The sequence below is a fragment of the Acomys russatus genome, chromosome 1, assembly GCF_903995435.1.
Source record: "Acomys russatus chromosome 1, mAcoRus1.1, whole genome shotgun sequence".
Classification (NCBI taxonomy): domain Eukaryota; kingdom Metazoa; phylum Chordata; class Mammalia; order Rodentia; family Muridae; genus Acomys; species Acomys russatus.
Genome location: NC_067137.1, coordinates 121,105,222 through 121,176,644, shown reverse-complemented (window position 1 = coordinate 121,176,644; position 71,423 = coordinate 121,105,222). Strand labels below are relative to the sequence as shown.

The window sequence follows — 71,423 nt, the reverse complement described above, 5'->3', positions numbered from 1 at the left end:
CAAATGGATCTAACAGATATCTATAGAACCTTTCACCCAAACAAGAAAGAATATACCTTCTTCTCTGCACCACATGGAACTTTCTCCAAAATTGATCACATCGTAGGTCACAAAGCAAGCCTCAACAGGTACAAGAGGATTGAAATAATACCTTGTATCCTATCAGATCACCATGCTCTTAGACTGCAATTCAACAACAACAGATATAACAAAAAGTCTACACATACGTGGAAACTAAACAACGCTCTGCTAAATGACACCTGGGTCAGGGAAGAAATAAAGAAAGAAATCAAGGAGTTTCTGAAATTCAATGAAAATGAAGGAACAACATACCCAAATTTGTGGGACACATTGAAAGCAGTGCTAAGAAAAAAAGTCATAGCACTAAGTGCCTTTAAAAAGAAATTGGAAATATCACACATAAGCATCTTAACGACACAACTGGAAGCCCTAGAAAAAAAAGAAGCAGAAACACCCAAGAGGAGTAGACGTCTGGAAATAATCAAACTCAGGGCTGAAATTAACAAATTAGAAACTAAGAAAACAGTCCAAAGAATCAACAAAACCAAGAGCTGGTTCTTTGAGAAAATGAACAAGATAGACAGACCGTTAGCCAAACTAACTAAAAGACAGAGACAGTATTGAAATCAACAAAATCAGAAATGAAAAGGGAGACATAACGACAGACACTGACGAAATACAAAGAATCATAAGATCTTACTTTGAAGGCATATATGCCAAAAATTTAGAAAATCTAAGGGAAATGTACGATTTTCTTGATCAAGTTCACTTGCCAAAGTTGAGTGAAGAACAGATAAACAAGCTAAATAGTCCCATTTCCCCTACAGAAATAGAAGAAATCATTTATAGTCTCCCAACCAAAAAAGCCCAGGGCCAGATGGTTTCAGTGCAGAATTCTACCAGACGTTCAAGGGTGAGCTAATACCGATACTCTTCAAGCTACTCCAAAAGATAGAAATGGATGGAATATTACCAAATTCATTCTATGAGGCCATAGTCTCATTGATACCTAAACCTCACAAAGACTCAGCAAAGAAAGAGAATTTCAGACCAATATCTCTTATGAACATCGATGCAAAAATACTAAATAAAATACTTGCAAAATGAATACAAGAACACATCAAAGATATTATTCATCATGACCAAGTAGGCTTCATTCCAGGCATGCAGGGATGGTTCAATATACGGAAATCCACCAATGTAATCCACCATATAAACAAACTGAAAATAAAAAACCACATGATCATCTCTTTAGATGCAGAGAAAGCATGTGATAAAATCCAACACCCATTCTTGTTTAAAGTTTTAGAGAGATCGGGGATACAAGGCACTTTCCTCAACATAATAAAGGCTATATACAGCAAGCCAAAATCAAAGTAAATGGTGAGATACTCAAGGAAATTCCTCTAAAATCGGGAACAAGGCAAGGCTGCCCACTCTCTCCGTATTTCTTCAATATTGTACTCAAAGTTCTAGCCAGAGCAATAAGACAACAAAAGGAGATCAAGGGTATCCAAATGGGAAAGGAGGAAGTCAAATTATCCCTGTTTGCAGATGATATGATAGTGTACATAAGTGACCCTCAAAATTCCACCAGAGAACTCCTACAGCTGATAAACACCCTCAGCAAATTGGCTGGATACAAAATTAACTCAAAAAAGTCTGTAGCCTTCCTATACACAAATGACAAGCTTGCAGAGGAAAATATTAGGAAAGCCACACCCTTCACATTAGCCACAAGCAATATAAAATATCTAGGAGTTACTCTAACTAAGCAAGTGAAGGACTTGTTTGAAAAAAAATTCAAAACGCTGAAGAAAGAGATTAAAGATGACCTCAGAAGATGGAATGATCTTCCTTGCTCATGGATCAGGAGAATTAACATAGTAAAAATGGCCATCCTACCAAAAGCAATCTACAGATTCAATGCAATCCCTGTCAAAATACCTACACAATTCTTTAAAGACACTGAAAGTTCAATTCTGAACTTCATATGGAAAAACAAAAAACCCAGAATAGCTAAAACAATCTTGTACAATAAATGGTGCTCTGGAGGAATCTCCATACCTGATCTCAAACTGTACTATAAAGCAATAGTAATTAAAACAGCTTGGTACTGGTACAGCAACAGGCTGGTTGATCAGTGGAATCAAATGGAAGACCCAAATATGAATCGACACACATATGGTCACTTGATTTTTGACAAAGAAGCCAAATCCATTCAATGGAAAAAGGATAGCATCTTCAACAAATGGTGCTGGTCTAACTGGAGGTCTATGTGTAAAAAAAATGCAACCGGACCCATATTTGTCACCTTGCACAAAACTCAAATCCAAGTGGATTAAAGACCTCAACATAAAACCAGAGACACTAAGTCACTTAGAGGAAAAAGTGGGGAAGAGCCTGGAACATATTGGCACAGGAGACAACTTCCTGAACAGAACACCAACGGCCCAGGCCTTAATGTCAACCATTAATAAATGGGACCTCATGAGGCTGAGAAGATTTTGTAAGGCAAGAGACACTGTCAAGAGAACAAAGCGACAGCCTACAGACTGAGAAAAGATCTTCACCAACCCTACATCTGACAAAAGTCTAATATCCAAATATAAAGAACTCAAGAAGCTAAACACCACCAAACCAAATAACCCAATTGAGAAATGGGGCTTGAAACTAAACAGAGAATTCTCAACAGAGGAATATCAAATGGCTGAGAAACACTTAAAGAAATGTTCAACCTCCTTAGTCATCAGGGAAATGCAAATCAAAACAACTCTGAGATTCCATCTTACACCCATCAGAATGGCTAAGATCAAAAACTCAACTGACACCACATGCTGGCGAAGATGTGGGGAGAGAGGAACACTCCTTCATTGCTGGTGGGAATGCAAACTAGTACAGCCACTTTGGAAATCTATCTGGTGCTATCTCAGAAAAATGGGAATAGGGCTTCCTCAAGACCCAGCTATTCCACTCCTTGGAATATACCCAGAAGATGCTCCAGCACACAATAAGAAAATTTGCTCAACCATGTTCATAGCAGCCTTATTCATAATAGCCAGAACATGGAAACAGCCTAAGTGTCCCTCAGTAGAAGAATGGATAAAGAAACTGTGGTACATATACACTATGGAATACTACTCAGCTATTAAAAACAAGGAATTCCCAAAATTTGTGGATAAATGGATTGAGCTAGAAATGATCATAATGAGTGAGTTAACCCAGAAGCAGAAAGAATCAAATGGTACATACTCACTTATATCTGCTTACTAGCCCAAGGGGCATGTCCCACGAAAGCCTTCACTTACCAGGAAACTGGGACAGAGGGGAGGACATCCTATTGGGACTCTAGATGAGAGAAGCATGGGAGAATAGCAAAGTAGAAGGATCCAGAGGGTCCTAGAAACCTACAAGTAGAACATTATGATAGGCAGATTTGGGCCCTGGGGTCCCACTCAAACTAAGGCACCAGCCAAGGACAATACAGGCGGTAAACTTTAAACCCCTACCCAGATCTAGCCAATGGTCAGAACAGTCTCCACAGTTGAGTGGAGAGTGGGATATGACTTTCTCACGTACTCTAGTGCCTCACATTTGACCATGTCCCCTGGAGGGGGAGACCTGGTGGCACTCAGAGGAAGGACAGCAGGTTACCGAGAAGGGACTTGATACCCTATGAGCACATACAGGGGGAGGTAATTTCCCTCAGGAACAGTCATAGGGGAGGGGAATAAGGGGAAAAGAGGAGGGAGGGAAGAATGGGAGGATACAAGGAATGGGATAAACATTGAGATGTAACAAGAATAAATTAATAATGAAAAATTTTTAAAAATTTTAAAAAAAGAAGACTGAGACACATCACTACTACAAACAGGTTTTTTTTTTTTTTTTTCAGAAAAAATATACAATCTTGGGGTTCAGTATGTGATCAAATATCTTAAAACATTTCCCCCTTTTGTCCAAATAAAAAGGAAAGATTTTAACCCTACAAAGTAAAACTATTTATGATAACAAAGCTATTTCTGCAAAGTTTTCCATCATGTCCAGCTTGGTTACACTTGGTTGTCTTAAAGTTCTATTTGCATTCAAAGTTCTATAAAATGTTCCTATCAGTCTCACAAGTAAATTGAATGTCCTGAGTTGTTTTTAGTCTGAGGTTGAACTTTGTATGGTGTCCACCGTTTGTGCAGAACCTGGCAGCACAAGAGACATGGGGCAGTTTTGTCCTGTGGTTAGCCTAACCTCAATCCAAGTGGACTCATCACTGCAGAGCCCTGTATGCTTCTTGTAGACCTCAAAGTATTAGGGATGGTAGAAAACTTAAACATTTTAAGTGCCATATTGAGCAGATCTCAGAAAGGTTTGAGGACCGTGATCCATTAAGTACATCTGATGTACACAAACTTTGTTTCTAGTTACCCACTTCAGACTAAAACATGGAAGCACATACAAGAATCTAGATGAAGTTTATTTCGAGAATTAGAATTAGTAGTCTGTATGACTCCTAGTATCATAACCCAAAGTTTATATAGACATAATAATCTTACAGATTTTGAGATAATATTCATACCTTAAGAAAAGTTTCAAAGAGTCAAATGAAAATCAAAAGATTATGGGATTAGTGGCAATAGAATAGTCCCTTACTTCTTTCTTTTCCTCTGGCCCAAACCAGGTTGCTCTTCAAACTGAGAGAGATTTTGGGTTTTCTTTAACAAGTATTTATGGGTTTAGAGAAGGAGAGAGCCAAGACTCCAAACCCATGGCAGCTTTAATTTTTAATTCAATTAGGACCACATAAAGACCATTTGCCACTTCTCTGGAGAGGGCAGCAAAGACAAGCTGGAGATGGGCGATACCATTTGGCCAATTCACTCTTTTTCCTGATACATTTTCTCTTGAGGAATCATCTTTTGTATTCAGATGTTTCATTTGTCCAGTGGGCTTCAGATTCCTTAGTTGGATGCTTTTATTCTCCTGGAAAGACAAAAACAAAACCCTGCCCCAACCCTAACTGAGGGTTTCCATTTTGGTAGATTATATTTTTAGGGCAAAATGATTTTTGGAATTTTGAAACTAAATACATTTTAGTGTGTGTGGATAAATATACCTGCATTCCCCTTTATCTTTATATATAAGTTCAAGGTTTAAGCGTAATTATTTTTATCACAGAGGACATTCACTTTGAATTTCAGCCTGCCCTTTGCAAGTGGCTTTTACATTTAAATCACTGTAATTCTTATGCGCATGCTTCCTCCTCCTAAGTCTTAGGACTAAAGGTGTGTGTTTCCCAAGAGCTGGGACTAAACATGTGAACCACCAACTGGGTGTGGATTCCTTATCATAGTTATTATCATAAAGCTGTCCTGGCTTAACTTGGTTTTCCAGTTCCCCTTATATCTTAGGGGCAAACTTGCAAGTTTTTGAATGTGTAATCCATCATTCTGGCTGATCCATTCTGAATTTTTTTCTCTGGCAAATTTTAATATTCTAGCCTAAATTAAATGTGATGCCAATTTTTCCACTAGTTCGTTATCAGACGTTTTGTCTGTCTTACCTGTATGACTTACATAAAATTTGATGTCTTTGCTATTGAGCCCTGATTTAGACTTTAGCATAACTATAGGTATTTTATCTATCTTTAGTCTCCCTCTTGATCATGAGGTAGAATTAAGTTCAAATTCTCAGGCCCTGCCTGACAAATGTTATTAATAATATTGACAATGAAAAGTCCTTCTAAGAGGTCAGATTAACCTCATACCTTAACTAACTCAATGGCTTCATTACTCATGCTCTGTTCTCTTTGCACTCTGGAAGATCCTTAACCACCACCTTTCTTACCTCACTTGGGAACAATTAGCTTAAAAATCAGCTGACAATATTTTGTCTTCTTAGCCAAAATACTCTTAAATGGAATACTGTCCTCTACTTATCTTCTGCACTTGGTTTTCCCATAAAAAGTCTGCCCAAAGAGCAGTTAGGGGGCCAGTTTGGTTCCCAAGTCCACTCTGTGTCCCTGATCATGATCAGTCTTGGGATATGCATTCAGTAAACCATCAATATATAACTGAGATCAGTTTGTATGGCTATAGTCTTGGACTATACCATTGCCATTTCCATTAATGCCTCCCATGACCAGATATCTTTTCCATTTATTTACCAATTAGGTTTTTTTTTCCATTTTGATGACCATATAGTTATACCATTGCACACATACCATAAACTGGAGAAGATAGAGATTTTCCTGGTTTACTCACAGCAAGTGATGGCATATGGAAAAAAGTTATACTGTGGGATACATTGTAACACACTACAATTCTTGCTGTTGTTGTTGTTCATTTGTTTGTTGATTGTCTTTTATTTTTAATTTTCTTTTGAGGGGGAGGTTGCAATGCAGAGGGCAGATATGAAAGGACATGGATATGAGTGGGATTGGGGCACATGATATGTAATTCACAAAGAATCAAAGTGCAGTGGTGGCACACGACTTTAAACCCAGCACTCAGGAGGTAGAGAAACAGGTAGATCTGAGTTCAAGGTCAGCCTGGTCTATAGAGTGAGTTCCAAGCAGCCAGAGATACACAGAAATGCCTGTCTTGGGGGGAAATGTGTGTGCCAAGCTAAATTTCTCTCTCAGCCTATGGATCAGAATGTAGTGCTCAGTTACTGCTCCAAGGAGTCTCTGCCTGCTACCTTGCTGCCTGCCATGATGATAATGAACTAAGCCTTTGAAACTGTAAGCAAGATCCAGTTAAATGTTTTCTTTCATAGGAGTTGCCTAGGTCATGGCATCTCCTCACATAAAAAGAACAGTAACTAAGACAGTTGTTATTATAGAAAAAAAGCCTGAGAAGGTAGTGGAGAAATTATTGGACATAAAAGGTATACCAGGAAGGTATTATAGGACACTCTGGCAAACAGCCTAGGAACTATTGGGAATCTATAAGGACAGTCTGGCGGAAACAAGGTAGCAGTGTGGAGAGAAATTAGTAACATTGTGGAGAAAACTGCAACAGCTTGGAGGCCCCTTAGGGACAGTGTGAAGGCAGCTTGGTAGCACTATGAACATTGTGGGGACATTGGGGGAATACTGAGGTGACGGTATTCCCGGCCTTGGGAAGAATGGCAATTGCACTGTAGCATATGCTGAGCAGGAAGAGGGTGTTTGAGATGTGATGGTCATCCAGTGCCCGTCCAGCTCCCCGTCCTGGGCCTCAGCAAAGGTCTTGTCCAGTTCCACCTCTGCATGGAAAGACAGAATCAGTGTTTGCACCAAAAAGGTGGGACTTTTGAGTGATTTTCTGTGTGGCCGAGTGGGTCTTTGAGGAAGCAAGAGAGGTAAGAATAGACAGGCTAGGTAACATACCTCTCTCTGCTTTCTGCTCTCCCTGGGCCAGCAGCCTCAGTTCTAAAAATTGTTCTATGACCCTGGGCCAGAAATGGACTGTGAAGGTACCCTCCCTTTATGCCTGGCCCCTCAATGCTAAAGCTGACTTGCTGAAATAGAGCTGTGCCCATTAAGGACAGTGGCTGTGCATCCTGCCTGATCTCCTGCCTTTGTCCTGGTAATCAGAGAGTCAGAGAGGTGGCAGAGCCTGTGTTTGGTGGTTCCTGGACTCCAAAATAAATTCAAAGTAAGAAGTGAGCCAGAGCACCCAACTCTGAAGGCTCAACGATTGTGTGGAGTGAGAACCTAGGCCTGATGGTCCAGGAATAGACTGGGCCCCTGTGGGTCTGCTTGTATGTGGCGGGTGGGGGTGGAAACACTTAGAAGACAACAGTTGTGTCTGGCTCAGAGGTCCCACATGTAGATGTTGAGGAAGGTTGTATGAGTGGACCTGGTGTTGTACACTGTGTTCAGCGTGAGGCCCCAGGGTGTCAGGTGTGTGCGTGTGTGTGTAAATGGGTGTATATGCAGGTGCTATGTGTACTAAGTGATGGTCAGCAGATTGGTTCACATGGATCTGTCCTGAGCATCCATGGGAGTATCTGGACTGTTGGATGCTCTTCACAGGTCTGCATCTATGCCATGTCCACTTCCAAGTCATCTATGTATTATCTAACCTGGATTATTCGGTCACCCTAACTCCGATACAGCCCAAGTGTTCCTGGGGGAGGGGCTCAGGATTTCAGGAGCTAGTGAGGAGAGATGAGCCAGAAACTGGACTAGCGCAGGTGTCAGGACACATGGAATACTCACCATTCTCCTGGGTCTGGAGAGCAAGGCATGGTAACTCATGTGAACACTTAGGACATTCGTGAATACTGTGCCCAGAGCATCTGGCTCTGCAGAGAGAAAGCTCAGTGTTATTGGTGGATGAAGAAATTTCCCAGCATGGGCAGCCTCAATCTGACCTAACTTCCCTGGCTGACACCCTGCTTTTTTGTTCTACATAGAGCAGTCTTCCTGAGGAGGCTGCCCTTACCTCTTAGCTCCTCACCTTTCTTTTATCCTTCACAGTATCTTCTGTCTTCTCTTCCCCTGCATGAGGTCAGTGTCACTAAGCCCAGAGAAACGCCATGACTTTCCCAGCAGTAGCATGTCCTTCAGGATGGGGTGGACTCTCAGTCTTGCGGAAGCTGGCCAGTTCCCTGTCCCTTCTGACTCTGCTCCCTTCCCTTCACTCCTAGGGAAATACTGGCCTCCTTCTCCCCCTACTATACCCAACCACCTCCTAAAAAAAACCCTAAGTGAGCCCCTTCCTCTACTCTATTGCATTCACTGCCCTGTGCACCACACTGCCACAGCCGGTTTGATCCCCTTGTTCCATATCCTTATGAACCCCTGGGATCAGAACCAGAATCTCTGATTCCACAGTTGCCACCCATCAAGTTCCCTTGGCAGCACCAGTGTTAGGGGCCTCCAGCACCCAGTCCCCTCTTAATTTACCCAAGGGCTCCTCCTGAGTCCCAGCACTGCTTCTCTATGGCCAAGATTTTCCCTGCTTGAAAGCTCAGCCAGAGCCCCGAGCCTCTTTCATTTCCCATTTAGTTTGTACCCTCCGCTGTCACGGCCTTCAGTGTCATCCCCGTGCCTTGGACGTATCTGGATTTTCTTGAGACAGCACTAAGTAGAGACATGGACAGAAAGAGATGACCACCAGGACTGGACTTAGATCAGACCTGAATGAGAAGGCCCAGGTGCCATGAAATGTCTGCAGTAAGGCTGTCAGGAAAGAGTGGGCATAATCACTCAGCCTCAGCCAGCCCAAAGACCCCCAAAGGGCCAGGTGCATAGAAGTAGGAGCACAGCAGGCCTCCGACCTCGTCCCCTGAGTCTCAAGGGTACAGCATCACCCACCCCCACACATTCACATAAAGTAATCTCAGTCAGGTTTGGACTCCCCCTCACCCCCTGACACAGAAACCCCCAGAATAAAGGGGAACTGCAGGAAATGCCTTATGCCACCCACTGTCAATCCTGTTCTTAGTCACGCATGGGGTGGAAGCAGGGTGGCATTCACATCTCTGGGACAAAGGCTGTGACTCAGGGAGAGACAAGAGAAAGCCAGGACCAAAAGAGGAAAGGAGTTGCTTTCCTAGCTTCCACATGTTAGCAGGGTCAGGAGGGAAAAGAGCTGCCAAAGCAGAGAACCACAGTGACTTCAGGCCTCGGTGGCCCTTCCAGGTCTCCGAGTCATCACCTCACAGGAGAGTGGGAAGATGCTGACAGACCAGCCCCAACAGAGGAAGCCAGTGTGTTGAAGAGTAAAGGCGCCAGCCTGCAGCCTGAGGCCAACCAGACAGATTCTGCAGACAGACAGACAGACACACACACACACACACACACACACACACACACACACACACACACTCATGCCGGTGGATAGAAACTCAGGCAACTAGAGCTGTGCATGACCACAGACGACCAGCGGGAGCCTCAGGGAGGTGACAGGGTAGATAAAGAAGCCTAGGGAATGATTTTAGCCTGGACTACAGGTGGATAAAGCCAAGGCAGCTGAGACAAGAGAAAAGGAAAGTCAATGCAGTGATGGTGCTGGTGCAGGGCCTGCGGTAAGTGAAGAAGGGAGTGGGGAACGTGGCGTCCAGGAGCTTGCCCGGGAATGCCTTTAAACATGCTGGGGAAAGATGGAAGAGAAAGTAGTAGTCTAGGGCTCAGTGATCAGTGCAGGAATTCACAAGCAAAAACAGGAACTGAAACCTGAACTGAATGAGGGAAAGACAAGTAGAGGCCAGCCCAAGGAGCTCAGAGGACCACACCGGACAGCTTCAGGTGTGCTGTGGAGAAGAGGATGGCTGGAGGAGGCAGAGCAAGGCCAAGGTGTCAGGAGAATCAGCAAAGCAGTGACATTGGTCTCAGGAGGATAGGAGTCTGGCTGCTTAAAGGAACCCCAGAAACTCAGGGAACAGCCTTAACAGCTGTTGCGGGATGAGGTATGTGCAAGCATGGATCACCAGGCTGAAATGTGTAGAGCAACTAAGGTAAGTGGAGATGCTAGGGATCCTAGGCTGAACAATGGGCTTAGCACATAGGATGGGCTGAGTGCCCAGGTCAACCCCAGGAGCCCAGGAGACCAAGCCTGGCAGATAAAGGTAACCTGGGGCAGGCGTGAGTGTTGGGGACCGGCTTGGGCAGCTTCAGAAGAATTGGAGCAGGTTGGACTGAGAGGCAGGGACACAGTCTGACCAGCACATGGCAACTGAATCTGATAGAAGTGCTGGGAACCAGGCCATTCCTAGAAGCTCAGTGAACCAACCTGAGGAACACAAGGAAATTAGGGCAGATAGAAGTGCTGGAGTTCAGTTCAGCTTCCGAGACCTTAGGGAACCAGGCTAGGTAGCAAAGAGGAACTGAGGCAGGTGGCAAAGCTATCTGCCCCTTTCCCTGAAAAGGCACAGGGAAGTCCCAAGATTCTGGAGACCAGACCTATCAGCTATGGAAGAATTGGAACAGGTAAGAGCAGTGGACCCAGTCGAGCATCACAGGGGAATTGGGGGATGTTGGGCATATCGGGGCCGGCTGGGCCACCACAGGAATTCAGGGGACAAAGACAAAACAATTTGAGATGACCTGGGGTAGGTTCGGAATGCTGGGTACCTAGGATAGCCCCAAGAGTTTAGGGAACCAGGCTGAGCAGCTGCCAGGCTGATAAGACTATGAGAACCAGGCCAGGCAGGTAGCTACCAGGAAGCTGGAGAGATGCTGTTAATGCAGGGTCTGGGACAGCCCCAGAAGTTCAAAAGAAAAAGAAGCCAGGCTAAAGGAGTTGTGTACCCTGCCAGAAGCTGACCCGATGCCCACAACAGAGACATCTAAGGCTGAGATCTCAGGTGAGACTCTCTTCTGAGCTAAGGGTAGAAGAAGGGAAGGAGGAGACGTAGGAGGTATCAAGTCATAGTATTGAGGCCAGTAGAGTAGCCACTATGTGGGCAGCAGGCCCAAAGGAACTGGGTTGTTGTCACTGGCAAGGACAGGTGACAGAGTTTGGTCATAAGCCATCCCAAGCCAAGCTGAGCATTACAGAGGAGCTGAAACATGTTAGGGACCACCTGAGAATCTCAGAGGGCCGAGGGTGTGTTGGCATTCTGAAGAGTCAAGGGGGCTCAAGAGCTCAGAGAACCAGAGTGAGCACCTACAACAGAGCAAAGTTAGGTGGGTGAGAGCACAAGGCACGATCAAAGGGCTCCAGGAGGGTCACGGCAGGTGGGAGCGGGTCAGTTACAGGGCAATCAGAACAAGTCAGAGTGTGGGGATCCAGCCTGGGAAACTACATGGAATCTGGGGCAAGTCGAAGTGCAGGGGTCCTGACAGAGCTGCTTCAGGGAAACTGAGGCAGGTGGAAGTGCAGGGGTCCTGACAGAGCAGCTGCAGGGGAGCTGAAGCACGTAAGAGTGTGTGCAACCAGACTGAGCAGCTATAGGTTAGCTGAGGTGGATGAAGTTTGGGTGACCAGACCAAAATACAAAGAGGAGCAGAAGCTAGTGGGCTTATGAGGGTCCTGCATGGGTAGACACACATGAGCAGAGACAGATAGTAGTGGAGGATTCTAGCAGACACAGGGAAAATGAGGCCTGTAGGAGTGTGGGGGGCCTAGCTGAAAATGCCACAGAGCTGGAGCTGACAGGTGTATAAGGTATCAAGCTGAGCAGCTGCAGGGGAGCTGGGGCTAGTGGGGCTGTGGGAGACCAGGCTGAGCTACTGTAGAGGATCCAGGGTAGGTGAAAGTGTGGGGACCAGGCTGGATAGCTGCATGGGAGCTGGGGCTAGTAGGGTGTAGTGATGCAGGCAGAGCAGCTGCAGGGAAACTGAGGCAGGTGGAGGAGCAGGCAGAGCAGATCCAGGGGAGCTGAAACAGGAAATAATGAAGGATTCTAAGCTTATCAGGCACAGGGAAACCGAGCCCTGTAGGAGTGTGGGGGACCTAGCTGAAAATACCAAGAACTGGAGCTGAGAGGTGTATAAGGTACCAAGCTGAGATGTGTCACAGAAGCTGGGCTAATGTGACTGTGAGAGACCAGGCTGAGTTACTGTAGAGGATCTGGGGTAAGTGAAAATGTGGGGATCAGGCTGAGTAGCTATACGGGAGCTGGGGCTAGTAGTAGTTGTGTGGGAGGCCAAGCCAAGCAGCTTCAGAAAAACTGAGGCAGGTGGAGGAGCAGGCAGAGCAGCTGCAGGGAAAATGAGGCAGGTAGAGGAGCAGGGGTCCAAGCAGAGCAGACACAGGGGAGCTGAAACATGTAATAATGAAGGTTTCCAGGCTTAGCAGACACAGGGAAACTGAGTCCGGTGGGAGTGTGGGGGACCTAGCTGAAAATACCAGAGAGAGCTGGAACTGATCGGTGTATAAGGTACCAAGGTGAACAGCTGCATGGGAGCTGGGGCTAATGGGCCTGTGGGAGACCAGGCTGAGCTGCTGTAGAGGATCCGGGGTAGGAGAAAGTGTGGGGACCAGGCTGTGTAGCTACATGGGAGCTGGGGCTAGTAGGGGTATAATGATCCAGGCAGAGCAGCTGCAGGAAACTGAGGCAGGTGGAAGTAGAGAGGTCCAGGCAGAGCAGCTACAGGTAAACTGAGGCAGGTGAAAGCATAGCTGTCCTAACAGAGCAGCTAGAGGGAAACTGAGGCATGTGGAAGTGCAGGGTCCCAGGCAGAGCTGGCTGCAGGGAAACTGAGGCAGACGGAAGTCCAGGGGTCCAGGAAGAGCAGCTAGAAGGAATCTGAGGCAGGTGGAAGTATAGAGGTCCAGGCTGATCAGCTTCATGTAGACTGAGGCAGGTGGAAGTGGAGGGATCCATGCAGAGGAGCTACAAGGATGCTGAGGCAGGTGGAGGAGCAGGGGTCCAGGCACAGGGAACTGAAACATGTAACAATGAAGGATTCTAGGCTTAGCAGGCACAGGGAAACTGAGTCTGGTGGGAGTGGCGGTGCAGGGACCTAGCTGAAAATACCAGAGAGAGCTGGAACTGATCGGTGTATAAAGCACCAAGCTGAACAGCTGCCGTGGGGCTGAGGCTAATGTGACTGTGAGAGACCAGGCTGAGCTGCTGTAGAGGATCTGGGGTAAGTGAAAATGTGGGGATCAGGCTGAGTAGCTACACGGGAGCTGGGGCTAGTAGTTGTGTGGGAGGCCAAGCCAAGCAGCTTCAGAAAAACTGAGGCAGGTGGAGGAGCAGGCAGAGCAGCTGCAGGGAAAATGAGGCAGGTAGAGGAGCAGGGGTCCAAGCAGAGCAGACACAGGGGAGCTGAAACATGTAATAATGAAGGTTTCCAGGCTTAGCAGACACAGGGAAACTGAGTCCGGTGGGAGTGTGGGGGACCTAGCTGAAAATACCAGAGAGAGCTGGAACTGATCGGTGTATAAGGTACCAAGGTGAACAGCTGCATGGGAGCTGGGGCTAATGGGCCTGTGGGAGACCAGGCTGAGCTGCTGTAGAGGATCCGGGGTAGGAGAAAGTGTGGGGACCAGGCTGTGTAGCTACATGGGAGCTGGGGCTAGTAGGGGTATAATGATCCAGGCAGAGCAGCTGCAGGAAACTGAGGCAGGTGGAAGTAGAGAGGTCCAGGCAGAGCAGCTACAGGTAAACTGAGGCAGGTGAAAGCATAGCTGTCCTAACAGAGCAGCTAGAGGGAAGCTGAGGCATGTGGAAGTGCAGGGTCCCAGGCAGAGCTGGCTGCAGGGAAACTGAGGCTGACGGAAGTCCAGGGGTCCAGGAAGAGCAGCTAGAAGGAATCTGAGGCAGGTGGAAGTATAGAGGTCCAGGCTGATCAGCTTCATGTAGACTGAGGCAGGTGGAAGTGGAGGGATCCATGCAGAGGAGCTACAAGGATGCTGAGGCAGGTGGAGGAGCAGGAGTCCAGGCACAGGGAACTGAAACATGTAACAATGAAGGATTCTAGGCTTAGCAGGCACAGGGAAACTGAGTCCGGTGGGAGTGGGGAGGGGGAACCTAGCTGAAAATACCAGAGAGAGCTGGAACTGATCGGTGTATAAGGCACCAAGCTGAACAGCTGCAGCGGGGCTGAGGCTAATGGGGCTGTGGGAGACCAGGATGAGCTGCTGTAGAGGATCCAGGGTAGGGGAAAGTGTGGGGACCAGACTGAGCAGCTACAGGAGCCCAGGTAAATGAGAGTTCTAGGACAGAGAAATATCCGCATCATAGGATATAGGAAACCAGACTGAGCACCCACAGTGTAGCTAAGGTAGGTGAGGGTGTGGGGAGCATGGTTGAGCAGCTACTGGGGAGCTGGGGCAGATTGGAGTATAGGAGGTTCTGGCTGAATAGTAGAAGGGGAACCAGGTATGTGGGAGAGTTTGGGGACAAGCTGAGCAGCATTCCAGACAGCCCTGCAGAGCCAGTACACTGCCATGAGCTACATTAGCTACCTGAGAGATGACTCTGGTACCAGGGCAGGGGGTTGAGGGACTAGGTTGAGTTGAAATGGTAGGCATAGTGGGGCCAGTGACAGAGGAGGAAGTTACAGGTAACTTATTTTCATGCTGGAGTGAGAAAAGAAGAGACTAGGAGGGGTAAGGAGGCAGGGGTCATGGCTGGGGCTGACCCAGCTGTCTTCTCTGATGGCAGTGAAGGGCCTGAGAACATTCTGTTTGGTGAAACCAGGGCCACTAACCCAACAGAACACAGGGGGCCTGGCGGAGCAAGGATGCTTCTGGAGCCACAATCAGCAAAAGAGTGTGAGGCCTGCAGAGCCCAGGAGATCATATGAGAGGGAGTGGAGCTCTGCAGGGGAGTGTCTATGGGAAGCAGTAGGTGCCAGGGGCCTCTGGAAGCAAGCACAGTGCCAGGAGAGATCAGGGCTGGGGGAAGGCAGCCCCAAGACCCAAGGGACAGAATGGAGGTAAGAGGCAGATAAGAAAGCATGCCGGGTCCAACAGGGGCAACCTGAGATAAGCAGGGCAGAGGAGACCCTGGACCCTGGTAAAAAAGCTGAGCTGATGCAGGCATTGAGACTATGCAGGGGTGAAGAGAGAACCAGTCCTGGGTGGGGGTCACAAAGGGGCTGTAGCTGAGCAGGGACACAGACAGGGAGGGGTGTAGGTCTGACAGGGCCAAGGGGGCTACACAAACTGCAAAGCTGCTAAGGGGTTCTAGTCAGGGGTCCTAGTCAGGGGTCCGAGCCACGACCCTGGGAGACTGTGAAAACACAAGCAGGGACATGAAATCTATTCCAGCAATGCAGGGTACACAAGGTGAACCTACAGAAGGAGGGGGTGGTGAGGGTTAGGGCCTGAGCAGAGGATGTCACAGCTCAGATGCAGGGGAGACCGGCACAGCCCTGGGGATAAAGGAAGAGAACAAGGGATGGAGGGGGCAGAGACAGAAAGGCGCTGGCCAGCTCCATGAAGAATTCAAGGGCCCAGAGGTCCGGGAGAAGGAATGGGATGTCTCCAGGGGCTGGCAACACAAGCACCAGGGGAAAGGGGCAAACATAGGGCAGTGGGAAGAACAAGACAGCAGAGGAGACAGGAAACCAACTGTGTTCGCTGAGGTAACTGAACAGCAGTGAGATACCAAGGTGGTGAACAGCCAAGGCAGGACAGCCCAGAGCTGCCCACACTGAGGTCATGCAAAGAGGGGCTGTTGGTGGTGAACTTTAAGAGCTGGGAGAACAATCTGAGGAGGGTTACAGTACAAAGTAGTGGCCAAGAGCTCATATTTAGAGCCTAGGCTGACCTACGTGGTGTAGGTCTGGGGAAAATCCTAAAGGGCTGTGTACGGTCAGGGTGTGGATCCAGACCCTAGAGTAGAGAGTGCTGAACCTACTTAGCTCAATGCCAACTAGAAAAGATGCAACCTGCAAAGCTGAGCTAAGGCCAGAGTTCTGGGCATGGGAGAGGTCAGGGGACCTAAGGATGGGGCCATCAGTCAACCACCAACAGGTCAAGGCAGGAAGGAGCGAGAAGCCTAGGAGATTGCAATATCCAACAAGGCCATGCAGGCAATGCCAAAAAAAAAAAAAAAAAAAAAAAAAAAAAAAAAAAAGGAGTGTAGGCTGCAAGGTTGTGCCTGCATCGGGACACTCATTCAGTGCTGGCCTGGTTGTGTACAGCCACATAGCCCAGGCATAAGAAGCCAAAGAATGGGACACATCATCCCACACTGCTGTGGCAATGTCCTGAAAGTGTACTAGGTATGAGACTGGCCTCAAAGGGCCTCGGGCCTGACCTAACCAGGTGATCCTGCCACTGCCTAGCCCAACTGTTACTCCATGTAGAAAGCTAAGGCCTGGGCAGGGCTGAAGACAGAAGCCTTCTAAAATCCTGGGTCCAGCCATATCTAACAGCATAATCATACATAACCCTTTCCTCGCAGCTGAAACAACAGCCCCACATGTCTACCCACTGGCCCCTGGCCATGATGGCATGACTGGCTCCACAGTCACCCTGGGATGCCTGGTCAAGGGCTATTTCCCTGAGCCAGCAACTGTAACCTGGAACTCCGGAGCTCTGACCAGCGGTGTACACATCTTCCCGTCCGTCCTGCAGTCTGGCCTCTACTCTCTCAGCAGCTCAGTGACTGTACCTTCCAGCACCTGGCCCAGCAAGCCAGTCATCTGCAATGTAGACCACCCGGCCAGCAGCACCAAGGTGGACAAGCCAATTGGTGAGAGGACAACCAGGGGAGGAGTGGTTCACTAGAGGTGAGGCTTAAGCCCTTCACCTACCTAGACCAACCAGGCTGGGCAGCCATCATCAGTGAGGGAGGGGACCTCAGCTCAGGACAGCAGGAGATCCTGTCTGTTTCCCTTCTGGAGACTTCTCTCCATGTCCTTTACACCCATGACATAATACTCTGGGTTGGACGTTCATGCTCTTCATCCCAGACTCCCAGAGACAGACTCACCAAGGAGCTGCCTGGCCTGAGTCCATCTCAGTGCCTTCTCACCTCCAGACCCCAGTAACACAGCCTTCTCTCTGCAGTGCCCCAAGGAGCCAATTGCAAGCCATGCATATGTACAGGTAAGTCCATAGACCTTTCACCCCAGCCCCCATATGCAACAAATATCCCACATAAGCAATATTGGAGGGTGGCCCGAGTATTGACCTATTTCCATCTTTGTTCTTCATTACAGTCCCAGAAGTATCATCTGTGTTCATCTTCCCCCCAAAGCCCAAGGACGTGCTCACCATCTCTCTGACCCCCAAAGTCACATGTGTTGTGGTGGACATTAGCCAAGACGATCCCGAGGTCCAGATCAGCTGGTTTGTGGATGACGTGCAAGTGAACACAGCTCAGACTCAACCCCGGGAGGAGCAATTCAACAGCACCTTCCGTGTAGTCAGTGTCCTCCCCATCCAGCACCAGGACTGGCTGAATGGCAAGAAGTTCAAATGCAGGGTCAGCAGTGCAGCGTTCGCCTCCCCCATCGAGAAAACCATCTTCAAAAGCACAGGTGGGAGTTGCAGGGTGGGGGATTGCAGTTGATGTGAAAGGCTGTAGAGCTTGGCATAAATACACCTCTGCCCTGTCAGTGACCTCTGTGCTGACCACTCTCTGTGTCCCATAGGACAACCCCGGGTTCCACAGGTGTACGTCTTACCCCCACCCAAGGAGCAGATGGCCAAGAGTGATGTCAGTCTTACCTGCATGATAATGGGCTTCTCCCCTGGAGAAATCCATGTGGAGTGGCAGAGGAACGGGGAGACAGAGAGGAACTTCAAGAACACGGAGCCTGTTTTGGACAGCGATGAGACTTACTTCCTCTACAGCAAGCTCAATGTAAAGAAGGACGATTGGGAGAAGGCAGAGTACAGCTGTTCTGTCTTTCACGAGGCCCTGCCCAACCACCACACGGAGAAGAGTATCTCCCACTCTCGTGGTAAATGAACCCAGTGTCCTGTGAGCCCGCTGGTCCTAAGGGACTCTGACACCTACCTCCACCCTTCCCTGTGTAAATAAAGCACCCAGCACTGCCCTGGGACCCTGCAAACATGTCCTGGTTCTTTCTGAAATAGAGTCTAGCTAGGCCTCCAGGCCTTGAGGCCTGAGCTGTGACTAGGGAAAAATCATGAGCCTGGACTCTCAGACCCAGCACTTTGGGATCTGCCTGGCCTAAAAAGAATTGACCCCTCACCGCAAAGTGGAGGCTTATCATTAGGCAGCCCCTCTCACTTACCAGCCCTCTAGCTAGCAGCTCATCTTCTCTGGGCACAAAGATGTGCCTAAGAAACCCCCAAAGAAAGGAGCACACAAATTCCCTCTCCCTTGGTTTTACCCTTCTTCCTGCCCAAGGATCTCTCTGAGTGCACTGAAAAGACACCTGTGGTCATAAGCTTGCAGACAGACCCTTGCTGTTCCTCCTCTCAATCCAGGAAGCTTTCCAGGGCCTAGGCCTATGCCACATGGTGAGGATGCACGTAGTTCTCACTGCCCATGAAAGCGATGCCAAAACCAGTCTCATTAGAACGCATCTGATTAGCAACAACACCCAGCCCACAAGGCCCATGTGTACACAGCACATATGCACACACACACGAGCGTACACACACACACATACACGTGCATACACACTGGGACCTCACACTGTACCCTGCACAGTTCTCAAAACTAAAAGGACACCAGGTCTAATCACAAGTCCCTCCTCATCCACAAGTGGGTCGACTGAGTCATATACATTTCTCTGCCAAGGATGACAACAACCTTCCTCCTACACACCTATGTCCCCTCAGGCCAGTGCTCCTACCTCATGAAGCTGACACTACTCCAAAGCTCTATAACTCAGCTCACCTCCTACTGCAGACCTGAAGTCCAGGCATCATGGGGCACAGGCCTTGCCCTCAGGGCTTGGGAACCAGAGGATAGACAAGTTACATAGCCACAACCCACAGGTGTCACCTGCCCGACTTAGCCAGTCCCAGAAATGAGGATGGAGCAAGCAGAATGAGCTTCTGCACAGGCCACGCCACCATCAGTATGTCTGGCAGAGCCCATGGACAAAACCAGAGCACTTCTGGGAACTGAGATTTCTGGTTAGAGAGAGCAGGACAGAGAGATCGCCCAGTGGCCGGAGAGAGATGGGGGAGTGGAGAGTCTGCTGGCCCAGCCCATCAGACACTTTCTCCTGGGCCTCTAAGCAACCCCACCTGCCACACAGGGAGTTGTTCTAGTCCCACCTTGTTGGCACAAACACTGACTGCCCGCCCCTCTCTGTCCAGACGTGGAACTGGATGAGATCTGTGCTGAGGCCCAGGACGGGGAGTTGGACGGGCTCTGGACGACCATCACCATCTTCATCACCCTCTTCCTGCTCAGCGTGTGCTACAGCGCCACGGTCACACTCTTCAAGGTCAGCCTCACCATCCCCACAGTGTCCACACTATCCTCACACTGCATCCAGTCTGTCACCAAGTTCCCCTCAAACTGTCCCATGTTGTCTCCTGCTTTTCTCACACCGTTCCCCGTACTCTCCCTGGCACGCCTTGTGTCGCACACTGTCCCATGAAATCCCATCCCATCCCTATACTGTCCTCCTGCAGCCCCACACTGGCCCTCGCTGCTCCCTGCTATGCTGCCCCATGCTGTTCTCATGATATCTCTATTGTCCCATTTCTGCCTGTACATCTCCCCCAAACTATCCCCACTTTGTTCAGATGCTGCCCCACATACTGAACCCTGCTGTCCTGTAATGATCCTTTGTGGTCCCTAACTCTGTCTGTACACCATTTCTACACTGTCCTCTGACTTCCCTTGCTGTTCCCACACTGTTCTGTGCCATCCCCCATGGTGTCCCAGAGTGGCTACCATTCTGTACCTCATGCCATCCCTACACTTACCTATGATGTCTAGCATACCCCTCCCCCAGTGGTGTAGCTGGTTGTTCCATGATGCTCTCACCTTAGGGCCCATTCTGTCCTTCTGCCACACCCCAACTCTTTCCTCACACTATCCCTGTGAAGTGTCCACTTCAGTCTCACACTGTCCCCTGTCATATCCTTAGCCTGGCTTCATGCTGTCCAACAATCTATCCCACATTATTCTCACATTTGATTCCTCTATGGTCCCCATAGAGGCTGGAGAGGTGCTCTGGGAATATGGACCTGCCTCGCTTACCTGCCAGGCTAGAGGGGACTTGAGGGGGGAGGGCCCTTGATTTACCCGCAGGACACAGTGCAGGTTGGATCCTTTCTTTCACTCCCTGCCCCCACAGGTGAAGTGGATCTTCTCCTCAGTGGTGGGACTGAAGCAGACACTGGCTCCTGACTACAAGAACATGATTGGCCAAGGACCTTAGGCCACCTCCTATAATGGGCAGCAGGGTTCCCAGGCCCTGAAGGACCCTGTCCAATATGCCAACCAGCCTGACTCGGGTCACACTGTCCACTCACTTCTCTGCCTTCTGACCCTGAGACCCAGTCACTCTCAACTCTCCCCTCTTTGGAGGACCCTGTGGATGTTAGATTCGGCCCAGGCCACAGCCACCAAGACCTAAAACACCACCGCAGCAGCCGCCAAGACACTGGGTAGGGACAGAATGCCCACCATTTCCTCAACAGTGTGTCCAAACTGAAGAAGACAAGTGTCCACATCGCCTGTGTCCAGCTGGGAAGTGACCAACCTTGAAGACAGCCCTTCCCACTTCACCCTCTAAAACACAGAGATCATGATAGAAGAGGCAGGCTTTCACATCCCTAAGAATAGGCATCACTCAACCAGGCCGGAGGGACCAGGGCAACCATGGCCCAACTGACTGAACTTCTTCCAGCGGCTTTCACATCACCCATGTCCAGCCAGGTTCCATCCTACCATGATCCCTGGGATAAGGAAAAGGGAAAGGCCTGTTTCGCAGGGTCTTAGGGGGGGTGGAAAAGGGAAAGGCCTGTTTCGCAGGGTCTTAGGGGGGGTGGTCTTAGGACAGAACCTTCCATAGATTGAGCTCTTTCTTTTTGGGATCTTTCTTTTAACTGCTGGTTCAATATACTGGATTCTCAGACGAAAAAGCAAATTCACAGACAACCCTGACGCCACAACATTGAGGTCCAGACACCACCACCTCCCAGGATGTCTCAACTACGCTCTGGGAACATAACAGAGGAGGGTCTGGGCTTCATGGCCTCTGTGTGCCCTGGAAGGTGCAAGTGTAGAGACCTGAGTAGGGCAGAGTGACCAGCAGGGACCTCCTCTCAGGAGCAGAACCTAATGAGCAGGTTCCAATCAGGCCAGAAGAAGGAAGATGAAGAGCAATAGAGGTGGAAGGACACTGGAAAGAGCCATGGGACAGCACGCTCACCCTCCAGACCTGACATCTCCACAGCACACTCACAGTATCTAAGCTACGGCAGAAGCCCAAGGAACTAGCCATGACTTTTAAGACCAGGCTACCTCTGGGTAGAGGAGGTCTACTACAGAGGTCCAATACCTTTCTCTCCATCATTTCTCAGCCAATGAGAAGTCAGAATCTCCAGACAGGAAGAAAAGGGGAAACAGGAAGGAAAAGTGGGCACCTGCACTTCAGTGACTTGCAGGAAGTTTTCTTTGGCTTCTTCTAATGTCCTAAAGATCACTTGATACCTTTAAGGTCTCTCTCTGCTTGTTGTTTTGTTTGTTTGTTTTTGTTTTTGTTTTTGTTTTTGACAATAAAACCTTTTTTCAAATATTCTACAACCACTGTGTTTTTTTGAGATGACTGGGCCTGGCTTTCAGGAACATGGCACAGTTAAGCAGACCAGTGAGCCATGCATGTCATTCTACCACTCTCCTTGTCTTGTGTCCTTCCAGACCTCCCCTACTGGGCCCTTCGCTGCTGGGCTCCAGCTCTGTTACCCTGCACCACATTGGTCCTCAGGCTTTCATCACTACAGGCAGTTTTCCCCCAGATGGAGGCTGCCCTGAGGCCCAAGCTGGCCCCCAGCCTGGCCAGGCAAAGCCTCCCAAACCAGGCACACCAGCCGACAAGCATGTGCCTCCTGCTCACCTCGGGCCGCTGTGGAAAGGGGCACAGATCCAGCTGCCTCCACAGCTGATGTTTATCAGTCTCCAGCTGTGTTAGGAAAGATCCAGATTGTGTGCTAGCAGATCAGGGTGGGTTCTCAGCAGGGCTCTTCTTCCTTGGTAGCCGCCTTCTCCTCCATTTGACCTCCTCACATGCTCTCCCTCTGTATGTGTCTGTGCCCTGATCTCTGCTCATGAGTGCACAGTCAGGCTGGAGGAGGAACACCCTGGCCCGCATTATAACTTGCCCTCTTATGACTCTGTCTGCAATCATAGCCACAGTCTGAGGTCATGGTGCCTTACATGTCAATTGATGGGTCTGCTGGGGTCAGAATTTAGCCAACAAATGCTTTCTTCATGGTCTCCAAAAGTTCATATCTTTCCTACATGCAATGTCACCCATGACAACATCCCAGAGTCTCACCCGTCCAGCATTTAGCTCTGTCCCTAATCTCCTCCAAATGTCTGCTGCTTGGGTATGAGTGAGAGGTGGGTGAGATTCATTAAGGGTCAAATTCAGGCTATACAGGCCATACCTGTTAGGAAAGAAGGTTAAGACAGTGCAAGGCAGACATTTATATCAGGATAATCTGAGCAGATGCTGAGGTTCAAAGTTGGATTATAGACCAATTACTTGCTCTAGAGGAAATAGATTGTGATTCTCTCACACTAGCTCAGTGATAACAGCGTTTCTACAGGAAAGTGAAGGAATGGGAAACAGGAAATACTCCAGACTCAGGGAAGAGAAGGATTACACAGGGGCTTTCCCGTATCTCCTCATGCTTGGCGTGTCTGTGTCCTACCATGGATGTATTCTGTCTTCCCATGGACTTCAGGAGGCATTGGCTCCACAGACTGAGAACAGCACTGTCGATGGATATCTGGGGCCCAGAAAAAATGATTATGGGATGTCGCAGTCTTAAAAAGAGAAGATACAAGGTCAAAAGCCTCCTGAGCAGGCACCCCAAGAATGGGAGCCAGGTGCTGGCTTGGCAGTGAGTTCTCAGATGGAATTTAGATGCCTTAAGACATATCCTAGACTGTTAAAGACTTCTCAGTCTATAGAACATGCAGTGGTGGCTATACGAGGGAGCTTCGCAGGGCTGGACTGGTCAGGAGAGGATGCTGTCGGCACAGCTACAGTGGGCTCCAAACTAGCCAGTGCCATTGCAGCTTCTGGTGCTGGGAAAGACATGTTTTACCTGGGACTGGGGATCAGCAGTGGTGTTGCTGCTGTGGAAGCCATAGGGAGATGGACAGAGAAGGCACTGAGTTTAAGGTTCATGCAAAATTGTTGCTTAGAGCCTGGTGCTTGGCGGAGCCTTCTGGGCAGCTGGTTCTAAGCCAGGCGCTCAGGACATAGACCCGAGATTAGAGCAATGGAACTTAGAGCACAAAGAAGACAATTCTGTCCTAACCAAGAGGAAAGCGATTTAGTCCTCCACAAACTATCTGCTTAGTATACAACCAAACTTCCCTCCCTGCAAAGTGAGAGAGACAGGGACAGATGGACGCACAGAAGGACAGACAGACACACACACACACACACACACATACATACACATACACACACAAACACACACATACATACATGTACACACACATACACGCCTACACACACATACACACACACGTACACACATACACACACATGTACACACACACATACATACACATACACACACAAACACACACACATACACACATACATACACGTACACACACATACACGCCTACACACACATACACACACACATACACACATACACACACACGTGCACACATGCACACACATACGCACATGCACACACACACAAATAATTTTTTAAGGATTGCATCTCCTATCTTTCTGCGGGCACTTGTCTGTGACACTAAATGTGTTCCTGCTCCTATCCTTGCCAAACAACACTTTTCCCACTTCAGTGTAATTCTGGCTCTGAGAATTGAGTCAGGACTATGCCACAGCCTTAGTGTGCTGCTGACTTGGAATTTCCTTTACCAAATAAATTATTACATTACTTCTGAATATAACCAGATGCTTTCCCGGAATGTTACACAGGTCTCCCAGCCAGAATTGATGGAATCTTGTTCCCCTCAAAACCTCACAAGCTGGACTCTTGTTGTATGCAACCCTTTCTGATGTTGCCTGCACTGGGGTTTCTCTTCCTGTGGCATCCATGTAAGGAATCCCTAAAGATGTCCCATCCTTTCCTCTGCTCGCAAGTCTGTCCATCTTAGTTCTTACATCCCTCGATTAGGTACACTCTCATAAAGTTCTAATTTATAACCAGAGAATACATTCATTTCCCATAATTCCCTCTGTTCTGATTATTGATGCTATTGGTCCCTAAGTTGTGTTTACAATGACACAAATTACAATGACAAGAAAAATCATTTTTTTCTTTCCTCCCCCTGACCCCGAATGTTCTGTGTGTATGTGTGTGTGTGTGCTTATATGTGTGTTTGTGTGTCTGCATGTCTGTGTACTAGTATGTCTGTGTCTCTGTGTGTTTGTGTGCATGTGTGTGTTCATGTGCACATGTCTGTGTGTGCATGTCTGCACAAGTGCATATCTGTGTGCCCCTGTGTGTGCTTGTCTGTGTGTGTGTGTTGTATGTGTCTCTATGTGTATGTGTGTGTGCATGTGTGTGTGTGTCTGTGGGTATGCCTGTCTGTGTGCCACTGTGTGTGCTTGTCTGCGTGTGTGTCTATATGGATGTATATGTGTTTGTGTACGTGTGTGTCTCTGTGTGTCAGTGTGTATACGTGTCTGTGTGGGTATGTATGTGTGTCTATGTGCATTTGTGTGTGTTTGTGTGTCAGTGTGTGTGTGTGTGTGTCTATGCCTGTATGTCAGTATGTGTCTTGTGTTTATGTGCCAGTGTGTATCTGTGTCTGTGCATGTGTCTGTGTGCATGTATGTGTGTGTGCATGTGTGTGGCACATGTGTACAGGTACCTGTGAAAGTCAGAAAGGACATCTAATGCCCTGAATCTAGAGTTACAGTCTGTGAACCACCTGGCCAGGCCCTCTGCAGCAGCAGCATGTGCCCTTAACTGCTCAGCCTTCTCCCCAGAACCCCAGTGTTTGAGGCCTTTCCTGTCATGCAGAGTAAGCCCAGCCAGTACATCCTCAGCACAGGCATCACCAACATTACACCAAAGGCACTGCAGCTGGAGAATTAGAGGACTGGGCACTGAGACCTGGCTAATGCTCCCTTAGAGCCTCAGTCCTCAGGATGAAGGGCCAGAGTCTGCTGGGCCCCAGAGCACGCCTGGGCCCTTGCTTTCAGTGTGGGCAAGCATGTGTCCTGTTTGTTACCACAGCTAGAAGCATACGCTCCTGCTGAGAAGCCGCCTGTGAGGAAGCTGTTGATACAGATGAGTTGTGGAGCGTGACAACCACTGCAACCCACATGACAAGACCAAGTTACAGACTGAGGCTTTGGTGCTGGGAAAGACATCAACCAACAGTCTTACAGAGGCTCCAGAGACACAGGTCATCACATGTCTAGGGAAGATGGGTTTCAGTTGACACTTGTATGACACAAGAAGGGGAGCCGTATGGCAGGCATGGCCCAGTTGTTGTGCAGAGATGAGGAACTCAAGTAGCAAGACTGGGGCCATACTTGAGAACCCTGGCAACAGAGGGGTTTGGATAGAGGAGTGCCACAAGCATCACTGTACAGCTTTCACCTTCAATACAGACTCTCAGGGCCAAGCCAGGCAGCTTCCTTTCCTAGGACAGGCCATGGCCCCCAGCCTTGATACCCTGAGTGCCCTGAGGCTACCCAGTGGTGTGTGGATGGGGTCTCTGCTACAAAACATCAAGTCAAAAAGCCACAAGGGAATCTGGGCCCACCCTCCCAGGACCAGCAGAGCAGAGGCCACGATCCCTCCAAGAAGCCTTCTGCAATAAGCAGACTTAGGGAAGGTGTCATGCAGTGTCCCCAGAGGCCTTGCCGGCCAGCATCGTCATTTATCTACTCATTATTTCAGGGGTTTGGTTTCTTTCTTTCTAAAAGTGTGTGTGTCTGTGTGTCTGTGTGTGTGTGTCTGTGTCTGTGTGTGTCTGTGTCTGTGTGTGTGTGTCTGTGTCTGTGTGTGTCTGTGTCTGTGTGTGTGTGTCTGTGTCTGTGTGTGTCTGTGTCTGTGTGTGTGTGTCTGTGTCTGTGTGTGTCTGTGTCCGTGTGTGTGTGTGTCTGTGTCTGTGTGTGTCTGTGTCTGTGTGTGTTGTGTCTGTGTGTTTGTGTCTGTGTGTGTCTGTGTCTGTGTGTGTCTGTGTGTGTTGTGTCTGTGTGTTTGTGTCTGTGTGTGTCTGTGTCTGTGTGTGTCTGTGTGTGTTGTGTCTGTGTGTTTGTGTCTGTGTGTGTCTGTGTGTGTGTCTGTGTGTGTGTCTGTGTCTGTGTGTGTCTGTGTCTCTGTGTGTGTGTGTGTCTGTATCTGTGTGTGTCTGTGTCTCTGTGTGTGTGTGTGTGTGTGTGTGTGTAAGAGTCAGTTCTCTCTTTTCACTATATGGGTCCTAGATATTAAACTCAGAACATGGAGCTTGGCATCCTTACCAACTGAGCAACTTCACTGCCCCATTCCTTCAGTCATTTACTGATTCGTCCCTCCATCCATCTGGCTCGTTGAGGCCAATCTGTGCCCTTTGCCCTCCAATCCCCCGGAGTCAGAATTGGAAGCAGATTGACAATGTTGGGCACATTAACGAGAGAGTTGTGCCAGAGATGATGCCCCGGTACAGAGAGACTGCCAGTATCTTTCAAAGGACGAAGCTCTGAGGACTGGTTTAGGAGCCTTAGGGGAACCGACAAGGCCTGTGTTGTAGCAGAGACCCAGTACTCCAGGACAACTGACCCTGCGGAGCTTTAATTTCTTCTCTGCAATGGGCTGCTATAACAAATGTACGCTTTGACAGGAACATGCTGACCTGTGGGGCTCCTGCAGAACTGAAGTCAGCAGATGGGGTTAAAGTTGGCAGCCTCCTCAGTCCCAGTTTCCTGGTGAGTGAAGAATTTCGTGGGACATGCCCCTTGGGATAGGATGCAGATATAAGTGAGTATATACCATTTGAATCTTTCTGCTTCTGGGTTAACTCACTCATTATGATCATTTCTAGCTCAATCCAGATCTAGCCAATGGTCAGAACATTCTCCACAGTTGAGTGGAGAGTGGGATATGACTTTCTCACGTACTCTGATGCCTCACATTTGACCATGTCCCCTGGAGGGGGAGACCTGGTGGCACTCAGAGGAAGGATAGCAGGCTACAAAGAAGAGACTTGATACCCTATGAGCATATTCAGGGGAAGGTAACCCCCCTCAGGAACAGTCATAGGGGAGGGGAATAAGGGGAAAATGGGAGGGAGGGAAGAATGGGAGGATACAAGGGATGGGATAACCATTGAGATATAACGAGAATAAATTAATAAAAAAATAAAAAATAAAAATAAAGTTGGCAGCCTCCATGGGAAGCCTGTGGGGAGGTGGACAGTGCTGGTGAGAGGCTGGACTCTCGCACTGGAGGTCACTGGGGGTTTGTCAGCCACCGCTGAGTCACAGAGAAAGGCAGGGACTTCTCATGGGAGCATGCAGGAAGGAAACCTGCTGTGTCTGTGACGGGAAAGAGAGGTCTTGGAAAGCACTGTGAGAGCTTTTGCTCTGTCGCCCTTCTGAGAGTCTCTCGCTTGGTACCCTGAAGCTTCCCAGGGGCACCATCCTCTCCTGGAGGCTATTCAGTTGCTGCCACGGTCTCAGAATTGTTACTTCCTCATTTGGGTTGTTTACTGCTGACTGGCAAATAAAATCACCTTTATTTTCCCTTCGGTGTCTTCCTGTGTCGTCCTTGTACAAAGGGCAAGAACCTAAGACAGAAGAATTTATCACTTCAATATTATCCCAAAATTCACATCCCCACATGACTTCCTTCATTAGGACCTCCCCTCACCATCACCACCTCCCAATAATGCCATCATATTCTGAATCCACCCACCATGGAGTTGACCCACTAATCAGTTCAGAGCTCTCAAGATCCAACAGTGTCTGGAAAGTCCTGGACAGACATGAGGCATGCCATCACTTGATCCAATCAAGGTGTCAATCAAACAAACCATCCTATTAGAGAAGGAAGGATCTTGCCACAAAGTCACAACGTCAGGTCCAGCCTGCTGGCTTGTCCAAGGGATATCAAACTTACCACCCACATTTCCAGCCCAACTGTGTGGCCAGTCCCCACACAGTCTACCTATATGTGAGTCTTTATCTGTCTATGTAAGCATCCTTCTGCAACTGGAGCTATAGCTTGTACATATCATCCATCTGTCATGTATGTCTATCATCTGCCTACCCGTCATCTCCATCTTCATCACCCTCTATCTCTATTTTTACTGCTTGTATCTATCATTTCATCCATCCCTCATCATCCACGTGTTCTGCTTCTCTGAGGAACCTTGGGTACTTAACTCTGAGATTCTGAAAAATTAAAAAAGAAAAGAAAAAAACCTGGCATGGTATCAGGCATGTATAACAACTGCACTGTGCTTGTTTGTAAGTTTGCTTAAAGGGAGAAACAAGCATTTTGATGGTGTCTGTTTTAGTCAGTTATACCGGGGGAAACTGTGGTAACAAGAGCTACCTAGAGAAAAGTGTCTCTTTAGCACAGGTTTGCCTTCCCTCAGTTCTCTGTCTACTGCAATGTGTTCGCCTTTCTGGGATTCAGGTCCTAAGAACGAGTCCCTTCTGGAACGTGGTTGTTTTGTGCCACCCCCTATGTTGGATGTCCACCAAGTTCCTAGTCCACAGCTGCTCCTGGTCAGAAGGTTCATTAGAGGCCAGGGGCCTGGTGTGGCTTTATAAGCTACCAAGAGCTGGACGGACTCACAAATGTGAAAGGGGGGAAGTGGTCCTGTTTCCAAGGCTCTGGTTTCACTGGGATACAGGCATAGAAGACGCACAGAGTTCTAATATCAGAGGGCACTGAGTGCAGAAGGAAGTATGGCCTAGCTATCACACAGATGGGCAAGCCCTGAGCCCCTCAAAGATCCCTAGGCTCCCTGCCCAGTCATGGTCCTATAATTGGAAATGATCGTCCATTTCCACTCTACCACTTCAGCTGTTCGGCAGGGTGGGTGAGATGGACCAAGACGTGGGCCCTTTAATTCTGAACCACAGGTAGCTCCTGCTACATAGGACCCTGTCAGGTGGTATGGGGACCAGGGGTAAGTTAGAGGTGGGGAGTATGGAGATAGAATGGGGTACGAGGGAGCATCATGGCGTAACAAGAGTTTCAGTATGAGGGCAAGGTGTGATCAGAGTGTGAAGACAGTGAGAACAACTTGGAGGACATCCTGGAAACCAGGTGAGGACAGCATCTGCCGTGTGGGACACAGTGTAGGGAGGCGTGCATACACTATGGTGACATCGTAAGGATGACATGTGAGTGTCAAAGGCAGCATAGGATAGCAAGGGAGGAGCTGTAGGACACAAAAGGTCCACTAGGGAATTAGCATGAGACACTCTAGGGCAGTGGCCCTCAACCCTTTAACACAGTTCCTCATGTCGTGGTGACCACCCCCAACCATGAAATCACTTCAATGCTACTTCATAACTGTAATTTTGCTACTGTTATGAGTTATAATGTTAACATCTGATATGCAGCATATCTGATACACAACCCCCCAAAGGGGTTGTGACCCATAGGTTAAGAACAGCTGCTCTCGGGGGTTACGAGGGACACCACGGGGACATTGTGGGGACTCTAGGGATGGCATTAGGATGGTGTGGGATCTTGTGAGGATAGGCAGGGGGCAGCACGGTGAACAGCATAGGACGGCACAGGACATCGTGGGAGATGCACGTAACAGTGTGGAAACAGAAGGGAAACAGTGCAAAGATGCAGCCAACCTTGAGGAGTGTGACAGGGTGCTGTGGCACACACTGAGCAGGAAGGTGATGAAGATGGTGATGCTCACCCAGAGTCCATCCAGCTCCCCATCTTGGGCCTCAGCACAAGTCTTGTCCAGTTCCAGACAGAAGAGGTAGTCAGTCTTTCTCCTAACAAGATAGGGCTGGGTCAATTCTGTATGTGGCAGGGGGCACAGGAGAAAGTGCCAGCTGGGATGGGCCAGCAGATCCTCCCTGGGGCCAGCTGTTTGCCCTCACTAGGGCAGCAGCCCAAGATCCACCTCAACTGCTCCAGCTCTAGTTCTGGGCTCAGCTAGACACACTGAACATGATGGTGACCTAGACTGTGTAGGCACTCTTCCTGTATGCCCCACCCCTCAGTTATGAGGCTATCTGAGCTGCGTCTTGGCCTGTGACCTCTGACCCTCTGCCTGTTCCCTCATGACCAAGTCCAGAAAGCCAGAGTGCCTGTGCCTAGCAATGCCTAGACTTCAAAGGTCCACACTGGGGAGTGAGTCAGGCCACTCGGCTACATGGGAAAGGGAAGTCATCTCTGTGAGACGGAAACATGAGCCTGAAGGTCCAGGGACAGATTGAAATGAGAGTCTGTGTACTGTGGGGTTGATAAGGATGCCCTCAGAAGAGGGCAGTTCTGTGTGTCTCAGCTGACCCATATGTGAACACTAAAAAAGGGCCTGATGCCTTGCTGGGTCTGAGTGCTGCACAGCGAGCTCACATAAGGTCTGAGTGTAAGGCTTGTGTGTGTGCTCATGCACATTAGTGTGCCATGTGGGTTGAGTAACAGTCATCACACAGGTTCTAATGGCTCTGGCATTCATGTGTGTCCAAGATATAAGACATGGGCAGCCAACCCAGAAAACTACTCTCAAGGAGGAGGGCCATGGGCAAAGGTAGACAGACGGAAATTCCTGAGCTTTGAGCTGAGGTGCCCTCGCTGGCTACAGCTGTCCATAGGGAAGAAAATGACATGTGCCTGACCTCCAATGGACCATCCCTCTGCTGGACACCCTCTCATCAATTCTCTTGTCTATCGTGGCATTGCTGGCCAGATGGGTCACATTGCAGGTAGCAGTCTGGCTGGCCCGGGTACCGTCAGGCACAGTTGCTGAGCTACTGAAGGAGTAAGGCTTGACCTGCAAGACCGATAGATAGTTGCACACACCACTAGACAGAGCCCTAGAGATCCAAGACATGGCTACTGGCTCAGGGACATAGTCCTTGACCGAACAACCAGGTCGCAGAGGGAGCCGGGGAGCAGATGGACAGGGCCATGGTTCTGCTGAGTGAACATGCTGTCTGGCCTAGAGAAGGCCTTTTCTCCATGCAGCCCTGGGTTCCCTAGCATGCAATGTACCCCTTGCTCTTCATGACCCTAGTCAGGCTCTATTCCCTGTGACCCTGGCCTCTAATATTAGTCCCAGGGCCTTGCGTACCCGCCCCCTCCCCCCTGCCATGCTTTTACCCAGCACCCCATTCCTGTCAGCATCTGTTCTGGTCCCAGTGGGTTCTCTTCTTCCCCTCTGAAGGGTTAACTGCCTTGAGTATCTCTCTGCTCCCTGCTCCCTGTGAGCCCCCAGGATCAGAACTGTGAACCATTACCCTAGAAATGAAACCCAGGTGGTGCCAGCCCCAGAGACCTTCCCTGTTTCACTAAGAACCACTTCTGGACCCCTGCCCTGCTTCTCTCTGCAGCCACACAACCCACTGCATGTAAGCACAAGCGGAGGCCTGAGCGCTTTCCCGTCCCCATGGGGTTTTCACTCTACATTCTGCCCTCCCGCTCTGGACTTCACTTTCCTCCCTGAGGCACAGATGCTTCTGGGCTCTCCTGAGACAGCACTAGCTGGAGAGAAGAAATGGCAAAAGCTGGCACATAGGCTCAGTATAGGTCAGACTCGAGGGAAAGGCTTCTCCAAAGAGGTGGTCAGGAGAAAGTGGACGTAATCACTCAGCCCCAGGCAACCCGGGGACTCTGGGCTGTGACAGATAGACTTCACACCTTCTTCTACGGGTCTCAAGAATACCACCTCACCCACCCCTACAGGAGGTAACCCAGACCATGTCTGGACTCCCCCTAATCTCCCCCTACCCCAAACCACCAGAAGAAAGAGGAACTTCAGGAAGTGTCCCGTGTCACCCAGTTTCAATCCTGTTCTTAGTCTGCACTGGGTAGGGAGACACATGGTATTCACACCTCTTGTGCAAGGACTGTGAATCCTGGAAGGGATGAGACAGCTCGGGGCTGAGCTATTAGTAGGCCAGTGCTGAAGCAAGGAAAGCCGCAGTCGTCTTCGCAATGCCCCACATGGGAGTGTGCTCAGTAGTATGCCTAGGGATAGCAGTGGGCCTTTCCATGCCTAATGGATGGCAGGCCACAAGAGGATGGGAAGGAGTTGGCAGACCACTCCCAATGCTAGGCACCTGTGTGTTATAGAGAAAAGGTGCCTGCCTGCAGCCTGGTGTCATCCATGCACAGCACAGACACTACAGCTGTGCACACCCACAAACAACCGGAGTAAGCCTCGAAGACTTGATTGGATAGACCCAGAAACTTGAGTGATGGGCTTCACCTGGACTAGAGGCTGGTGGACCCAGGACAGCTGAACCAATGAAGAAAGGGGGAATCCAGAGGAGCAACAGATGGCAGAGGCCTGCAAAACTGAGAGTGGGTAAAGAGGGGATGGGGAGGGATGGGGTGTCCACGGGGTTCATCCGGGAAGGCTGTTAGGCCTGTTTGAGAGAGCTAGAGTAAGACTGGATGCCCTGGAGTTCAGGCACCAAGCACAGCTCAGATCCCAGGAACGAAGCTGAAAGAAGCTAAATTGCACAGAAGAAAGCAGGCCAGAGGAACTCTAGGGCCAGGCAGCACAGCTGCAGGTAAGCTACAGAGGGCGAGAGTACTGGAGTTCCACAATAGCTCCAAAACAATCAGAGAACCTGGCAGAGCAGCTATGGAGGATTAGGGACTGGTGAGACTCAGGAGAACCAAGCCAAACAGCTCTAGGTAAGCTAGAGCTGCTGGAGGCATGGAAACCAAGCTAAGGAGCTATGGAGGAGGGCAAGGGGCTGTGGTAGCTGAGGTCCATAGCTATCCGGGGCAGCTGCGAGGACCAGGAAAAGCTTCACAGGATGTTCAGAGCAGGTAGGAGTCGGGAGGCTGAGCACCTACTGTGACAATCCATGAGCCGTGAAGAAAATAGAACTGGTAGGAGAATGGGAGCCAGGCCCAGCAGCTGTGGAAGGTTGGAGTAGGTGGAGGAGTACGGTACCAGGCTGAGCAGCTACAGGGGTACAGGGAGCCAGGGGAAGGTAGAATGGGGACAGTGTAGCCCCAGAAGCAGTGCAGGCCAGGCAGAGCAGCAATAGAGAATGGAACAGGTTGCATTGTGAAGAACCAAACCCAGCAGTTATGGGGGAGCTGGAGCAAGTGAGAATATAGGGTACCACACAGCTGGAAAAGAGCTGGAGGCCATGAGAGAAGAGAGGAGATCAGGCCAAACTACTACCGGTAACGTGAGCAATTGTAGGATGTAAGAAACAGGAGAGGAGTCAAGGTAGCCCCAGGAACGGTGGAGCCAAGACCCAGCAGCTATGGGGGAGCTGAGGCAGGTGTGGGTGTGAGAGACCAGACCCAGCAGCTATGGGGGAGCTGGGGCAGGTGTGGGGTTGAGGGAAAAGTCCTAGCAGCTATGGGGGAGCTGGGGCAGGTGTGGGTGTGAGGGACCAGACCCAGCAGCTATGGGGGAGCTGAGGCAGGTGTGTGTGTGTGTGGGACCAGACCCAGCAGCTATGGGGGAGCTGAGGCAAGTGTGTGTGTGAGAGACCAGACCCAGCAGCTATGGGGGATCTGAGGCAGGTGTGTGTGTGTGAGGGACCAGACCCAGCAGCTATGGGGCAGCTGGGGCAGGGATGGGTATGAGGGACCAGACCCAGGAGCTATGGGGCAGCTGGGGCAGGTGTGGGGTTGACAGACCAGACCCAGCTGTTATGGAACAGCTGGGGCAGGTGTGAGATTGAGGGACCAGATTCAGCAGCTATGGGGGAGCTGAGGCAGGTGTGGGTGTGAGGGACCAGACCCAGCAGCTTGGGGGGAGCTGAGGCAGGTGTGTGTGGTGTGAGGGGACCAGACCCAGGCAGCTATGCGGGAGCTGGGGCAGGTGTGGGGTGTGAGGGACCAGACCCAGCAGCTATGGGGGAGCTGAGGCAGGTGTGTGTGTGAGGGACCAGACCCAGCAGCTATGGGGGAGCTGAGGCAGGTGTGTGTGTGTGAGGGACCAGACCCAGGAGCTATGGGGGAGCTGAGGCAGGTGTGTGTGTGTGAGGGACCAGACCCAGGAGCTACGGGGCAGCTGGGGCAGGTATGGGTGTGAGGGACCAGACCCAGCAGCTATGGGGGAGTTGGGGCAGGTGTGGGTGTGGGACCAGACCCAGCAGCTATGGGGGAGCTGAGGCAGGTGTGGGGTTGAGGGACCAGACCCAGCAGCTATGCGGGAGTTGGGGCAGGTGTGAGATTGAGGGACCAGACCCAGCAGCTATGGGGGAGCTGAGGCAGGTGTGGGGGTGAGGGACCAGACCCAGGAGCTATGGGGGAGCTGAGGCAGGTGTGTGTGTGTGAGGGACCGGACCCAGCAGATATGGGGCAGCTGGGGCAGGTATGAGTGTGAGGAACCAGACCCAGCAGCTATGGGGGAGCTGAGGCAGGTGTGGGGTTGAGGGACCAGACCCGGGAGCTATGGGGCAGCTGGGGCAGGTGTGGGGTTGACAGACCAGACCCAGCTGTTATGGAACAGCTGGGGCAGGTGTGAGATTGAGGGACCAGATTCAGCAGCTATGGGGGAGCTGGGGCAGGTGTGGGTGTGAGGGACCAGACCCAGCAGCTATGGGGGAGCTGAGGCAGGTGTGTGTGTGAGGGACCAGACCCAGGAGCTACGGGGCAGCTGGGGCAGGTATGGGTGTGAGGGACCAGACCCAGCAGCTGTGGGACAGCTGGGGCAGGTGTGGGGTTAACAGACCAGACCCAGCTGTTATGGGACAGCTGGGGCAGGTGTGAGATTGAGGGACCAGACCCAGCAGCTATGGGGGAGCTGAGGCAGGTGTGGGGGTGAGGGACCAGACCCAGCAGCTATGGGGGAGCTGAGGCAGGTGTGTGTGTGTGAGGGACCAGACCCAGCAGCTATGGGGCAGCTGGGGCAGGTATGGGTGTGAGGAACCAGACCCAGCAGCTATGGGGGAGCTGAGGCAGGTGTGGGGTTGAGGGACCAGACCCAGCAGCTATGGGGCAGCTGGGGCAGGTATGGGTGTGAGGGACCAGACCCAGCAGCTATGGGGCAGCTGGGGCAGGTGTGGGGTTGACAGACCAGACCCAGCTGTTATGGAACAGCTGGGGCAGGTGTGAGATTGAGGGACCAGATTCAGCAGCTATGGGGGAGCTGGGGCAGGTGTGGGTGTGAGGGACCAGACCCAGCAGCTATGGGGGAGCTGAGGCAGGTGTGTGTGTGTGTGTGTGTGTGTGTGTGACCAGACCCAGCAGCTATGGGGGAGCTGAGGCAGGTGTGTGTGTGAGGGACCAGACCCAGGAGCTACGGGGCAGCTGGGGCAGGTATGGGTGTGAGGGACCAGACCCAGCAGCTGTGGGACAGCTGGGGCAGGTGTGGGGTTAACAGACCAGACCCAGCTGTTATGGGACAGCTGGGGCAGGTGTGAGATTGAGGGACCAGACCCAGCAGCTATGGGGGAGCTGAGGCAGGTGTGGGGTTGAGGGACCAGACCCAGCAGCTATGGGGGAGCTGAGGCAGGTGTGTGTGTGTGAGGGACCAGACCCAGCAGCTATGGGGCAGCTGGGGCAGGTGTGGGTGTGAGGAACCAGACCCAGCAGCTATGGGGGAGCTGAGGCAGGTGTGGGGTTGAGGGACCAGACCCAGCAGCTATGGGGCAGCTGGGCAGGTATGGGTGTGAGGACCAGACCCAGCAGCTATGGGGCAGCTGGGGCAGGTGTGGGGTTGACAGACCAGACCCAGCTGTTATGGAACAGCTGGGGCAGGTGTGAGATTGAGGGACCAGATTCAGCAGCCATGGGGAAGCTGGGGCAGGTGTGGGTGTGAGGGACCAGACCCAGCAGCTATGGGGGAGCTGAGGCAGCTGTGTGTGTGTGTGTGACCAGACCCAGCAGCCATGGGGGAGCTGAGGCAGGTGTGTGTGTGAGGGACCAGACCCAGCAGCTATGGGGGAACTGAGGCAGGTGTGTGTGTGAGGGACCAGACCCAGGAGCTATGGGGGAGCTGAGGCAGGTGTGTGTGTGTGAGGGACCAGACCCAGCAGCTATGGGGGAGCTGAGGCAGGTGTGTGTGTGAGAGATGAGACCCAGTAGTTAAGGGAGAGCTGAGGCAGATAGAGGTGTGAGGGAAAAGTCCTAGCAGCTATGGGGGATCTGGAATAGATGGCAGTGAAAGGGACCAGACCTAACAGCTACAAGGAGCTGGGTCATGTTAGAGTGTTAGGGACGAGGCTCAACATCTCTGGGAAAGCTTTGAAGTATAGGTGACCATGGTACAAGCTATGGTACAAGTAGGGCAGGTTACGTTGTGAGCAGCCAGACCCAGCAACTATGAAAGAGCTGGGGATAATATGAAATTGAATGACCAGACCGAGCTATGAGGGAGCTCGGAAGATAGGAGTGTTAGACACCAGTCCTAGCAACTATGGGAGAGCTGCAGCAGGTGGGGGTGTGAGGGACCAGACCCAGCAGCTTTGGGGGAGCTGCAGTAGGTGTGGGTGTGAGCCAGCTACAGGGAAACTGTGACATGAAGGCAAGCATACTGAGAAGCTGTGGGAAAGCCGAAGCGGGGGAGGGGGGGAGTTTGAGGGACCAGATCCAGTAGCTGTGGTGGGGCTGAAGCAGGTGGAAGTGTGGGATAGCATGCCAAACAGCTACAGGAAAGCTAGGGTTTATGGGAGAAGGGAGTTAGGCTGAGCAGCTTCGAGAGAACTAGGGCAAGTCTGTATCAGAGGAACCAGAAGTAGTGGGTGCTGTAGAGCTAAGTCAAGAGTTTTGGGGAGCTTGGGGCTAGTAGGAGTATGAGGGACCCAGTAGAGCAGCAACAGGAGATCTAGAGATGACAGAAGTACGCGGGCGGGGGGGAGCGGGGGTGCTGGGCTGAGAAGCTACAGAGTCTGGAGCAGTTGGGGCTGATGGTGGTCCAAGGATACCCAAGAGTTCAAGGACCAGGAAAAGCTTGGGCAAACACGAGTGAGGGGCAGGCTGGGCATTTGTACAGGGTTGTGATAGGTATCAAAGTTAGGGTCCCAGAGCAACCCTAAGACCATAGTAGAGTTACAAGGGCTCTGGAACAGATGGGAGAGAGTGCTGGAACCCAGAAAAACCCCTGTAGCTCTGGGGACCAAGGAGAGCAATTAAGGGGAAATAGGGGTAGTAGGAGTGTAAGAAACCAGACCATGTAGCTACAGGGGAGTTGGAGAAGATAGGGGTATGAAGGGCCCAGCCAAGCAGCTACAGGGGTGCTGGGAGTAAGGGAAACAGGCCAACTAGCTATATGGCGTTGGAGTCTTGTGAGTATGAGGTGTCTTCCTGAAAAATGAGGCATACACTCTAACATCAAGGACTGTTGGAAAGAGAAAGGGACTTTTCTGAGGCCTGGCAACACTAGCAATGGATGTCAGGGAGCCGCCCCACCCCCACCCCTCACCCCCAAGAGTATTGTAAAGAATTAGATAGGAGGAAGAAGGTGGCTGACCTCATCAGGAGGCCTGGGCTGCATAGAGCGAGAAGCAGAGTAATGGCCAGTCCACACTCAGAAGGTGTAGAGTACAGGTTGGTGGTGATACTCAGAAGACAGAGGAGAAGATCCGAGGAGGCCTAAAGTCACGGATAGGGGCCTACAGATTTAGGAGCCAAGGCTTGCATAGAGTAGTAGATTGAAGAGGGGCTCCCAGAGGGCTTTTTCACTGAAAACTCAGGGCTCATGGGGCTGGAGAGATGGCTCCGCAGTTAAGAGCATTTGCTGCTCTTCCAGAGGACCCAAATTCAGTTCCCAGTACCCATGTGGCAGCTGGTCACCATCTGTAACTCCTGTTACGGATTATCCAGCACCATCTTCTAATATCCACAGGCACACACACAGTACACGTACTCATAAACATAAAATAAAATATCTGCTTTTAAAAGTTTTAAGGTCTGGGTCGAGGGTCTAGAGGTTGAAGCTGCTGATTCCACTTGTCTCAGAGTAACTTGAGAAGACACAGTCCTCAGAGCAAAGCTATATCTGGAGCCTCTCCAAATATCTCAGCCTACCCATGTCAGACAAGCTCACACATTCTTCTCTCTTGCAGCCAAAACAACAGCCCCACATGTCTACCCATTGGCCCCTGGCTGTGATGGCACCACTGGCTCCACAGTGACCCTGGGATGCCTGGTCAAGGGCTTTTTCCCTGAGCCAGCAACTGTAACCTGGAACTCCGGAACTCTGACCAGCGGTGTACACATCTTCCCGTCCGTCCTGCAGTCTGGCCTCTATTCCCTCAGCAGCTCAGTGACTGTACCTTCCAGCACCTGGCCCAGCCAGACAGTCACCTGCAACGTAGACCACCGGGCCAGCAGCACCAAGGTGGACAAGCCAATTGGTGAGAGGACAACCAGGGGAGGAGTAGTTCACTAGAAGTGGGGCTTAAGCCCTTCACCTACCTAGACCAACCAGGCTGGGCAGCCATCACCAGGGAGGGAGGGGACCTCAGCTCAGGACAGCAGGAGATCCTGTTTCTGTCTCCCTCTTGGAGGCCTCTGCCTATGACCACATACCCCAAAAGATGATCTTCTGTGATAGATGGCCATGTCCTTCAGGTGTCAACCTGCCAAGGATCATTCCCATGAGCAGCCTAACATAAGCCCATACAAGGAACAAACTCTCCCCTCCCAGGTTCAGTGCCTTCTCTGCTTCAAACCCCAGTAACATCCAGCCTTCTCTCTACAGAGCCCAGAAGCACTGGTCCATCACCACCTGTTGAACCATGTGAAACATGTCCTCCAAAGTGTGATGAATGTCCCAAGTGTCCAAGTAAGTCGCTACATCTGTGTCTCAGACCCAGGAGGGTGGCAAGTGCTATAAGCATCCCTGAACTGGAGGGTGAGCCAGGTACTGACCCATCTCCATCTCTCCTCATCAGCTCCTGATCTCTTGGGCGGACCATCTGTCTTCATCTTCCCCCCAAAGCCCAAGGATGCACTCATGATGTCCCTGGTCCCCAAGATCACATGCGTGGTGGTGGACGTGAGCGAGGATGACCCAGATGTCCAGTTCAGATGGTTTGTGGGCAATACAGAAGTACAAACAGCTCAGACACAGACCCAAGAGGAACAGTACAACAGTACCCTCCGTGTGGTCAGTACCCTCCCCATCAAGCACCAGGACTGGATGTCGGGCAAGGAGTTCAAATGCAAAGTCAACAACAAAGCCCTCCCAGGCCCCATTGAGAGAACCATCTCAAAACCCAAAGGTGGGAGCTACAGGAAGACTGGGGGGAGGGGGTGTTGGGAAGGGTGTGGTGGACATAAGAGTGAACACTTGTGTGGACAGCCCTCCATGGTAGCAATGACCTCTGTGTCTACTTCTAACCCCATAGGGCGAGCCCAAGCACCACAGGTACATATCTTTCCTCCACCCGCGGAGCAGATGAACAAGAGAAGCCTCACTATAACCTGCCTTATCATGGGCTTCTACCCTGAGGACATCGATGTGGAGTGGGAGAGCAATGGGAAACAAGAGAAGAACTACAAGAACACCCCACCTGTCTTGGACACCGACGGTTCTTACTTCCTGTACAGCAAGCTCAATGTGGAAAAGACCGGGTGGGACCAAGGAAACACCTACAGCTGCTCTGTGTCGCACGAGGCGCTGCACAATCACCACATGACGAAGACCATCTCCCGGTCTCTGGGTAAATGAGCTCAGCACCCAGAAACTTCTCAAGTCCTAAGGGACACTGACACCCATCTCAATCCTTCCCCTGTGTAAATAAAGCACCCAGCACTTCCCTGAAACCCTCTGAGACTGTCCTGGTTCTTTCCGGGGTATAAAGGCTAGGTCATGCACTGTGAGGTCTGGCCAGGGTCTGAGCCCTGAGTTGTCTTTGGGAAGAGAATGAGGTTTCTGCACTGCCAGACCCAGAGCTGGTGAATCTTCCCAACCTGGAAAGTGGGGGCATAGCCTTATGCAGTCTCTTTTCCTTGTTCTTTTACTAGCCAGCAGCCGCCAGGCAGATACACCTAGGAAACACCCAAGGTCAAAAGCAGACACACAAACCCTACCTCCCTCAGTCTACTCTTGCACCCCTGACTCACCTCCCTTCCTAGAGGTTTCTCTGAGCACACTGGAGAGGCACACATGGCCATTGTCATGCCAGGGACCCTTGCCATCTCTGTATTCAACTCAGACAGCTTTGCACAGGATAGGTCTGCATACCCATGGAGACCCACCCACTGCACACTCACTCCTGTGCCACAAGACACTGAGGCACAGGGCTTTTTCTGCCTGAAAGGGGGGGGCAACTACTAGATACCCACATACATGCTGAATCCTGACCCATTAAAACCACTCGGCTGAACATTACCCAACCCATATAGCACATGTATACACACACACACCTAACACACTGTGCCCTGCACATACACCCAGCAACGTTATCAGGACACCCCCAACCACCACCTTAATGTCCACATTTGTGCCAGTGCATTCAGACACAGCTCTCCTCTTCTGAGCACACCTGCATCCTGTGGTCCATACAAGTTCTCTGAAGCCACAATTGTCTCTGGTACCTTGGGGCCATGCTCCATTACACAACCAGTAGCCATAATGGTCTGCATTACTGCACACTGTGCAATTTTCTGAAATCCAGACATGGCCAGGCACAGGCTCTGCTGGTGACCAGGGGACAGGCAAAATATTAGGTGTGCCGCATAGCCACTGCCCACTGGGGTCACAGGCGCTGTTGCCCAACCACTTCCTCCTGCACGGAAGGAATGAAGGGTGAGGCAGATAAGGCCATTGCACCATCCAGGCCACTGTCGGGTCCAGTGTGTCTAGCAAATCTCAAGCTCTGATCTGAGGCAGCTGAGGGCAATTATACTGATGTCTCAGAGGGAAAATAGTGGGAAATTCGCCCCAGAGAGGGTCTGCCAGCTCAGCCCAGCAGACACTTTCTCCTGGGCCTCCAGGCAGCCCCACCTGCCACACAGGGAATTGTTCTAGCCCCACCTTGTTGATACAAACACTGACTTTCCCCCCCCCCCATTTCTGTCCAGACATGGAACTGGATGAGATCTGTGCTAAGGCCCAGGACGGGGAGCTGGACGGGCTCTGGACGACCATCACCATCTTCATCACCCTCTTCCTGCTCAGCGTGTGCTACAGCGCCACGGTCACACTCTTCAAGGTCTGCCCCACCGTCTCCTCAACTATGATGCTCTGTGTTGACCCCATGATGCCTTCACAGTCCTCCCCTGATACAGTGTGATGTCCCCTTGCTGTCCACCACTCCCTGAGCTGACCCACATGGCTGTGTTATCCTATACTATCTTATGAAGCCTCCTTGTCTTCCACACTACCTTTCATGATGTCCCTTATGGTCCCATGCTAATGACTACACTGCCCCCTGGAAGTCCCCATTAGCTTCACCATGACCCAATGTAACCTTCGAGTGATCCTCATACCATCCCAATCTCAGCCCCACAATGTCCCCACTCTGGCCGCTTGCCATTCCCCGTCTCCTACTTGTATGAAAGGAAGCGCAGGAGGGAGGGTCTCTGTCTTGCCCACAGGACTGAGGGGCCTGAGTGTGGGTGTGGTCTCTGACTTACTCTCATCTCCCCACAGGTGAAGTGGATCTTCTCCTCGGTGGTGGAGCTGAAGCAGACAATGTCCCCTGACTACAGGAACATGATTGGACAGGGGGCCTAAGCCACTTCCTCTGGGATGATCAGGGCTTCCTGGGCCCTGCGGAAGCCCATCCATCCTACTGTGCACCCCAACATGGGGGCCACACCACCATCTGACACCACCTCCCTCTAACCCTGTGACTCTCTGATTCAGCACTCTCGGCTGTCTCCCCTTCGGAGGATCATGTGGACAACAGGCTTAGTCCCAGAGATGAGCCACACCTCCACAGCAGTTGCCAGTTAACTAAGGAGCCATGGCCAGAAGGACCACCTTCTTCCAAACCAGCAACAAGGGATCGGAGACCTCAGAATATTTGCTGGGAGCCTTTTACCTGAGTCCAGCTGCATGGGAGCAGCCTTGGCGCAGCCCTTACCCACACCATCCTCTGAAAGGGGTTTTCCAGAAAGGGCAGTTTTCAGATCCTTGAAAGGAGACATCTGCAGGGAATACCAGGGTCAGTACTTGCCAAAGCGTCACTCTGGTAGCCTTTCTACCAGCTATATTTGGCCAGCTTCCTTCCTGGTACTTCCGTGAACCCCTGCCTGAGGAAAGGGCCTATGCTACTCAAACAGTTGGAACAAACCTCCTGAAGATGGGACCCTTTATGTGGGCCTCTCCTCATGCTACCCACTCAGTGTGCTGGGTTCTCAGAAGCAGGATCCAACCCACAGACACTGTGGACCACACAGCCTCCAGACAAGGCCACTGCCACCTCCTTAGAGACCCCGGCACACACTGGAGAGACACTCAGAAGGACTGCATCATGTGGCCTCTGCAAAGCCCTCACCAGAACAAGTGCAGAGGACACTGAACACTGGCTGGTTGACCATCCAGGAAAGCCTTAAGGAGAGCATCCTGGTGAGAAAATTCCTGTCAGGCTCAAAAAAGGGGAGGCCAAGGAGCAAGAGGGAAGAGATGTGGATGGACAGTTAGAAGGAAGCAGGTCTGCCCTATGGGCCTGGTATCCAGACTAGGCCTCTTAAAGCAGAAAACAGCAGCTGGAGTAGACATCCAGGAACACAGGCCTGGGGTACCAGGGATTGCTGTGGCCAACAAACAGCAGCCCTGTGTCTATTTCTCCATTGCCTCTCGGGGCCGATGACAAGTCAGAGTCTCCAGATAGAAGGAAAAAGTGACCACCTGCTCTTCGGTGGCTGGAAATCCTTGAGCAACTTGGCCCTTGGCAGCATCCTTTTCTGGAAACCAGAAGTGTCTTTAACATGTTTCTCTGTGTGTATGAGGGCATGTATGTGAGTGTTTTGATGTTTTGGTATTTTCAACAATAAAACATTCTTTTAATACTCCGCATCTCACCATACCTTTCCTGTGTGGATCAGCCCTACCATCTAGGAACAAGGCACAGTTAAGCAGACCACACAGGCCCCTCTAACTCCCTCCTGGTCCTGTGTCCTCCTCCCTCAGTGAGTCTTTGCATCTGGGTTCCAGCCTTCCTGCCCAGAAGCACCAAGAGCCTGGGCACCCCCAACACTAGCCCAGCAAAGCCTCCCACACCAACTGAGAAGCATATGGCTCTCTGTGACCTCGGGCCTCTGTGGAAAGGGGCACGGATCCAGCTGCCTCCACAGCTGATGGTTATCCAGGCTCCAGCTGTGTTAGGAAAGCTCCAGATTGTGTGCTGGCAGGTCAGGGTGGACTCTCAGCAGGGCTCTTCTTCCTTGGTAGCCGTCTTCTCCTCCATGTGACCTCACATGCTCTCCCTCTGTATGTGTCTGTGCCCTGATCTCTGCTCATGAGTGCACAGTCAGGCTGGAGGAGGGACACCCTGGCCCGCATTATAACTTGCCCCCTTATGATCCTGTCTGCAATCATAGCCACAGTCTGAGGTCATGGTGCCTTACATGTCAATTGGTGGGTCTGCTGGGGATAGAATTTAGCCCACATGACCCCTAAAAGTTTGTATCCTTCCTACATACAATGCTCCTCTCCCCGTGCCAACATCCCAGAGTCTCACCCATTCAACTCAGTCCCAAGTCTTCTCCAAAGTTCTACTAGTCAAGTAAGGGTCAGAGTGTGTGGGATCCATTCAGGCCTACCCAGGCCATGGCTGTTAGCAGGAAGGGGCAGAAGAGAGGTGCAGAAGAGCGGTATATACCATGATGAACTGGGCGACACTGAAGTTCAAGGGCAAACTGATAATGTCCCATACAGAAGAAAATCCAGGGGGCGTGGGGTCTTCTCCTACTGATACAGAGGTGACAGCTTCTAAGGGAGAGTGAGGGACTTGGAGAAAGAGAGTCGAGGGCTCGGAAAAGTTGGAAAAGTGAAGGATTACCAGAGGCGGCCTGGTGTTTGCAATGGCTGTTTTCTCTCATGGTTAACATCGGAATTCTGTTCTACTGTGTATATCAAGGAATACAAGTTCCACATCTTCATGTGGCATTGTAGAGGGGAGTTGGGGCCAGACAGATGCTCCTGGGACATAGGAAATACAGACATCTGTGGGGGAAGAAACAGGATATGGTTCACAAGCGAAGGCCTCCTCAGGAGATGCCCCAAGAGCAGAACTCAAGAGCTGGCTGGGCAGTCGGCTCTCCCTGCATTTCCCAGATGGCACTTAGTATCTGAGACACCTTAGGACTGTGGCCTTCACTGTAGAAACTGTCTGCTCATGTCTGTGTAGGTGCTAGAGGAGGCTGGGTGAAGGAGATTCAGAACTAGACTGGTGACAAAAGAACCACGTCAGCGAAGAGGCAGCAGAGACAGAAGCCTGGCAGGACAACGCCATTGTGGCTTCCCTGGGAGAGTTGTGTTTTACCCAGGACAGAGGCGAGCACAGTCATGTGAGTGTCATTGCTCCTATGGAGTCACACGGACAGTCAGCGGAGCCTGGGGTCAGCCCATGAGACCCTGCCCACCCTTCTCCCGTGGTCTGTCTCTGCTTCTCTCGCTGTCTTCTCTGGAGTGAGTGTATGCCTCCGGCTGCCTCAGCTCTTTCTTTTTTTTAATATTTTACTTTATTTATTGTGTGTGTGTGTGTGTGTGTGTGTGTGTGTGCGCATGCGCGGGCGCGTACATGCGTGTGCCGTGTGTGTGCAGGAGCACATGGAAGTGAGAAGAGGCATCAGATCCCCCAGAACTGGAATTACAGATGGTTGTAAACAACCATGTTGGTGGTGGGAGTTGAACCTTCGTCCTCTGCAAGACCAGTAAATGCTCTTAACCACTGAGCTGTTTCTCCAGCCCTGCCTCAACTTCCTACTGGGAGATGATCCCAAACAAAAACTGACCGCCTAGTCTCAAGAAGCAAAGATTCCCCCCTCCCTCCAAGCCCCTCCCTCATGTCTGCATATATAGCAGCCCTGCACTTCCTGGTGTGGGAGCTCACAGGTGTGGTCTACAGTGCCCTGTCCTCCTGACCCCTTCCACCTCCACCAGCACAATAAACAGAGACATGGCACCATAGCCACTGGACACACCTTCTGACCCCTCCAGCTCTGAGACCAACTGACTTCGGGTTGAGTTTTACCGGATGTGTCCCTAGTACTATCAAAGTCTCACACTGGCCTCTGTAATATGACATCCATGGTTTGCCATGCATGACATTCATACTGTGTATAACCACATGTTGTATGTGTGTGAGAGACATCACCACATGATGTCTATGGTGAACATCTAGGATATAGCCATTATGCATGCATGTGGAACTTCTGTAAAGAACATCAATTACAGGTACTAATAGGCCGGTACATCCTAGAGGAGACAGAGTACCTGTGCTAGCCAGTAGCCATGACTGCCCATACAACTACGGACACTTGACCCATTTGCATTCTGCCCAACCTGGGAACTGTAACATGCCACAAACACCAATTTCAGTGCCAGGTCACTGGCCTGCATGAGATGTGCACACACATGACATGTCCACACACAAACCCCATGAAGACTGTCTTAGAACACATAAACACATGTCTATCAGTGTGGTATCATGTAATAGCCACAGCACAAGAGCCATACATGACACAGTCACATAAATCCCTACAAGAACATACAGGCTGGCTGATTCCCAACACCTCTCTCCTCAGTCTCAGTATTGCCCATCCTGGCCAGGCACACTGTCCATGCCTCAAGCTTTGCACACACACATCCTTCATTGTATGCCTTTCATCTGTTTACCCCATTACCTTCAGCACACCACCAATGTCTCTTCTATGACAGCTCTCATCCTACCCAATGCAGTACCCCTCTAGTGTGCTAGCCTTTTTTGATCAATGACCATGGGTGTCCATCTTCCAGTGCAACTTGAGCTCTGGGGACAGTAATAGCACCCCAGGTCCATGTTCCTGCAGGTCCATCCAACTGTTGAGCATTTGTGATGAAGTCACACCAGGTCCCTCACTCCTAACCAGCCTTCTAATCAGCACAGATATGTCATGGGAACTAAATGGATAGTCAAAGTGGGAATGTGACACTGGCCAACTGTGAAGACCAGTAGGTCCATGTGCTGACTTTGAATTCCCCCACCCCCACATATAGTCACAGGATCTTTTCCCAAGGCAGACTGCAGATACCCCATAAAGGAAAGAGACCAGGTGGGTGGAGCTCCTCTACAGTCGGTGTGCGAGAGTCGGGCCACAGGGCACAGAGGACATGCTGGACTTAAGGAAGCCATCCCTTTGTTGTCCAGGCACATATTCATCCCGGTATCAGTTCCCTCACTGTTTACTCCATGCTCAAGAATTCTGTCCATGGGAGGAAGACCCCAGCCTCAGCCAGGATGTGCATGAGAGCAGCCACAGTGTGATTCTACATATGGCTCTGTTCTTTGTCCCCAGGATGCCATGTTCCAGAAGGTATTTGATTCCTTGACCTAGACCCCAGGGAAGAGACAAAACACTGTGGTAGACACAGACGTGAGTAAGAACAAGCAAAGCTTGTTGTCACACTTGCCTCTGGCAAAGCTATGAAACAGGTGTCATCAAAATGCTAGGCCTGATTCTAAGTATATATTTAGAAATACATATAAGGTGGTGTGTTAGAAAACAATTAAAGAAGTAGAGGCAGTGTTGGGGGGAGGCAAGTGAAGTAGGAAATGTTATAATTTTATTTTAATCTCAAGAATAAAAATATATGTTTTAATTCTGGTCCTGAGCTAGAGTTATCGATCAGTTGATAGAGTGTGTGTATAGCCTGCAGGAAGGCCGGGATCTGATCTCCATTACAGAACACACCAGATATGGTGGTGCAAACCTTTAGTCCCAGCCCTCCAAAGACATACACAGAGGGTCAGAAGTTTGAGGTCATTCTTGGCTACATAGAAAATTAGAGACCAAGCTTATTTTTAAAAATGAATCTTCCTCTTTCTCCTCCTCCTCCTCTTCTTCTTCTTCTTCCACTTGAAGTAAATGTACCCAGTCATTGAAGCTGATACCACACCATGTCAGATTTTGTTTCAGAGTTTCAGAGAAAATTATTCAAAATTCTCCAGAGAAGCACAGCTAGTAGGAGGCAATGAATAGAGGACAGAGACTGCATAGACAACAGATGACAGAGTTAGGTGACAGTGAGGATGACAGATAGGTGGTTAACAGAGGGATAACACACAATAAACATAGAACTTCTATGGCTCTCCTCCATCGAGGTAAGCGGGATGGCATGCCTTTGGAGGTGTCTATGAAAAACCTTGCAGAAGTATTGGGTCTTGAGACTCTAAATCAACCCCTTGGTGGGCTCAGAATGTGGTGGCATATTATGGAGAAGTGGTGAACTAGGAAGTGGTCGATGTGGAGGGAGTTGGTCACTGCAGGTATATATGTGGCATTATATCTGACCCTGGACACTATGTTCCTTTTATCTCTACTTCCCATCAGTCAAGAGACAAATAGCATCTTCCACAAACACCCACTATCATGATGTTTTACTAAACACATGAAGCCAAACAAAAATAAATCTTTGTTCCTTTAAGTTTCTTTGAGGTATCTGGTCACAGTGGTGTAAAAAGAACTAACACATCTCACAAACCCAGCCTTACCGAAAGCCCTTTCAAGCAACTGGATAAGACCATCCCATGATGCTTTACTTCATCCAGAGTGAGCAGATGGGAGGCATTAACGCCCCCAAACAGTTAATAGAAACAGCTAAACTGTGTCCTCTAGAGTCACTGATCTCCAGGAGCTGTCACAATGCCATAAGGGACCAGGGTTATCCACAGCCCCAGCCTCTCACAGACATTGCAGTCCTGCCTTGTCCAGAAGACATGGTCCCCATTTCCGACTGGTTCTCCCTAACCTCTCACTCTTCCGGTCTTCTGTTCCCTCTTCCACAGTGGTCCTGGGCCCTGGGGAAATGGGTACCATCCTTCCAGCATCTGCACAGTTCCTATTAGTTCCCAGCCCTCCTGACCTTCTAGCCAAATTCTGAACTCTACCCTCATCCCACCTGACCAGGAAGTGAGGTCAACAGCCTAGACAAAGGCATGTGAACCTGAGGCAGCCTTGGTCTTGGCATCCAGGCCCCCAGTTCCAAGATACACAGAGGGCTCATGTGGGCAAGCATTGCTACCCCTACCCTATTCCTATCACAAACTACTGACTTTTTGAGAAACTTCTGGCAACTAAAGAATGGCTCTCTTAGTATTGACGGCCCTGTGAGTTCAAGAAACTCAGCTGCCGGCTTACAAACCCAGAGGCTTTTGCAACTAAACCCAGGAACCGTGTGGCATGTTGCTTTTGGCATAGAGAGTGCTGACGTCTAGCAGCGAAATGGCTGCCTCTGGGCTTTGAAACTCTCAGCAGCTGTCTCTAAATCTTCTGGCCTTCCGGGCTTCCGTCCTTCTGTACCACCCTTTACATCCATTTTGTTCTCAGCTTTTCGCCTTCTCAATACATCCCTCACTGTCTTAGATTCTTACAGATACTGTCCTCAATTGCTCACCAGCTCTTCAACTACTGCCTTACTGCCACTGTCACCCTCAGGGCTGGAACCTTGTCTGCTCTTTGTACAATAACACATCCTACTCTACCCATGACAGAGGCCACAGAGAGACATGGAAGCCATTTTGGGGGGAGAGACCTTATCAGGGCCTAATGTTGCCTGCATGGATCAGGAGTAGTCCACTGGAGAGAAGCCTCACAAGATGACTGAAAAACGAGCGGGAAACAGGCTGCACGTATAGCCAGAATAGGGTCATGATGTGCTCATACATGGATTGTAGTTTCACCAGACACAGCCCTACAGGCACACAGCATGTGGTCCCAACAGTCACAACCCTGCCATGTGAGCCTATCACAGGCCTTACAGAAGCACATATCGCAGGTCTCAAATAGGTGCAGTTTTCTTTCTGACAATCACCAGGAAAGGTGCACTTCCTCCTCCCCGACCTTGGCGAGAGCTGCTATTCTAAGGTCTTTCCTCTGGAATGCAGGCAGAGTCACCTGGAGGTGGTAGCTGAGGTGCAGTTTTCCAGCAATAGTGCAGGCTCCATGGCAGCTAAAGTAAGGCCTCCTGTGGTTTCAGCAGCAGACATGACTGCAGTATTCTTTGCAGCTCAAATATGGTTTCCTTGGTGTTCTTGTGAAGTATTCAAAGCACAGTGACAGATCCACTGGTCTCTGAAAGAGACCTAAGACTACAAGATATGGGAAAAGGAGAACACTAGTATATTAAAAAAAAAATCAGCCCAGCCCCCAGCAGCTCATGTTACATGAAGAAAAGGTGGACATTACAGTATTCCCAATAAAAACCTGCTCTTACACTTACATTCTTGACATCGCTTAGCAGATGACCCTAAGGATAGCTGGGCCATCCCATCTGTCTCACGAAAATAGCACTGTTCTAAGGCACACTTCCACAACTTACAGGGCTTCTGGAGAGTTGGGGTAGCAATCAGACCTTTCCCTAACCCCCCAAGATATGCTCACACCCACAACCACATATATGCACACATATGTACTGACAGGCACACACAGATGTATTCATCTTAGACCTGGTCCATCCAGGGACATATCTCTCCCAGTCACTGGAGCAAAGGAGCCACTCAAGGGAATGACTAAAGGAAGACTGGATCCTGGCAGAGGCCTGGCCCACAGAGGGGGATGAGTGAAGGCTAGGGCAAGGCAAGGGCACTAAAGGCAATGCACTGCTGGGCCACTGTGGGTAGTGCTGGGGCAAAAAGGGAGTGGTCAGCCTGTGGGCAGGAAGGGGTGGGACAAAGACGGTTCCTGAAGGCCAGAAGAGAATCACAGTGGAGTCTGCATTGAGAATGAGATGGGACTCCCAGCAAGACCTAAGGCCTTAGAAGCTGTATCTGTCTCCTCTCCTTCTGCATCTGGCCATGCTGGGGCGTGACCCATCCTGTCTGGCCCTGCCACTGTCAAGTAGCTCTCTGATATCGTTCAAATATAAGTAAATACCCTTCTGTGGAAGCCAGACTTGGAGAAGCCTAAATTCCTTGGCCTCTCACACTGGGACCATTGACCCTGCACATCCACGGTCCACAGGGCTCTTATATCCTTCCCCAAATCTGTGTGCCTCTCTCAAGACTCAACATTCACAAGCTAAGTTAGTGGCCCTTAGAGCTTAGTTCCATGTGTTTTCATGGAACTCCCAGGAACCATGGTCCTACAGAGACACCAGTGTAGAGAGAAAACCTGTACCCAGATGATCTTGCTCTACATAGGTCAGTGATACACCAGCTTCAGCCAAAACAGGCACTGCCAGTTCCCCTAGGGGAGCTGCTGGGCCAAAGCCCAGCCTTGCATACCATCCTGACTCTCTTCCCTCCCCACAATGCAGACCAGAAGCCTGGAAGAGGTGCTAGCTGTTTCTGCACTGCTCCATGTAACCCAGTCACAACCCAGATGTGCTCTGGCTTTCTGGATTCTCTGCCAGAGCAGCAAGTAAAGGACCCCAGGCTGAAGGACAGTCCCTCACTTGTGAGTGAGGGACATGGAATGCCACTCTCCTTAACACGCCAGCTCCAAAACTGGGACAGGAGCCAGGGTGACACTGTCAGAAGCTCTGGATGCCATATCTGGCCCAGGCTTCTTCTTTGTGCCTCATTAACAACCCCCCCCCCCCGTTGTTGTTAATGGCTGCCACACTCCCCCTTGAAGGGGCCAAAGGAACAGAAAAGGCAATGGCTAAAGTCTAGTCCCTTCTCAGGACAGTGGCACTCCAAAGGAGCAAGCATGGTGACTGCAAGCACACACAAGGCATCAAGATGAAAGCTGTGCAGGGGAGACTTGGGGCCAGACAATAGAGACGAGAGTGCCTCACCCAGAGTATGCAGGTGTGTCTCCTAGAAAGAGGCCTCACCTGAGACCCCACTGTCCCTTAGTCAACTTCCCAAGAACAGAATGAAAAGGGAACTTCCAGGGCTACTAAGGCCGGGGGTTCCCACCCCACTTTTAGCTGAGGGCACTGAGGCAGAGCGTGCCCTAGGTACCACCATCTGGGCATGAGTATAACAATGGTTACTAAAGGTTCACACCATCTGGGAGCCTGGCTGCAGATGAGGACAGCCCAGCCAGCTACAGCCACCTACCAGAGGACCTCAGGTATGACAGCCCATGGGAACCTGGGCAAAAGGGCTTGCTTGCCTAAGGAACAGGGACAATCAGGTTTCAGGGTCGTGGGTGGGAAGGGGACACCTGGGCTGTCTTCCAACATGGACAGAGTCTCTTGGTCATTGAATGTCCTTCAGACATCACTTCCCAGCCCTAGGGCACACAGATATTAGAAACTGCTGCAGCTATCTACAAAGACAGGCTACTGTGGATCTCAACCAGACAGGGCTGAACCAAGATAAACTAAAGATGCCACAAGAATCTCAAAAACCCCAGGATAACTGGGACAAGAATCCTGCCTGCAAGCCATTGGGACAAGAATGTCACCCAGAGCCGGCAAATGACAGCAAGGAATTGTCCTGTCGTGAACTAACAACAAAGAGGGCAGAGTCCACAACTGGACTGTCTGAGCTGGACTGGGCTGAGCTGAGTGACACAGGCTGATCTGGGCTGGCCTGGGATGAGCTTGAGTGAGCCAAGCAAAGTGGCCTGGACTGGCCTGAGTTGGCCTGGATAGCAAGCAAAGCTAGCTTAAACATGGGGAGGCTGGGCAGAACTGAATAAGTTGGGTTGACTGGGCTGGGAAGAGCTGGATGGGTTGGCCTGGGATGGGATGGGATGGGATGGTCTGAGACTGGGCTGTGGGCCTATGTGGGTTGGACTGGGCAGAACAGATTTAGGCTGCACTGGGCTGGGCTCAGCTGGCCTAAGCAAGGCTGATCTGGCTTAGCTAGGCTGAGCAAGGCAAGGCTAGGCTGGGCTGGCTTCAGCTAGGTGGGGTATATTCAGCTGTGATGGGTTGGCCTGATGTGAACTGAACTGGACTTGACTAGGCTGAGCTGGGTTAGCATGAGCTTGACAGAGTGCAGTCAGCTAAGGTGGGCTGGTCTGGCTGGACTGGACTGGACTGGGCTAGGCTAAGATTGGCTGACCTGGGCTGGGCTGGGCTAGGCTAAGATTGGCTGACCTGGGCTGGGCTGGGTTGGGCTGGGCTGAACTGGTCTTGGCTGGTCTCAGCTGGACTATGCTATGCTAGCTCAGGCTGAACTAGGTTAGACCTGCTGGGCTAGAGTGGGCTGGGCTGGACTTTGCATGGCTGAGTTGAGCTGAGATGGTCTGGGTTGATCTGAGCTGGTCTAAGCTAACCTGAGCTAAATGGAGCTAGGCAAGGCTTGGCTACGCAGGGCTGGGTTAAATTAGGAAGGATTTGGTGGGGTTGAGCTGAGCTGAGTGGGGCTGAGCTAGGCTAGGCTAAGCTGAATAAGGTTTCCCTGAGCTGAGCAGGGCTGTACTGGACTAGGCTAGGCTTAATGAACTAGATTGCGCTATTTTGGGTGGACCGGGCTGAGCTGGACTGGTCTGATCTAGTTAGAGCTAGGCTAGGCTGGGCTGACCTTAGCTCAGCTGAACTGAGCTGAGCTAGACTGAGCTGGACTGGGCTGGACTAGGCTGGATTGGCCTAGACTAGGCTGGACTGGGCTGAACTGGCTTTAGCTGGACCTGGCTGAGCTGCATTGGGGGGAGGCTGATCTGGACTGGGCTAGGCTGGGCTGTGTTGAACTGACCTAAACTGAACTCAACTAAGGAAGGCTGGGCTGGGATGATTTGGTCTAGGCTGGGCTGATATGGCCTGAGCTAGACTCAGCGAACCTGGGTTTGTGGAGCTGAGTAATGGTGAGTGGGGCTGTGTGGGACTGGGCTGAACAGGGATAAACTGAACTTAGCTGAGCTGAGGTGGGATAGACTTCCATAAGATGGCTGAGCTCCATTAGGCTGAGCTGAGCTGAACTGGACTGAGCTGGGATGAGCTGAATCAGCTGGGCCTAGCTGGGCTGTGCTGAGCTGAACTGGACTGAGCTGGGGTAATCTGAGTCAGCTGGGCCTAGCTGGGCCTAGCTGGGTGGTGCTGAGCTGAACTGGACTGAGCTGGGGTGAGCTGAGTCAGCTGGGCCTAGCTGGGCTGTGCTGAGCTGAACTGGACTGAGCTGGGATGAGCTGAGTCAGCTGGGCCTAGCTGGGCTGTGCTGAGCTGAACTGGACTGAGCTGGGGTGAGCTGAGTCAGCTGGGCCTAGCTGGGCTGTGCTGAGCTGAACTGGACTGAGCTGGGGTGAGCTGAGTCAGCTGGGCCTAGCTGGCCTGAGCTGAGCTGAAGCTGAGCTGGACTGAGCTGGAGTGAGCTGAGTCAGCTGGGCCGTGCTGGGCTGTGCTGAGCTGAACTGGAGTGAGCTGAGTCAACTGGGCCTAGCTGGGCTGTGCTGAGCTGAACTGGACTGAGCTGGAGTGAGCTAGGATGAACTAGGATGACTGGTCTAGTCTGATCAAGCTGAGCTAACCTGTGCTGGGCTGAGCTCTGGATAGGCTGAATGGAGCTCTGAGATAAACTAGGCCAAATTGGACACTTCTAGACCATTCTGGGCTGAGCTGAACTGGGGTTGAGTTGAGCGGGGCTAGGCTGTGCTTAGCTCTGCCAGGCTGAGTTTATTGATCTGAGCTGGGACAGGCGGGGGACTGGGGGGGGGGGGCTGGCTTAGGTTGAACTAACTAACCTGGGCTGAGCTGGGATTGGCCAGGCTAGGCTGAGCTGAGCTGGGCTAAACTTAAGTTGTTCTGGACTAGGCCAAACTGCTATGGGTCTTTTGGCCTGGTTGGACTTTTTGGTGCTGAACTGAACTGGGTTTAAAATAGATCACTCATACCCGACTCTCTACTCAACTGTGGAGAATGTTCTGTCCCACGAACTCTGGTGCCTCATATTTGACCATGTCCCCTGGAGGGGGAGACCTGGTGGCACTCAGAGGAAGGATAGCAGATTACCAAGAAGAGACTTGATACCCTATGAGCATATACAGGGAAAGGAAATCCCCCTCAGGAACAGTCATAGGGGAGGGGAGTAAGGGGAAAATGGGAGGGAGGGAAGAATGGGAGTATACAAGGGATGGGATAACCATTGAGATGTGACAAGAATAAATTAATAAAAAATTAAAAAATAATAAAGTAATAAAAAAATAGATCACTCAAAATCATTTATGGATGTTTGAACTGTCCTCCAAGAAGGCTATCCTGTTGTAGGCAGGTAGACTGGGTAGGTAGAACCAAGCAAGGTTATCTGGAATACCCTGTGATTTCCAGGGGCCTAGCCCAGAGCTGAGCTGGGCCCCCGGCCAAAGAGAACATCATAGGCAAGTGTGCACGCTAGAGCAATTTAGGCAACTGTCAAGGTGGTTTCTGAAGTTGTTTCATTCTCTGTTTATGGGCTGTCTGAGAGCCACAGAGGTGATCTGAGAGGCAGAACACTATGCAGACTGGCTGTGACAAAACAGAGCCTCATGCATCTGAAAGGCTGAGACCAATAGCACTTCTGACTTCATTATGCCCCCCAAAACAGACTTAATGTGATTTGCAGAGCAAGTCCCAGGAAGGCTCTGAATCCCCAGTTCCCAAGAGTGGGGACAGAAGGGACAACAGCAATTCATTGGATTTCTGGGTCCTCAAGCCCTGTAGGGTACCTGTACCCTGGACTTAAACCCAAGGGTCAGCCTGGTCCATCTGTCAGTATCACCCAGCCTGCCTTGAAGCTACTCTGTCCACCCTGTGACCCTAATCCCATCCAGTCTGCCACTCAGCTCTACTGCTTAAGTTTTATGGCCATTTCCTAGATGATGTCACTGTTGCCTGGTTGAAGGACAGACAGGAGATACCTAATGCACTCCCATGTGATTTCTCAATCAAGAAAGAGGGCACGTTTGCCTCTTCCTCCAAGGCTCACATCCTGCCTTCCTGGAAGCCCCTGTGCTAGGCCAGCTGGGGGCAGTGAGTGAGCAAAGCCTGGTAGGGTACAAGGGATCAGGGGGCTCCTTGCATCTGAGTTTGGGCTTAGAGAATGGAGACAAGACCCAGAAAGAATCTGACCATCTCTCTCCCAGAAGAACAGGGCCCCAGAGCCCTGCTTCTGTCACAACAATCCTACTCGCCGCCCCCCCCAGCTGCAGGCATGCAGTGACTTATGCCAGGCTAACTTAGGTCCCGTCTCACAGCCTCTGTCAAGAGCCCTTCGCTCTACACCTTGAAGCCCTGTAAGGAAGACGCTGCCTACACTACCTCCGTGGGCTGCCTGATAAAGGATTATTTCCCTGACACGGTGGCCGTGAACTGGTATCCGGACTCCCTGAACAAGAGCATCACGAACTTCCCTGCCGTCGGTTCTGAACTCAAGGTCACCACCAGCCAGCTGACCACCTGGGACAAGTCAGTCAAGAAATTCACTTGCCACGTGGTACATGAGCCATCCGTCTTCAATGACAGTTTGTCTATTGTAGGTAAGCGGGGCTGGGTTGGCAACAGTTACAGCAAGAGAGAAGATGGTCAGAGCAGTAAGGACCTGTGACAGGAGGGCAGGGAGTGGCCAGCATACTAGGGGGCCTGAGGTGAGGCTTGAGGGAACATAAGGCTGAAGAGAGACTCACAGCTCTCTGCCTCTGCCCTAGTGACACCTATCAACATCACCCAGCCCACTGTGAGGCTACTCCATTCATCCTGCGACCCCAATGCGTTCCACTCCACCATCCAGCTCTACTGCTTCATTTATGGCCATATTCTCAATGACGTCACTGTCACCTGGCTACAGGACGGAAAGAAGATAAATAAAATTTCAAATGAATTCCTAATCAAGACGGAGGGCAAGCTAGCCTCTACCTACAGTGAACTCAACATCACCCAGGAAGAATGGATGTCGGAAAGCACCTTCACTTGCGTGGTCACCTCCCAAACAGAAACCTATTCTGCCTATGCTCAGAAGTGCCCAGGTAGGTCCTCACTTGGCTGATGCCCAGACCTCAGACCTCTGAGGGAAAGGCGGGGTCTCACATAGCCTTTCCTATCCTACAGAATATGAGCCATGTGGCGTGAATACCTACCTGATCCCACCCAGCCCCCTGGACCTGTATATACTCAAGACTCCCAAGCTTACCTGTCTGGTGGTAGACCTGGAAAGCAAGGATAATGTCACTGTGACATGGACCCAAGAGCATAGGAAGCCTGTAGGCTCAGTAACCCAGAGCTTCGCCACGCACCGTAATGCCACAACCAGTATCACCTCCGTCCTGTCAGTGGATACCAAGGACTGGATTGAAGGTGTAGGCTATCGGTGCACAGTGACCCACCCTGACTTTCCCAAGTCCATTGTGCGGTCCATCACCAAGGCCCCAGGTGAGCACAGGAGATGGAGAGTGGCCCAACCCTTCTTCATGTTCAAAGAGCACAGTTAACTGGTTAACTCATGTCTGTCCGCAGGCAAGCGCTCAGCCCCCGAGGTATATGTGTTCCCACCACCAGAGGAGGAGAACAAGGACAAACGAACACTCACCTGCCTGATCCAGAACTTCTTCCCTGAGGACATCTCTGTGCAGTGGCTGCAGGATGAGAGGCTGATCCCAGACGCACAGCACAGCACCACAGCACCTCTGCTAGCCAATGGCTCCAAACGAGGCTTCTTCATCTTCAGCCGCCTAGAGGTCACCAAGGCACAGTGGACACGGAGTAAACAATTCACCTGCCGCGTGATCCATGAGGCACTGCGGGAACCTAGGAAGCTAGAGAAATCAGTATCCAAGAGCCCTGGTAATGCCTCCCTCCCTCCCTCCAAGGGCTCCAAGTAGCTGTGGTGGGGAAAGTGGATGGCAGAGCTCTGCCCACTGTTGTAACAACATCAGGAAGCTACCCCCAATAAACAGTGCCTGCTTAGAGCCCTGGGTGCCTGTTCTTGGGGAGGGCAGGTTATGTGCAGAAGTGTCTTGACGTAAAAGAAGGTTCATTCCAAGAGAAGGCCAAGATTGAAGCAAAGCTCACCCATATGACATGTGTTGGATATTCGACAAATGGGGCATTACAGGGGTTCAGGGAGGTACCCCAGTCCTTCCTACCCTTCACTATGTATCATGTACCTGAAAGGGGCTCAAAAGCCATAGAGGACATCTCTAGAGGAATGGCTAAAATAGCCAGCCTTGGAGGCCTCAGCACCCACCCATCCGTCTTGCAAGCTTCTGCTCCCAAGTATTCTTGGACACGAGAACCACTTCAGATAGAGAAACAGCCTAAGGAAGCATCTAGGAAGGCAGGACTCCATGTGGCTCTGCTCCTACCCCCCCTCTTTGTACTCAGCAGCCATTGAGGCTGAACCAACAGCCCCAACCACCTTCCCTGCCATATGACCACACCAAGCCTGGATCAGGACATGGTACCCCTCACCTTACTGCCCAGCCTCACTCCAACCAAAACTCATCCCAAGGACCAGAATGGGACACGGTCAGGTGCCCTCATCTATGTCATGTTTATGCACGCATGCACACGCGCGCACGCACACACATACACACTCACACGCACACACTCAGACCACTAAGCCTTAAGGCAGCTCCACCAACAGCACACACTTGCAGGCACTTGACACAGCAACACACCTCACCCATGCTCACATGCGGCCTGCACCGAGCTTCCCACTAACTACCATTTGCTAACTCAAGCCGTTCCCAATCCTTTCCTTTCATACACTTGAGCCACAGAGTCCAAGATAGAAACAGAGTATTTATTTGCACCTTGGTATGAAGCCCAATATCTTCCACATGGCCTGCTCATGCAGCCTCGGCCTCCCAGACCATTCTCTACACACACTCACCCCACAAGGAGGCTTCATCGTGCTCCTTGGTTTAGCCACAACCCAAAGCAAGTTCCACACCCATCCTGGGACCAACCGCAGCACATAGGGCTCCCACACTCACAAGCACACAGTCATGCACACATTGGAACCTATACACACCCACCATATCCAGAGATGAGTGTCCAGGCTTTGTGTCTGAGATACCTCTGAGGATCACCAATGGCAGAGTCAGCCTTGCACTTCAGAGCTACCATTAGACTGGTCCTTACACTTCAGCCCACCCCAGACCGGGAGAGACAAAGGGGGTGGAGGCCTGAGCTTTGGGAGGCCCAAGACAGGAAGATGGGTGGTGTGGTGAGAGTGGTAAAGCAGACAACAGGGAGAGTACAGCGGGAGTAGAGCCCTTACAAGGCCAGGAGGCTGCTTTAGAGTCCCACAGGCCTGAGCTCCAAGACCATGTATCCTGACCTTCTCAGAGGCCACAGCCAAGATTCCTGCAGCCAGAAGCTGTACAGAAGTCCTAGAAATGAACATATGAGTTCAGAGCCCTTCCTGGAGGGCCCTGGGCACTCTCTGAAGAAGGACAAGTCTGCAGGCAGGAGAGAGACATCCTGTGTTAATGGTGGGAGATACCAGGACAATGTGGGTACCAGAGGAGGAAGAGGGAATGCGCATTCAGGGAGAGAAAAGAGGGCATGTGCTTCCTGGGCTGACCAGAGACTCCGGGCAGTCCCAGAGTGGGTGGGATGGAGACCTGTGCCATTGTAGCTTCACCAAGACTTCCTGAGACAAGTGTGGGACCTACCCCTCCCCACTGTCACATGGAATCTGGGGAAGGGAAGCTGACTGGCTGGTCCCCTCAGAGCTAGACCTCCAGGACCTGTGCACCGAAGAGGCGGAGAGCGAGGAGCTGGAAGAGCTGTGGACCAGCACTTACATCTTCATCACCCTGTTCCTGCTCAGCGTGAGCTATGGGGCCGCTGTCACCCTCCTCAAGGTGGGACCTTGCATCTCAGTGGATGGGGCTAGGGAGGGCTAAGCCACATCAAAGAGCAATTCTCACATATGCCTTTTCCCCAGGTGAAGTGGGTCTTCTCCACACTGATGCAGGGTGTGCCTCAGACCCTCCATGACTATGCCAACATCCTCCAGACCAGGGCATAGGCCCAATGCCAGCTCCATGCAGGCCTGCATCCATGTGTGTCTGAGCCTCCTGAGGTACTTGTTCTGCCATGGGTGGTAGGAGGGGAGCAGAGACCGCCCCCAAAGGGACCAGAGGTGGAGACCAACAACTGACATACCATCATCCATCTTCAGGCACCAATGTGGGCTGGCCTACATGCATAGACCTTGTCACAAGCTTTGGAAGAATAGCTGTCCCCCATAAATTTGACCTGGTGGATACTGGCCACTTGAGCTCACCAAGGTCTATGAGCATCAGGGTCACTCCATTTTGACTTAAGTAACCACATAAAAACCTCAAGGACCCAGGGCTTAGAGTCCCCACTAGGCCCCCACCTAGACCCCAGAGCCAAAGCCTGGACACCCAAAACCAACACAGTACAAGTCCAGGCCTTGCTCCTCAAAAGCCATCCTGCACCTTCCACCAGCCCCCCTCCACCCTACCTCCAGACATAACCCAGCCTTTCCCTACAGCCCCTTGTCTCTGAAGAATGAAGAGACAGACAAACATTCAGGGGTGAGACCACAAATCTGAAAGGAGCGCTTCAGACCTCTGGGCAAGGCAGAGAGTCCCCCTGCAAAAGAAGGAGCCTCCCACAGCGCAGCAGCAGACTCTGAGGCCCCACCAACCCCCAGCCCAGTCTGGCACTCCTACTCTGTCTCTGATTTCTTAATAAAGCTCTTTTTCATAATCCCTGAGAGCCCTTCGAGAATTTGAGGCCACCATTGTAGTGATGGGTCGCAAGGGCAGGGACAAAGACCAGAGAGGGTAAGAGTCATGTCAATCAAGCAGCCACACAAAGCTCTGGGTTTCTGGACCAGTCTCCACCCAGTCCATCACTCCTGATGGCCTCTGCCCAAACTCACTTTCCACTTCTTAGAATGAAGTAAAGAGCAAAGCCAGAGGGACTAATGGTGGAATCAGAGCTGGGCCCCTTGAGAACCTGGCTACAGGTCACTCTCCAAGAACACAGTCTGCCCATCTACTAAGTGCAGACAGACAGGCCAGTCCCTTGATCCCAGCTAGGAAACTATATGTGTCCTGAGGGACTAAGTGGGGACACACAAGTGTGCAAGAGCCATCCAAATTTTCTGTTACCATCCTTGGGACATGAACTTACATAACAAAAGACATGGTTCTCTCATATACAATGATTGCTCAGGAACCAATAAAAAGAAATGTCTTCATAGACAGGAAGAACCAGTAGACAATGACTGGCAGAATGTTTGAATGATGAAAACATTTCCAGTAAGAAGGGTGCCAGGGTGGGTGTGGCCCTCCTGGGTCCTGGATGAAGGCATGACAACCGCTTAGACCATTTTGAGGGTCATTACAACTAGTGACAGTCTCACAAGGAGATCCACATTGGGATATCAAGCTCGGCACCACAGGACTTTAGGAAAACTATGATAGAGATAAGCCTGCTAGGACCAGGCCACAGCCCAGGCATATGAACCCGCTGATGTGGAGTCGGGCTTCCATAGGCCTCAGGGTAGGGCCTGAACAGTAAAGGCACAGAGGGCCACCCCCATTGGCTGCAGAAGACCCAGGACTGGAAGGATGACTGGTTTCATTGGAGGGAGGTGCTGCTCAGGATGTGTCCCCGTGCCCCAGGCCTAGCCAGCTCACACTCACATGTACACTCATGCTTAGGACCACACACACCATCACTCACATGCAAATGTATGCTAGACACAGTCTCGCAGATTGCACAGACCCACCGATGTCTGTACACACACACACATGCACACACCGGCATACTCTAAAACACAGATCTTCTCAGTCTTCACACTCAGATACACAGTATCAGGAAGCCCAGGCCCCGCCCACCCTGTCCTCTTGCCATGGTTTCCTAAGCCCTGACCCCTTCAAGCTGAGCTCTAGGTCTCCCTTTTACCCAACATCCCTGAAGGCACAGCTCAGCGTCTTCCTCTAATGACCATCCCTTCAAACCATGAGATCACACACACCCAGACACTGGACACAAGCAGCAATGGCTCAGCTCAAAGAGCACAGTGTGGCAGGAACTGTCACGTAGGAGCAAACCCCACCTGGAAAGGAGAGAGTCCACAGAGAGCCGGACTCACCCCAGAGAGCCCAGACATTAACCCTGACCTCTGCATACCAAGGATGATCTCCTGGGACTAAGAGGCCACTTTCTTCTCTACCCCCTCATCAGCCCACCATGGGGAGCTGTATGGGAGTCCCCAGTAGACACCATCAATCATGTCTTGGAACCCATAAGTGTGGACTTTGGGGAATGTTTCGTCACAATGTGACCAAGGTAACTATCTCAAGATGAGGTTCTTGAGTCATAAGAGACAGAAGCAGGGCCTGAAGAGAAGCAGCTCCTGTGTCCTCCAAAATCAAAGTGTCAAAACCGAAAGATGTCAGCCAATAACAGAAGCATCGTGCCCAACACTGACCAGAACCAGAGGGAGGCTCATGAGGGGTTGCCAAACAAAAGCTGGAGCAGGCGTTCAGATAAAACCACAGCCCACACCCAGCCACTGTAACCCTACACAGAAAACATCTCTGTGTGCTGGCAGCTTAACTGCTGGCCCCGCTTTATAGCTGTGGATAGGCAACTGCAGCCTGAATCACCTGTCCGACTGTGCACACTTGATGACACACTGTAGCCAGCAATACCGTGTTAACACGATGTCCGTGTTAGCATCTTGTAACTTGGGCTGGCAAACCCTAAGACCAAAAGGAGGTGATTGGTTCATGAGCGCAGTCTCATGGCAGGGCACATGACCTTAAATGACCTCTGTCGACTAGGAAGCAGCCTTTACCAGACTGATCGTACTAGCACTGTGCTTCACAAGTCCAGCTTTGAACCAAGAGAAGCCACTCAGCCTGTGGTATCAACAGAAATGACTAAGACAGACACAATATCCCCCATTGCTGATGGCTCTAAGGCATGCCTGAAATAATGACAGAAACTCCAGAGCAGGCCCATGCATCATCCCAGATCTCTGGAGCCCAGGACCCAGCTTCTTCCCTTCTCTACCTCACAGATAAGGAGTTAAGAGAACTTCAGTTTGCTGCACCATTTCCAAGTCTGATGCAGCAGCCCTTCCTCTGTGGAGTATCTATACAAGAACCCAGAAAAGGCTAACCTCCCCAACTCAGCACCCAGCGCCATCGACACAGCCCCATCGTGCCTGCTGATTTACAACCTTAAATCAACCTTCCCCGGCCCCGCCCACACAGGGCCATTCCTGAGCAAAGACTGTCTGGTGCCTGTGTGAGACCCCAGAGTCCTGTTGTCATATAAATAAGGCCCAGTGACAGAGGTAGCCTACAAAGAGGGACATTGTAGGGAGGAGAGAGGAGGATGTGTAGAAGACCAAGGGAAGGGTGGAACCCAATCCTGACAATCTTTGAGAGGACCTGTAGGGCAAAGGCCCCTCCTGGGAAAGCTGTGAGAGGAAGCTGACTCAGGACAGAGGGGATACAAATGGAGATAGCTCTTTTTTTTTTCTTTTTTTTTTTCTTTTTATTATTTTATTCATATTACATCTCGATTGTTAGCCCTTCCCCTGTTTCCTCCCATTCTTCCGTCCCTCCCACTTCTCCCCTTCTCCCCTCCCCTATGTCTGTGACTGAGGGAGACCTCCTCCCCCTATATATGCTCTTAGAATATCGAGTCTCTTCTTGGTAACTTGCTATCCTTCCTCTGAGTGCCGCCAGGCCTCCCCATCCAGGGGACATGGTCAGAAAAGGGGCACCAGAGTTCGTGTGAGAGTCAGATGTCACTCTCCACTCAACGGTGGAGAATATCATGTTCGTCGGCTAGGTCTTGGTAGGGGTTCGAAGTTTAATGTCACATTGATACCTAAACCTCACAAAGACCCAACAAAAAAAGAGAATTTCAGACCAATTTCTCTTATGAACATTGATGCAAAAATACTCAACAAAATACTCGCAAAGCATATCAAAGACATCATTCACCATGACCAGGTAGGATTCATTCCAGGCATGCAGGGATGGTTTAACATACAGAAATTCATCAATGTAATCCATCATATAAACAAACTAAAAGAGATGGAGATAGCTCTTAACTGCGGCCCACAGGCCTCCATATTGGCCCTCAGTCTGGCATACCCACTTTCTCGTGGTGGAGTTAGCTAAGGAGGTAGCCACAGTTCCAGACACTTGCCTCACCCTGATGTCAGCCCTGGGCCTTGAAGTACTTCTCAGGGGTCTCCTTGGCTTAGGGATCCCTCTGGAGTTGCCTTGTTCCTCTGGCTTCCTGACAACAGGCCCTCAAGCCTCCCCTCTAACTCTCCTCTCTCCCTCTCCATCTTTGTCTCAGTGTCTCTGCACAGCAAGATGTTTGTTTCATTCCCTTTCCTGCATCTCGGGCCCCAACCTACCCCTGTGGGCAGGCATGTGGAGTCCTGGCCCCACTAAGGCCCATGTGGTCAGACACACCTGTCTCCACCACAGCCAGACCACAGGCCAGACATGACGTGGAGGCAAGTGGCCACAATGTGGAGGTGGAACAGGAAGTGGCTGAGGGACCCCATCTAGGGGCCAGGCACACAGTCATGCCGCCCCACCAGTGCTCAGCCTGACCCATCCACAGGTAACCACAGGGAGAGAGAAACAGGCGATGTCGAGGACACAGCTTCCATCTCAGTCCTAAGCTCTCTCCATAGGGCAGATGGCCTTTAGCCATGAGGACAGAGCTTTAGTGTGGGACCACCTGGCCAAGGGAAGCCTGGCTGTTCCCCTAGGAAGGACACTCAACAACTTTGAGCAGGTGGGTCCCAGTGCCATCTGGACACATCTGATCAGTGGCGCACTGGGGAGCACAGTCTCGGCCAGGCCAGGCCTGAGGGCATAGGATAGAGAAGCATTAGCAAGCAAGAGAAGGTGATTTGGAAAGCAAGAGCCAGAGGGATACAGGACATGAACACAGGTACAAGACAGCGGCGTGGGCTGAGATGCAGAAAAGAGAAAATGCAGATGAAAACTCAACTTCTTGGAAAGCAGAGGCAAGGGACTCCAGGCTAGACTGAGGCAAGGATTAGGAGATGAGAACAAAGGGCAGGGGTGAGTCAAGCTGACATGGTTGGGCTGAGCTGGATTTAGCCAGGTTGAGCTAGCCTGGGCTTACCATTTGGCCTGTCCTGAACTAGTCTAGAATGAGGTAAACTGAGCTGGGCTGGTCTGAACTGAACTGGGCTAAGCTGGACTCAGGTGGAATTTGGGACTAAACTGAGCTGAAATAGGCTAAGCTAGGATAGGCTAGAATGGTCTGTATTCGACTGGTTTAAGCTGGTCTGGAGTGGGAGCACTAAACTAGACTGGGCTGGGCTGGGCTGGACTGGGCTGGTCAGGGCTGGCCTGGGCTGGGCTAAGCTTGCTACACCAGGCTGAGCTTTGTTGGCATGATCTGAACTGGATTGGGATGGTCTGGAATAGGCTGAGCTGAGCTGGTCTGGACTAGACAAGGATGAGATGAGCTACGTTGCCCTGGCCCAGGTAGACTGGGCTAGGCTGAGCAAATCTGAGACAGGCTATTCTGGGCTGAGCTGGGATAAAGTAGGCTTGGTTGGGCTGACTGGGCTGAGCTAGGATTGGTGTGGCCTGAACTGGGCTGAGCATATCTAGGCTGGGCTGGGCTGAGTTGAGTTGAGCTAGGTTAGATTGGCTAGCTGAGCTGGCCTAAGCTGGGCTGAGTGGATCTGAACTGACCTAGGCTGGGATGGGCTTGCTGAAATGGACTGGGCCAACCTGGGCTGGAGTGGGATTAGCTAAAATAGGCTGAGCTGGGCTAGGCTGAGATGAGATAGGATGTGACCTAAGCTACACTAAATGGGATGGGATGGGTTGGGATGGAAAGGGGTGAGGTAGGGTGAGGTGGGAAGGGGTGGGTGGATGAGATGGGATAGGACAGGATGGGATGGGGTAGAGTGGCCTGGGCTGGGCTGGGCTGGCCTAGGCTGGGATGGGATGGGCTAGGCTGGGCTAGGCTGGGCTAGGATGGAATGGGATGGGATGGGATGGCTGGGCTGGGATGGCCTGGCTGGGCTGGCCTAGCCTAGCTGGGATGGCCTGGCCTGGACTGGCTGGACTGGCTGGCTAGGCTGGGCTGAGCTAGGTTGGGCTGGGCTAGCTGGGCTGGGCTGGACTGGGCTGGGCTGGCTGGGCTGAGCTAGGCAGGGCTGGGCTGGGCTGGCCTGGCCTGGCTGGGCTGGCCTGGCCTAGCCTGCCTGGGATAGCTGGGGTGGCCTGGCCTAGCCTGGCTGGGCTAGGCTAGCTGGGCTGGGCTGGGCTGGGCTGGGCTGGGCTGGGCTGGGCTGAGCTGGACTGGCTGGGCTGAAGTAAGCTGGGCTGGGATGGCTGGGCTAGGCTGGGCTGGCCTGGCCCGGCCTGGCTTGGGCTGGCTGGGCTGGCCTGGCCTAGCCTAGCTGGGATGGCTGGGATGGCCTGGCTTGGACTGGTTGGACTGGCTGGGCTGGGCTGGGATGGGATGGGATGGCTGGGATGGCCTGGCTGGGATGGTTGGACTGGCTGGGCTGGTCTAGCTTGGCTGGGCTGGCCTGGGCTAGGCTGGGCTTGCCTGGGCTGGCTGGGCTAGGCTGGGCTGGCTGGGCTGGCTGGGCTAGGCTGGGCTGGCTGGGCTGGCTGGGCTGGCCTGGGCTGGCTGGGCTGGCCTGGGCTGGCTGGGCTGGCTGGGCTGGCCTGGGCTGGCTGGGCTGGACTAGGCTGGCCTGGGCTGGACTAGGCTGGCCTGGGCTGGGCTGACTTAGCTAGATTGGCCTGAAGTGGGCTAGTTTGGGATAAGCTGGACTGAGCTAGGCTAGGCTAAATTAAGCTGGGATGACCCAGGCTAGACTAACTGAACTAGTGTGGAATGGGCTAGTCTGAGCTCGGCTGTCTGAGCTAATCTAGGCTGAGCCGAGCTGTAATGAGCTGGGATAAACTGGGCTAGGCTGGAATGGACTGTGTTGAGCTGGGCTGGCCTGGGCTGAGTTGTGCTGAATGGGGGTAAGCTAGGCTACGCTAGCCAAGCTAAGCTGTTCTGGGATAGGCCATGCTGGGTGGGCTGGGCTGGGCTTGGATAAACTAGACTGGAGTGGCCAAATTAGGGCTGGAATGATCTGTGCTGAGCTGGGATTGGATGGGATGGGTGGGGTGGGTAGGGTGGGATGGGATGGGATGGGTGGGGTGGGTAGGGTGGGGTGGGATGTGATGGAATGGGATAGGCTGAGCTAGGCTGGATGACTGGGCTAGTCTGAGCTGGGCTAGCCTGAGCTAGGATAGGATGAGCTGAGCTATAATGAGCTGGGATGAGCTGAGCTAGCCTGGATAGGCTGGACTAAGTTGGGCTGAACCAATATGAGTAAATTAGGCTGGGCTAGCCAAACCAGGCTCGGCTAGGCTCGGCTGGGTTCAGTTGGGCTTGGGATGACTGAGCTGAGCTGATCTAAACTAGACTGGGATGGGAAGGGTTAGCCTGAGGTGAGCTGGGATGAGCTGAGCTGGGCTGGGCTAAGCTAGACTGACATGGGTTGAGCAGAGCTGGCCTAAGCTAAGCTGAGCTGAGCTGAGCTGGCTGGGCTAGGCTGGCCTGAAGTGGTCTGGCTAGGCTATACTGGAATGAGCTGCACTGAGCTGGGCTAAGCTGCTTGGGCTAGGATAAACTAAGCTGGGAGGAGCCAGGCTGGACTAGATGAGGCAGGCTGCCTGAGCTAGACTAGGCCAGACTGAGCTGCAATAAAATGGATTCAGCCTGGGATGGGCTGAGTTAGGCTGGGCTGAACTTAGTTAGCCTGGGATGGGCTGAGTTAGGCTCAGATAGGCAGAGCTAGGCTGGGATTAGGCTAAACTGGGCTTGGCTGATGAAGATGAGCTATCATAAATTAGGCTGGCTGAACTAGGCTTGACTGTGAGCTGGCTGGGTTGGGCTGAATAAGGCTGAGTTACCTAGGCTGAACTAACCTAGACAGAGTTGCAATGAGCTAGGTTAGAACATGTTGTCTGAGCCAAGATGAGTCAGGTTAGCTGTGCTGTCTGAGCTAGCCTAAGCTGGGCTGAGCAGAGATGGGCTAAGTCAGGCTGGGATGGACTTGCTGAACAGAGCTGGGCTGAACAGAGTTAGGCTGGGGTGGGCTGAGTCATGGTGAGCTGGGATGGGTTGAGATAGGCTGGGATGGCCTGAGTTAGGCTGGGGTGGGCTGAGTCAGGCTGAGATAAGATGAGTCATGCTGAGCTGGAATGGGCTGAGTTAGGCTGGGATAGGCTGAGTTAGGCTGAGCTGGGATGGGCTGAGTCAGGTTTGAGTTGGAACGGACTGAGTTAGACTGAGCTGGGACGGGCTGAGTTAGGCTGAAATGGGCTGAGTTAGGCTGAAATGGGATGGGCTTGCTGAACTGAGTTGGCCTGAACTGAGTTAGGCTGGGATGGGCTGAGTCATGGTGAGCTGGGATGGGTTGAGATAGGCTGGGATGGCCTGAGTTAGGTTGGAATGGGCTGAGTCAGACTGAATTGGGATGGGCTGAGTTAGTCTGAGCTGGGATGGGCTGAGTCAGGTTGGGTTGGAACAGGCTGAGTTAGACTGAGCTGGGATGGGCTGAGTTAGGCTGCGCTATACTGAGTTAGCCTGGGATGGGCTGAGTTAGGCTCAGATAGGCAGAGCTAGGCTGGGATTAGGCTAAACTGGGCTTGGCTGATGAAGATGAGCTATCATAAATTAGACTGGCTGAACTAGGCTTGACTGTGAGCTGCACTGGGATGAGTTAGCCTGGCTTGAATTATTTGCAGTTCCAATCTGAGTTTTGCTGGCTTGTTAAACTCAGTGCTGAGATAACTGAAAGACTTTGGACTAAATGTGGATCACCTCTTGTTTTATGGGTCCAGCTAGGTGCCTCTGCTTGTTTTCTATGAATGGAGGCCATGAAACTCAGTGTCTGTTTCTCATGCCCTCTTCTCCTTCCCGCGATTACCTGGTGGAAAGTCAAATGTGCTTGTAGATGGTGCCTACATGGGCAGAGCCAATGCTCAGATTTAAACCTCTGGTCTTGAGAGTCTACTGCTTGCTGGGCCGATTGGCAGGGATGCTGGAGTGGGGGGGATGAGATAGGTCTGAAGCACTAACAAGGCAAGTGTAAGGTGGAAACACAACAAAATGGCCTTCTTCCCAACCCCTCGGGGTAGCTTTCAAGCCAGCTCTTCCCTGGCTACATCTACCCTGTGCTGGCTGAGCTGCACTCTCAGGTTGCCATCCCTGCCCAGACCCACCAGTATGGTCCTCCAAACCCTGGGACTGAGAACGTGGCTGTATCCACTGCCCAAACAGGAGTGAAGCTCAGAAATCTGGGGTGCCAGACTGCTCAATAGCATAGTACACACTTACAGTATGTACAAAGACCTACTAGAAGCATTTGGCCAGGTACTTATAAAAGACTGCCTGCAGGTCAGATCCAACTGCAGGTACATGATACAGCAGGTACATGATACTGAGCTAGGTTCTCCTACGTAAAAAAGAGAAAGGCATGGTCTTTTTTCTAGAAATTGTCTCAGGATGGACAATGTGAAGACTACTATCTCACTCATGTCCTACGTTCCAGAGTCACCAAGAAATCCCACCATCTACCCACTGAGCCTCCCACTGTCGGTGTCAAGCGACCCAGTGATAATGGGTTGCCTGATTAAGGATTACTTCCCATCTGGAACTATGAAAGTGACCTGGGACAAGAGTGGGGATGATGTAACCACCATAAACTTCCCACCTGTCCTGGGCTCTGGGGGCCGGTACACCATGAGCAGCCAGTTGACCCTGCCAGCTGAAAAGTGCCCAAATGAAACATCTGTGACATGCTCCGTACAGCACAACTCTAGCCCTGTCCAAACCATGGAAGTGCCCTGCCCATCTGACACAGGTGAGAGGGTGACCTAGGAGTGGGGTAAGTCCTATCCTAACCTGGTACCAGGACCCATATTCCCCTCTGAAGCACATCACCACAGAGAACCTTGGAAGCCTCCAGAGTGGCCTGCCTGGCCAGCCTATGGGGAAGGGCGGGGGTGTGGACAGGCCAGGAGGATCTGAGGCCTCAGGACATCCAGAGAAGAGGGGATAGCAAAGAGAAAGAGAAAATATACTGATCTGCTTAAACTTCTCATTTATACCAGACTGTTCCCCAAACTGCCATGCCCACCTGTCACTGATCCAGCCAGCTCTTGAGGATCTGCTCCTGGGTTCAGATGCCAGCATCACATGTACCCTGGGTGGCCTGAGAAAGCCTGAAGGAGCCGTTTTTACCTGGAAGCCCAGCACTGGGAAGGATGCAGTGCAGAAGGCCCCTGTGCAGGACTCCTGTGGCTGCTACAGTGTGTCCAGCATTCTGCCAGGTGCCGCTGAGCAATGGAACAATGCGGAGACCTTCACGTGCACAGTCACTCACCCTGAGGCTGGGACCTTAAGTGGCACAATTGCCAAAGTCACAGGTAGGCCCAGATGCACCCCTGGGACATCGTGTGACACTTCATGCCTACATGGCTGCCCCCTCCCTCAAATACAGATGCTCAACTGCTCCCACCTTTATGTCACAGAGGGAAACTGGGGCTATCTGAGGAGCTGCCAAGGAGGGAAAGGCAAGAAAATCTTTGCCCTTCTTCTCTGAACCATATCTCTTCTCTTTACCTTCCAGAGAACACCTTCCCACCTCAGGTCCACCTGCTGCCGCCGCCGTCGGAGGAGCTGGCCCTAAATGAGATGGTGTCCCTGACATGCCTGGTGCGAGGATTTAACCCTAAAGACGTGCTAATACGTTGGCAGCATGGAAACCAGGAACTACCCACTGAAAGCTACCTAGTGTACGAACCCTTGAAGGAGCCAAACGAAGGCCCCTCCACCTACTCAGTGACCAGTGTTCTGCGTGTGTCAGCAGAAAGCTGGAGACAGGGTGACCAGTACACCTGCACGGTGGGCCACGAGGCCCTGCCCATGAAATTCACCCAGAAGACCATCGACCGTCAGTCGGGTAAACCCACCAACGTCAACGTGTCTGTGATTATGTCAGAGGCAGATGGCGTCTGCTACTGAGCCACCCTACCTGCCTCTATTCTTTAAATAAACTCTGTGCTCATCAATGTATCCCTGCACTTGCATCCAGTGCCCGTCCATCATGTCATCTTTAGGGTCTATAGAACACTAGAAAGGGTCAGAGCCCAGGGAGGGAGGGGCACACCCCCCCCCCACTGAGCCTGTGAGGCCTCAGAGAGTTTGAAGGCCCTTCATGCCTAAAGTGTATGTGTGTGCATGTATATGTACCAGTGAGTGCTTATGGATGTGGGTACATGTGCCTTAGAGGGAGGAGTGAGTTTGTGTGTGCCCATGAGTATATAAGAACATATATGGGTATGAGTGCACACGTATATGCCTGTAAGCCTGAGTATATCTGTGTCCCTGTGAGCATGTGTACCTCTGTGTGTGCTCCTGTTGGTGGAAATGTGTGTGTGTGTGTGTGTGTGTGTGTGTGTGTGTGCGCCTACGAGGGTGTGTGCCCATCGTGTGAATGTGCAGTAAATGGGAGGCAAGGATAAGCTGGGGAGGAAATAGGAGATTAACAGACTCAGACAAAACAGGTAAAGCTCAGGGGGGAGTGCCAGGAGCCACAGGCTGCTGCAGATACAGTCTGAGAGGCGGGTGGTATGGTCGTTTGTGTATTAAATTGCAGCTTCTGGATCTAGCAAGGAGTCAAAGGGGCAAGAGAGTAGCAAGATCGAGGCTGGTGCCATCTGGGGGTCACAACA

General features: G+C 51.3%; 4 gene segments (V, D, J or C); all 4 read left to right on the top strand.

The window, feature by feature from the left end:
• The window catches only part of LOC127194936 (Ig gamma-1 chain C region secreted form-like), a 220,430-nt gene extending 202,003 nt beyond the window's left edge, over positions 1-18,427 (top strand). The window contains 4 exon segments of the C gene segment in view: positions 16,813-17,103; positions 17,421-17,459; positions 17,573-17,893; positions 18,008-18,427. Coding sequence covers positions 16,813-17,103; positions 17,421-17,459; positions 17,573-17,893; positions 18,008-18,327 — 971 coding nt within the window.
• Positions 18,428-37,902: 19,475 nt separating this feature from the next.
• Positions 37,903-40,308, top strand: LOC127195298 (Ig gamma-2A chain C region, A allele-like). The segment is given in 4 exon segments: positions 37,903-37,918; positions 38,699-38,989; positions 39,530-39,859; positions 39,986-40,308. Coding segments are annotated over 4 exon segments (960 nt in total).
• A 15,947-nt stretch (positions 40,309-56,255) lies between these two features.
• On the top strand, positions 56,256-59,632 carry LOC127194953 (Ig epsilon chain C region-like). The segment is given in 5 exon segments: positions 56,256-56,621; positions 56,704-57,024; positions 57,109-57,435; positions 59,332-59,465; positions 59,549-59,632. Coding segments are annotated over 5 exon segments (942 nt in total).
• Positions 59,633-69,192: 9,560 nt separating this feature from the next.
• LOC127195197 (Ig alpha chain C region-like) lies at positions 69,193-70,758 on the top strand. The segment is given in 3 exon segments: positions 69,193-69,550; positions 69,756-70,115; positions 70,319-70,758. Coding segments are annotated over 3 exon segments (1,113 nt in total).
• The last annotated feature ends 665 nt before the right edge of the window (positions 70,759-71,423 follow it).